This window comes from Muntiacus reevesi, chromosome 6 (genome assembly GCF_963930625.1).
Source record: "Muntiacus reevesi chromosome 6, mMunRee1.1, whole genome shotgun sequence".
NCBI classification, from domain to species: domain Eukaryota; kingdom Metazoa; phylum Chordata; class Mammalia; order Artiodactyla; family Cervidae; genus Muntiacus; species Muntiacus reevesi.
Genome location: NC_089254.1, coordinates 74092069 through 74164157, shown reverse-complemented (window position 1 = coordinate 74164157; position 72089 = coordinate 74092069). Strand labels below are relative to the sequence as shown.

The 72089-nt window shown below is 41.1% G+C and overlaps 3 protein-coding genes across 3 annotated transcripts; 1 reads left to right on the top strand and 2 right to left on the bottom strand.

Moving 5' to 3' along the window:
* Nucleotides 1–27902: 27902 nt before the first annotated feature.
* On the bottom strand, nt 27903–34158 carry C6H7orf25 (chromosome 6 C7orf25 homolog). Its single transcript, XM_065939703.1, has 2 exons — nt 33872–34158; nt 27903–32926 (listed from the first exon to the last, which is right to left on the bottom strand). Exon 2 carries the CDS (start codon nt 32903–32905, stop codon nt 31640–31642), a length of 1266 nt encoding a protein of 421 aa, XP_065795775.1. The 5' UTR covers nt 32906–32926; nt 33872–34158; the 3' UTR covers nt 27903–31639.
* A 5453-nt stretch (nt 34159–39611) lies between these two features.
* On the bottom strand, nt 39612–49698 carry PSMA2 (proteasome 20S subunit alpha 2). The gene is made up of 8 exons (XM_065939311.1): nt 49619–49698; nt 46023–46099; nt 45327–45459; nt 43859–43981; nt 43031–43112; nt 41456–41529; nt 39985–40042; nt 39612–39900 (listed from the first exon to the last, which is right to left on the bottom strand). The coding sequence occupies exons 1-8, from the start codon at nt 49657–49659 to the stop codon at nt 39784–39786; spliced, it is 705 nt and encodes a 234-aa protein (XP_065795383.1). The 5' UTR covers nt 49660–49698; the 3' UTR covers nt 39612–39783.
* A 181-nt stretch (nt 49699–49879) lies between these two features.
* On the top strand, nt 49880–55289 carry MRPL32 (mitochondrial ribosomal protein L32). Its single transcript, XM_065939717.1, has 3 exons — nt 49880–50028; nt 51847–52028; nt 54515–55289. The coding sequence occupies exons 1-3, from the start codon at nt 49899–49901 to the stop codon at nt 54767–54769; spliced, it is 567 nt and encodes a 188-aa protein (XP_065795789.1). The 5' UTR covers nt 49880–49898; the 3' UTR covers nt 54770–55289.
* The last annotated feature ends 16800 nt before the right edge of the window (nt 55290–72089 follow it).

Here is a 72089-nt window from a genome sequence, read left to right as displayed (position 1 = left end):
AAGAGCCCAAGATAAAGTTCATTTCGGGAATCTGTCAGCTTTACAGTGTTTATCACAGTGGAGATAGTGATCCTGGCTCAGAGGTCTGGCAACGTCCAAGGGATTGGGAGGAAAACAATCTGTTTCATAGTTGAACAAAAGACTTCCATCACCTGAACTGCTGTTTCAGCAGAGGTCAAAATCTGCCACACACACACAGCCACATACACACCCCACATACACACACAGTCACATACACACTCCACACACACACACCCCACATACACACACAGTCACATACACACACAGCCACATACACACCGCACATACACACACAGCCACATACACACCCCCCCACACACACACCCCACATACACACACAGTCACATACACACACAGCCACATACACACCGCACATACACACACAGCCACATACACACGCCACATACACACACAGCCACATACACACCCCACATACACACAGCCACATACATAACCCACATACACACAGTTATACACACAACTCACATACATATAGACACATACATACCCCCCACACACAGCCACATACACACACAGCCACATACACACCCCACATACACACACAGTCACATACACACCCCACATAAACACACAGCCACATACACACTCCACATACACACACAGCCACATACACACTCCACATACACACAGTTATATACACAACCCACACACAGGTAGACACATACATACCCCCCACACACAGCCACATACACACACAGCCACATACACACCCCACATACACACAGCCACATACATAACCCACATACACACAGTTATACACACAACCCACACACATGTAGACACATACATACCCCCCACACACAGCCACATACACACACAGCCACATTCATACCTTATATAAACACACACTCCACATACACACACATACCACATACTACACACACACCACAATATACTTATATTCACACCTATCACTCACATATAATTGTACACACATGCACACCACACACACATACACACTCCACATACACACATATTATATATACACACACAACACACTCATATTCACACCTATCACTCATACACACTTGTACACACATGCATACCACACATACACACTCACACACAATTCAGCGCCTTTTTATTTTCCAAACTTTTAAGATAGCATTTTCCAATTAAAAGTTAGGCTTTAATCTGGTCATTTCTCCACACCCCATCTTTGCCCAAAGATTTTGAATTATGTCTTCTGAAAAATTTGTCTGAAAAATGAATAACTCATTTCTAAAGAGGTCACTCTAACCTCCAAAATGGCTTGTCAGGGGGAGGAGGGTGCCAGAATCACTGGGGCTAGTGAAGTCAGTTTTGCAAGTAGGTGAAGGGGAATAATGAGTTGAGTAGAATTTCCAGAGTCCCCACAGTATGTCACTCTCCTGCCTCTTCAGCTTTCTTCCTAATGCTTGAAATGTGGAATTTAAGCTGCACTTTTTTGACCTAAACTGATGTATCCCTTTCAAGTATATCTTAATATTTAAAGCTGAGGAATCATTCATACCTAGAGCATCGACTCTTAAAGTTTGGGGCACTAAAAATCAACTCAAGAGTTTGTTAAATGTACACACTCATATTTATAAAATAGATCACCAACAAGGACCTATTGCATAGCACAAGAACTATACTCAATATTTTGTAATAACCTATAAGAGATAGAATATGAAAAGGAATAAGAATATACATACTTATAACTGAATCACTGTGCTGGACGCCTGTTTACAACACAGTGTTGTAAACCAATTATATTTTGATTAAAAATTTTAAAAATAAAATAATAAAGAAAATTTTAAAAATTATAGTCTATTAAAATAAGAACCTGATCCAAGTCTTAGCTGGGGCCGAAGAACCTCAGTTTCCTAAGTGCCCTGGATGATGCGGTTACAGGCAACCTGTGCGCTGTTGTCAAAAACAGTGCTTAGAGCAAGAGTTAAAGCCCTGAAACTCTCTCTTAAGGGGTGTGGGCAGGAGGAGCAAGGGAACAGATGACCCTAAGATAGTGGGCATCTAATCCAAGGAGAAGCTGGGGAGGGAGTGATAACCCCAACCAAACGAGTGAAAAATTCTGGAGAAGAGAGCCACGAAATTGTTCACCAGAGCCCTTGGCCACCTTTTAGCCTTGCTGATCAAGGATGCACTTTCATGTTATTAACGATTAGCAGTGGCGTTTCCTTCTTCCCGTTGTAGTGAGCACTGTGTTCTATGAGTTAGGTGTGCTAAGTTCCCAGCCTCTGAATCCTCAGAGGAACGATGAATCCTGCCGTCTCCCAGACAGAAAAAGTGAAGGTTCAGCCTCTTATCCAGGGTTAAGTAACTCTGCTCTGAGAACAGTCTGCGCCATTTAATGCCCTCAATGGGGGCTGCTTGGATGACTGTGAATGGAGTTATCACAATGCTTCCACTGCTTTTACCACCAAGGGGGGCTATTTCTGAAGAGTAAACCAGGGTTTAATCCCCTGAACAATATCCTATGAGTGCCTGGACATCCTTCTGAGGTTATCTTTAATCCCTCCTTTTAAAGATTAAGAATTCAAAACCTAGATGGGGCAAGAGACATGGAGTATCTGAGGCACCACTCTGCCCCCTATGTCTTGTAAAGGCTGAACCACGAGCCAGCTCTGATATCAGGAAAGAAACTGAAATGCACACACATAGAAGACATGCATTCTCACAATTTCAGTGCGGGAATAGGCACATAATTTTACTTTTTATAACAAGAAGACTTATATATCAATATTTTCATTCTATTGTTTAGTTTTTTCCAATGAATACATTTGTTTATTTTGTTCATGAAAACCAGTTCTACAGTTAGAAGTTTTCAGAATCTATAAAATAGATATGAATCATTTCTTCCCAAAAAACAATGACAGTCTAAGCCAAATGGATAAGTTCCTACCCTGAATTCTTCATGAGCAATATATTGATTTAGCTCTGTCTTCAAGATTGAAGTTTTCAAAGTTGAAGGCATGCCTTTGCATAAGTAAATCAAGAAGCATTCTGAGAATCATCTACAGCCAGCACTAGAGTCTACTGTGAAATACATCGACTTCATAGTTGCTATTAAGAATTGCTTTGCTGTTTTGATCTTTAAATGGGGAAACTCATCCAGAAGTTTCTAAAAGAAGAGAGCACAGGATGAAACACAAAAGTGTTGAAATACATTATTGTTCAAACTATTCCATTTGATTTTTTTTTTCTTTCATATGGAAAAACTTAGGCTCCTAATTCAGAGAAAGCATATGAGTTTTCTGTCCTTTCCTAACCCATCTGCCTTCCTGTTAATTACACACTGGGAAGATTTTTCTGTTTCTTCTAAGACTTTGTATTTGAGGCTTTGCAGGTGGGTGGGGATATCAGGCAAGAAGTTGACTAAATACCAGCCAATGACACTAGTGGGCCACTTTTAACCATAGGTTCAGATTATAGTGGGGTTTCCCAGGTGGCGCTAGTGGTAAAGAACCTGCCTGCCAATTCAGGAGCCACAGGAGACACAGGTTCGATCCCCAGGTTGGGAAGATCCCCTGGAGGAGGGCATGATCCCCTGGAGGAGGGCATAACTCCAGTATTCTTGCCTGGAGAATCCCCATGGACAGAGGAGCCTGGCAGGTTACAATCCAGAGGGTCACACAGAGTCGGACATGACTGAAGTGACTCAGCACAGATTCTGTAAGGACTTCATACCATAGTGAAGGGGTTGGCATCCTAGAGAGCCTCTGTCTCAGATTCAACTTTCATCTGACTGAATTCTTAGTGAAAACCTGCTACCCCACTCAAGACACCATATCACTTAACCAAATTGTCTTTTCACAAGCTGTGAAGATCTTGAATTGACATACTTCTACATTTTCTTCATAGTCTCCCTGTTGGGACCACATTACCTTTATAAATAATAAGACTATACATAACTGAATCTTAGTTACAGTTTAGTTAGTAAAAACAGACTTTGTAACCAGATTTCCATGAGCTGGAATCCTAACCCTGGCATTTCCTGGTTGGGTGACCTTGGGAAAGACACTTAGGGCCTCGGGGCCTTAGTTTTCTCATCTGTAAATCTCTTATTGGGGTATTGTTATGAGGCTCAAGTATTAACATAGAAAAAAGTCCTTAAATAGCCCCTGGAACAGAGGCAGCATCTATAAGCAGAACCATGATTATTAATCTTTCTTGAGGTCCTGGATTGAAAGTCTATTCTATCTATAGAATGTCTGCCCATTTTGTAATCATAAACAATCAACCATAAGACAGGCCTGGTGAGAGTATAGGCCTTGTATATTTCTCTATTGATACTAATCTTACTTATGTTGGTGGTGAAGAAGCAAATAATCATCTTAAAGCTATTCAGGAGAATAATCCTGCTGCCACAAAAAGTTCTAGCAGGCCTTTCCACTTAACCAAAGTTCTATTACTCCAGGGGTAGCTGCTCCCAGGGAATTCTGAGGCTTAGGGGAGGAGAGGACCTGGCATAATCTACGTCCACTCCACACTCTTCTAGAGAGCTTCCTTCACTGCAGACATGAAAAACTAATCACCACATCTCCTGAATACACTTGCAAGTAAGGTTTGGCAAATGCTTTGAGTTCCACCAACGAAACACATCCACACAGTTTGGAAGATGGCAAATGCTTTGAGTTCCACCAATGAAACACATCCACACAGTTTGGAAGATGGCAGCCAAGATCTTCTAGCTCTGGCCCTTCTTCTGCAGTGTCTAAAGCAGAGAACCCAGCACCTTCTCCTTGACTTTGTCAACATCGAAGACTCAACGATCAAAAATGTTGCTTTCTACTATAACTGAAAAACACACATGTACCCCAATGTTCATTGCAGCGCTATTCACAATAGCTAGGACATGGAAGTAACCTAGATGTCCAGCGACAGATGAATAGATAAAGAAGTTGTGGTACATATACACAGTAGAATATTGTGTGTGTGTCCTAAGTCACTTCAGTCATGTCCCACTCTTTACGACCCCATGGACTGTAGACCACCAGCTCCTCTATCCATGGGGATTCTCCATGCAAGAATACTGGAATGGGTTACCATACCCTCCTCCAGGGTATCTTTCCAACCCAGGGATCAAACCCGTGTCTCTTATGTCTCTTGCATTGGCAGGTGGGTTCTTTACCACTAGTGCCACCTAGGAAGCCCCAATGGAATATTACTCAGTCATAAAAAAGGCATTTCAGCCAGTTCTAATGATAGGAATGAATCTAGAGCCTATTTACAGAGTGCAGTAAATCAGAAAGAAAAAATGAACATCATATATTAACACATATATATGGAACCTGGGCTTCCCTGGTGGCTCAGATGGTAAAGAATCCACTTGCAATACAGAAGACCCAGGTTCAGTTCCTGGGTCAGGAAGATCCCTTGGGAATGGCTACCTACTCTAGTATTCTTCCCTGGAAAACCCCACGGACAGAAGAGCCTGGCAGGCTACAGTCCCTGCAGTCCCAAAGCATCCAACACAACTGAGCAACACAAGCATGCAAACACATTTGGAATCTAGAAAGATGTTACGATGAACCTATTTGCAGGGCAGCAATGGAGACGCAGACATAGAGAACAGACTTATGGACACAGTGAGGGAAGGAGAGGGTGGGACAAATTGAGAGAGCAGCATGGAAACACATATATTACCATATGTAAAATAGACAGCAGGTGGTAATTTGCTCTACAACTCAGGGAGCTCAAATCAGTACTCTGTGACAACTTAGAGGGGTGGGATGGGGTAGGAGGTGGGAGGGAGGCTCAAGAGGGAGGGGATATATATACCCATGGCTTTGCTTATGTATACCATATGTATGCCTATGGCTGATTCATGTTGATGTATGGCGGAAACCAACACAATACTGTACAGAAATTATCCTCCAATTCAAAATAAGCAAAAATGTGGCTTTCTTCCTTGCTCCCCTCAAAAGTTTCTTCTGTGTGTTCCCCAAGCCATGCACAGTCTAGGGCAATGGTTCTCAACCAGGGATTCCCCCAGGGGCATTTTTGATTGTCAGGAACAGCAATGGAGGGGATGGGGAGCTGGAATATTACTGCCATCTAATGAGTAGAGCCCAGGGATGCTTGCAAACATCCTATAAGACAGCCTTCTACAACCGAGAATAATCCAAAAGGTTGAAACACCACAGAACCACACAATATGCTCCATATATGCTCATGAAGTAGCTCTTCAGCTCCATGAGTTGCTTGTATTTAACCCTGGAGGAGAGGAGATAACAAGTATGAAAGTGGGATTTGATCAAGAGCATGAGAGCCTTGTACGGAGCAGAAAAACTTACTGGGTGTCTGTCTGTGGTTAGTTTATTAATCAGTCTGTTGGTCAGTGGCATCTATTTCTAATTTTTGATTCTAATTTTTGAATGCTATTATCAGTAGGGGGGATAAAGGGTCCTAATTTGTTCCAAGAGAGGATCAATGGAGGATATTTCAACCATCTTACTGATTTGTTGAAAGGTTCCCTAGACTCTCACTGCTGAAGATGTGGTCCTGAAACCAACACCATTGGTACCACCTGAGAGCTTGTCCGAAATGAAGATGCCCCATCCCCTCCCCAGAGCTTTTGAATCAGAATGTGCATTTTAACGAGGCCTCCAGGAGACTAGCATGCACTTTGAGATGCAGAGATGCATCGCAGGGACACCAGCAGGTGTGTATGGATTGCAGCGACAACTTTTAATTGGCAGGTCCCTAGATATTAAATTGCATGGTTTCATTCTTTAGCTCCTTAGCTAGTAAAAGGCAAAATTTCAAAATCAGACACATAAATCAGTGTAACTTCAGATCCACTTTGTTTTTATATCCGATTGCTACTTAAACACCAGTGGCCCAGAACACATCAGTTATTTCTTTCTCCCTCTATTAAGTATTTAATGATCTGCAAATAAGCTCCCAAGAAGATGCCACTTAAAGAGACCCTATGGTCCTTTTGTAATGTGAGTCATTACACCCTTTGTTGTTTCAACTTGGTAAGACAGATGTTTAGAGACCAATGTTAGGTGTACTGTTCAGTAATGTAAAAGACTGTCCTATATAAGAAAGGTTACATCTTCCCCTCAGCAGAAATATTCCCAGCACCATCACCTACTCTACACACACACACACACACACACACACACACACACATCCTCAATACCACTCTTCACCTACCTGCCCAGTGGGATTTTGCAGGTGGTCCTTGGCAGCCTTCATAGTTCTTTGCTCCTTCAATCACACAAGCTGTGGCTCCACAGGTCACCAAGTTACCTCTGCAAGGATTCTTCAGGGATATCTTCCAAGGGGGTAAGATCATGCTAGAGGCAGATGGGTGACTTGCAAACTCTTCCGAAGAGGACTAGGGTTTCATGGAGCAGTGTCATGGGTTGAAGGAAAGCTAAGTGGTAGGGCTTACAGGACCCTCCACTCCCACTCCAACCAGAACACTTGTATTTGTAGCTGTTCTGAAAATTGGAGTGTGCAAAATTTCTTTTGAAAAATGAATACTACTGTGTATAAAAAAATATGAATGATATTGGAGATGATTGCTAAGATCTAGTCAAGATCCATCATTCTATAACCTAAAGAAACATAGTTAGTTAGTTAGTTAGTTAAGTCGCCCAGTCGTGTCCAACTCTTGGCGACCCCGTGGACTGTAGCCCACCAGGCTCCTCCGTCCATGGGATTCTCTAGGCAGGAATACTGGAGTGGGTTGCCATTTCCTTCTCCAGGGGATCTTCCCAACCCAGGGATCAAACCCAGGTCTCCCACCCTGCAGGCAGACGCTTTAACCTCTGAGCCAGCAGGGAAGCCCATAACTGGTCACAAATCATGAAAAAATGCTTACCCTCAACAATAATCAAATGCAATTCCATTCTTCCCAATATCATCATAAAAAGTTTTTTAAAAATAAACCATATCTCACCAAAGTGTGATTAAACATAATTCATACCATATGAGTGATGAGGCTATAAGATGATATAAAATTTTTATGAGTATTTGACTATATGTGTCACTATTCACAAAAATATTCATATTCTTTTATAGAAAAATTCCACACCTTTAACCTTTTCCTAGAGAAATAATTAAAAATTCACTTAAAAATTATATATACTAATATATTTATTATGGTGCTATTTATTATATCAGAAAAACAGGAAACAATCTAAATTTCCGAAACAGTGCAGTTATTTAAATATGATTATAATAACTATGTTGGAGAAGGAAACGGTAACCCACTCCAGTATTCTTAGCTGGAAAATTCCGTAGACAGAGAGGCCTGGTGGACTACAGTCCATGGGGTCACAAGAGTTAGACATGACCTAGTGACTAAACCATGCCCATAAGTGGCTCAGGTGGTTAAGAACCTGCCTGCAATGCAGAAGACACAGGTTTGATCTCTGGTTCAGGAAAATTCCCTGGAAAAAGGAATGCCTACCCACTCCAGATTCTTGCAGAAGAATTCTGTGAACAGAGGAGTCTGGCAGGCTGCAGTCCATGGTGACGCAGAGAGTCAGACACAACTGAGTGATTAAGCAGACACACACATAATAATTACAAAATGTCTACGATATCATCTGAGGTTAAGAAAAACACAATACCAAAAATGTGCAAACTATACTTTCTAAAACTTCATTATGTATAGAAAGAAAACTAAATATTCACAGTAGTTATACAGGCAATTGAATGATCATCTTCTTTCTTCTCATTATTTTCTAAATTTTGTACAATTCAAGTATGTCATTGTTAAAATGAAAACAAGTCTTTTGAAAGGAATCTTAACAGATTTCAGTGACCACCATCAAAGAAATATCTTTAAGCTTTCATGTAACACCACTGCCACTTAATATTAAAAAACTAGCCCTTGCTCTTAGTTAACAAAGAATGCAGTGTGGTGAGGTAAGTGTGAACAGACATATGCATAGCACGCGGGAGCCCCACAGTTGAGAGAACTCATTTTGACTGTTATAGGGAGTCTCAGAATATGTTATTTGCATATTGATGATGTGATAAACAAAAGTACTTCTACCTGCACTTATTTCTTCCTTTGAGATATTTGATTCCTTTTTTCAAAAGGCATAAGAGTGCTGGTCACAGGCTTAGTTTCATACAGAGATATTTACATGAGCAGTGGTCCCAGTCCTACTTCTGAGAATTTTTGTGAGTGTGAGAAATAGGGTCAAAAGAATGGGACTTTGGAACGTATGGAATCACTGCACTGGGTCAAACTAGAAAGATAAAACAGAGGTGGAAGAAGGTATCCTCTCAGAGAGGAATAAACATGACCAGACGGGAACAAAGATGGAGCCGTGTTGGAGACTCTTGGAAAGATGCTGGTCCCTGGTGCTCTTCCATCTGAACATGACATTTCAGCTTTACACTTATAAAATGGACCCTGGCCTGATTTCACACATTGAAGGTTTATTACTGCTTGCCATTAATTTGTTGGGAGATGAGAAGTGGGAAAGTATTTACCTTAACAAATGTATCTAAAGACAGAGAAAGCTTTAGACCTTAGTCTAATGGATAATACCGGAACAGTAAACAGCTCACCTGCTCCTTGTTTGGACTTCTTCCTCATTGCTTATTTTCATAGTAGTATGGTGTTTGATTTAATTAGAAGTATGTTATCTAATTACTATCTAGGGTTAAAATGATCAAACCCAACTTACTATTTTAGGGTGTGAGGTAGTAGTCTAAATTAATGTGCTTCTGGTTCTGTGCTAAACTCTTTTTATCCTTAAGCTAGAAAAGATCACCCATTTTAATCCCCATTAAAAATGTATCAGATAGATGCTATTCATTCCATTTTATAGATTAGCAGACTGAGGCTCAAAGAGTTTAAATAACTTGGCCATAGGTCAGAGCTAGTAAGTAGCTGGCCGTGACCTGGATTTAGGTTGTCAGTGAGCCGGATGCTTATGCTTCTTTGCACCACGTCAGGCTACTATCTGTAGTCGAGGTGGTCTCCACTGGGTTCCAAGACAATACAAGTACACACAACACCTAGACTGAGGAAAAGTCCCCAGTCCCTTGCTGACTACAGTATCCCAGCAGCATTGGCTGACTCTACAAAGAAAAAGATGCAGGGCAGAATAAGGCACACTGCTGCTGGATCTTGCAACCTGCCTCTACGAGTAGGTTGATGATGCCCAATCTTCTTCTCATGACTCTCAGGAGGTAAAAAGCATAAGACACCTGGCACACCCATCTTACAGTCTTTAAATACCATTTCTCACCAAAGAAACCAGGAGTCCAAAACGATTCTGGGACATCTTACCTTACCACACAGCAATGAAGCTCTTGTGATGACTAGGATCATGACAGAAGTCAACCTAAATTAGCCCCCACCTGGCAAAGATAACACAATAACTGCAGTGGGTTGAAACACACGAAATATGTTTAAAATCCGTAATGATGCAACAATGTAAACCTTATTGGTCACCTCCAGCAGATGATAAACTGGTCGAGAAAACTGGTAAACAAAGAGAAATCTTCCACCATTTATCCTCTTTTCCACATGATCCAAACCTAAACAAGCCGTGTGATGGATGAGGGGCACAGTGTCTCTATAGAAGTTCTTCAGCTAATAGAAAAAAAATGTGAGGATCACTACTTAGCAACTGCTCAGTAACAATGAATCCAACTGTGGTAATTTGCACCTAACCAAACCTATAACTCTACACTTCCAGTAGGAATTACAGGGGGTAGGAGAACCTGTGAAGCAATACCACTGGAAGTCGAGAGCAAAATCAAAACTGTGAGACATTCTCCAGGATGAAAGAACCAGTTTACTCAACAACAGAAAGAACATGCAGATCATAAGGGATACATCACAACATACGGACTCCAGCTTGATGGCGATTAAAACAAAACATTCAAAATTTAAAAAGAAATCAGGAAACTGTTAGCACTGACGAGACACTTGATATCCAGGAATATTAAGGAATTAACGTTTATTATCTGGGTGGAATGATAGTATTACGATTCTCTTACAGAGGTACATAGCAAAATATTCAGATGAAATGAGAAGGTTTTGTCTGGATTTGGGTTCAAAATAACACTGAAGAAAGTGTAGCTGAAAAAAAGATTGCTCAGGTGTTCATAATTACAGTTGCAGAGGATTTACATGAATAAATAATGGTCCATCAGGGTCACTGTAATGTTTTCTCTGTATATGTTGGAAATTTTAATTTAAAAAAGTTTAAAAGAGCTCAAGAACCCTTATAAAATAGAGTCTTTTCCCCCTTCCAAACTTGACAGTATGTTCTACTTACTGATCCTGTAAAAAGAGAACATATGCAGTCTGGGACGCACTTATGAATTTTCTTCAGCTTCAAAGATGACCTGTTCCACACAGGTCATTTCCACAAGGCAATCTTTGCAATGTCTGCCTTGTCTTCCTACGTATCTTTAAATTGACACTGATTTTTAGTGACACGGGCCGCTACAAATGACCAGATTTTGTGGTCTTGTCAGAAGAAGGGTCACCCATTTGGTTAAAACGTGCTTCTGTTCCTGGAGCTGCTGCCATGGGTCTCAGAAGAGCGACTAAACTACGCAGAAAAGGCCTTAAGCGCCCCCGTGTGGTCAATACAGGTAAAAACAAGTCGTGCCTTCCTGAATGCAAACAGGCGGCTAGATGTCTCCCAATATTTCTGTCCTAAAAAAACGGCAGATACAGCCAGAGATTCTTGTAAGAGAGCTTACTTTCTCAGGTCTGACACATTTTTAAATGTTAATCCTGATATCCCATCCTAATTGCAGTTAAAAATCAATTAATTATCTTTGGAAGAGTCCAACAATGAAAAAGTCTTCAATCATGGTATTTCTAAAAGATTTGGCTATTTGGGGGTATTTAGAAAATCCCATGGACGGAGGAGCCTGGTGCAGGCTACTGTCCATGGGGTCACAAAGAGTCGGACACGACTGAGCAACTTCACTCACTCACTCACTCATGGTGTTATGAGTCAGTTCCTGCAAATGTCTCAGGTGATTTCCACTTCTTTGGCATTTGAAAGAGTGTCAGTACTTTTTCTGTTTTATAACAAATTATTTACAGGTTCAAATAGAGACGGCTTCCCCAGTGGCTCAGCAGTCAAGAATCTGCCTGCAGTGCAGGAGACTCGGGTTTCATTTCTGGGTGCGGAATATCCCCTGGAGAAGGTAATGCCAACCCGCTCCAGTATTCTTGCCTAGAGAATCCCATGGACAGAGGAGCCTGGCGGACTACAGTCCAGTGGGTCACAAAGAGTTGGACACATCTGAAGCGACTGAGCTTACACGTCAAATAGAGAAGAATCCTAAATAATCCTAAATAATAAAGCAGAGACATTACTTTGTCAACAAAGGTCCATCTAGTCAAAGCTATAGTTTTTCCAGTAGTCATGTATGGATGTGAGAGTTGGACTATAAAGAAAGCTAAGCGCCGAAGAATTGATGCTTTTGAACTGTGGTGTTGGAGAAGATTCTTGAGAGTCCCTTGGACTGCAAGAGATCCAACCAGTCCATCCTAAAGGAAATCAGTCCTGGATATTCATTGGAAGGACTGATGCTGAAGCTGAAACTCCAGTACTTTGGCCACTGATGTGAAGAAATGACTCGTTTGAAAAGACCCTGATGCTGGGAAAGATTGAAGGCAGGAGGAGAAGGGGATAACAGCAGATGAGATGGTTGGATGGCATCACTGACTTGATGGACATGAGTTTGAGTAAACTCCAGGAGTTGGTGATGGACAGGGAAGCCTGGCCCTGCTGCAATCCATGGGGTCGCAAAGAGTCAGACACGACTGAGCAACTGAACTGAACTGAAAGGATCTGACTTCCTGAGAAGGCAGTCCATCCGCATTAATGAATGGGACAGCCTCAGGGCAGCAGAAGGAGCCTGGGAATCAGAAAGGGATAGAGGGATTGACTGCTATGGACTCAGTCCCTTCGGCAGCTCCATAGGGCCGATGTTTCTGTCTTTGTGGTCCAGAGGGGATGTGACTCACCGAAGAACACTCGGCAGAGCAGACCTGCAAGCTTAGCCTGCCTCACCCAGTCATATCCTTCCTGCATCTGCTGCCTGTGAGGCCTTGGGCAGGTGATGACCACTCTTGGCCTCCATTCTCTTTCTGCAAAATCAGGGCCTTGGGCTAGAGGATCATTCTGTTCAAAGGCTAAACATTTGTCATTTCTCTAATGATTGAAACATAAATGTGCTCAGAATAAAATGTGCTTGAAAAAAATCTGCCTTTACACTTTACTGCCCAGCTCTGGCACAAGCCTCTCTCCCTTAAAGTGATGTTCCTCTTTGGGAGTAGATCACACTGCTAACCAAAAAAAGGGCACAGAGATACCGCCCCAGTGCCCCGTGTTGGTCAGTTCTGAAGAACCACTGCTGTATCAGGCACCCTGCCTCCATCGTGACAGCACTGAGTTTTAGCTAGTCCCTCTGTACGGTCCTCCTCCATTCACTCCCTGCAGGGCTGACCCCTGAGAGACCTTTGCAGGCCCACAAACCCCCATCTCAGAGGGAGCTCATCAAAGGCAGTACTCAGGGAAGGGAAGCCAGACCACAGGCTCCCAGGAGCCTGCTGTCTTCCTGGTCTATGTGAGACCTGTATCTCCCTGGCAGGGCCCTGTATCTCTGAAGTGGTGGTTGTATTCTGCGGTAGGTTTCTCAAAACAATTAAATAGGACTGTGTTGTAAGGGATGTCATATGGTGACTGGCACTGGGAAAGAAGCTCAATAACTTTTTTGTTCTTAATGCTATTGACATTAGGTGAGAATGCTGAAGAGGATGTTGATGAATGAAAGTGAATGGCTTAATGGTCCACCTCATCGGACTCGCTATCTGTTCTATCAAAGTTTGACTTAAACTGGTGATTCTCACACCATAATGTGTAGCACAATCGCTGGGAAGGTAAAGGGGTGGGGAGGAGTTGCTTGTGACAGATGCAGATACTGGAGCCTAAATGCCTCTTTTGGTGGGTCTAGACAGCCAGGGCGAGAAACCTGCCTCGAGCACACGATCTCCTTTGGCTGAGGCCACTTGACCCCACCTACAAACTCTGCTGGCCTGAGTCCAATCCTGACCCCAGTCTGGAGGAGTCACACTGATATTTCCACTGGACAACCATGGGCTCCAGCCTAGAAAGTGGGCTTCCACATGCTTCTATGTAGATTGCAGGATACAGTGAAGGGAAAAAGCATTTGTTGGCAGTGTAGGTAAGTATAAGAAGAGTTTACACGTTACTCTGGAGTTTATGCTCATTCTCTGGGATCCAGAAATCCCTCTTTCAGGATATGCCCCAAGAGACTCTGATAAATCAGCTCTTAAGCACATCAGGACCTTTATCTCGGAGTTATTTGCAGTCGTGGGAATTTGGAAGATACTTAGAAGTCCGTTACAAGAGAACAGATAAGGAAATGGTACACATGTAGTTAGAGGCAATAAAGCGAATGTGACTAGAGCAACACAGAAGTTTAAAGGAGAACTGAGTGAAAACAGGAAAGCAAGAGTTTTTGCGGAGTTTTAGTCATAGTTCCTATAAATTCAGACACACGCCAGATAGCGCAGAAGCAATCCTGAACTCGGCTCAGCCTGCTGCCTCCCTTAGAGAAGGCACTTCCTCCAAGGACCCTCTGTGATAACGCCCTTGCCACCCATCCACGCGTGTTGTTGGGGACTAGGCATGCTCGGTCCCTGGCCTAAGAGTTAACTAGTAAAAACAATACAGATCTGTTCAAATGTGCTTTTTAAAAAGCATGCCACTCCCCAAGCAGAATCAGGAGAAACCTGGCTAAGAGGCGAAATAAATGACCAAACAGAAAAGAAAACAGCTCTAGATAATCTGGAGAAAGAAAGTGTGACAAGATGTGAAAAGCTGGTCAGGGCCCAGGCTTCTCTCTTGTACCCCTCGGTGGCGCAGAGGGAACCCTTCAAATCATCCAGTTAAATTAGGTACCCTTGCTTCTAGGTGACTTCTAGGGTCTTTGGGCTTCCTGGGTGTCATCAACTCCCTGATACCATAAGATCAGCAGACAAAAGCCGTTTGTCCAGTGGGACCCCCACAGGATTTAATAAAGATTGTTACCAGGGACTTCCCTGTGCTCCGGTGGTTTAGAATCCACCTTCCAAAGCAGAGGATGTCGGTTGGACCCCTGGTTGAGAAATTAAGATCCCAAATGCCTTCTAAGACCCAATGTAGCCAAACAAAGAAATAAAATTTCTTTAAAAAAAAAAGAAGAAGACTAATAGAAGACATTCCCTCTCATTGTTTGTTGTCTTGGGAGTTTTGCTTGTGGCAATTCTGTGCATGCTCTGGCCCTTGCCACAGATGAGACTGAATTTATAGATGTACAGTGTCAAGACCCAATAACGGGCCACGGCAACAGCCCCTGGGCCAGGAGGCCTGTTCTGTTGCCTCGGGAACAACCCACCTTTGTGGACTTTTCAGGGCTGTTCTCCAGGCCTTTTCCAAGGTCTTACTGCTTTAGAACTTGACTTACTCACGTCAGTGTTCTAGCCAAGAACAAAATCTTGTGTTGAAATTGAGGCTCAGTTAATTCTTTTAAATGTTTCTTCTTTTTAAAAAGAAGACCTTCCTTCTTTTTAAAATCATTTAACCAACCAAATCATTTAGAAAGACGTACTTGAGATAATTTCTTCACACTTTCTAGCCTCTCATTGGAATAGCATTCATCACATTGCGGGCAGTTAATAAAGAGTTATTCTCTGTTTATGTCTGATTTCGATTATTTTTCCATTTTCTATGTCTGTCTTCATTCACCTTTGCCAGTGAACCTCTTTCCCCAAAGCACTATAATTTCACTACTCAGCCTTATCATCACTTGCTCCTGGCCTTCCTTCCATCCTTGAGGTAATCTGGAATTAATATAGTGTTTTGTTTGACTTTGTCTCCTACTATCCTGGTATGACATTTTCTGATACTTGGTGACACAACAGAAGGGTTGCCCATCATGCACTCTGTGATGTTGGATCTGGATAACTTTCATTACTTGGTGTTATCTGGCCCAACAGGACAATAAACACAGATGAATAAGAAGGTTGAATCTGAAAAAAGACAGCACATACCAGAAACTCTTAAAAAGAAAATGATGTTCAGGTTGGAGGTATAAGAATCACTGAGGAGGAACCAATGCTAAAATTTCCTAAGTGCATGTGTATGGTATGAGCAACTCTTTTCTAAATTTGTGAGAATTCCCATGTGTACTCAACTTCTTTTTTTAAAAAAAATATTTATTTATTTACTTATTTGGCTGGGCTGGACCTTAGTTGTGGCATGTGGTATTTTGTAGTTGCAGCATGTGAGATCTAGGTTCCCAATCAATTGGACCTGGGCTGCCTGCACTGGGAGTCCAAAATATTAACCACTGAACCACCAGGGAAATTGCCTCAACAAGAATATCTCAATGCCCTGTACCTTGTAGAATTAGCTTTTTCCGTTTCTTTCCTTTCACCTTCTAGAGCTGGATGTACCTACTGATTTGTCTATTAACTGATGTAACAAGGATTTTAATTAAGGCGATGTGGTTGGATTGTCCACACAAGGCATAGGCTATGCTTCTTGTAGATCAGTGGCTGTTTGCATACATACAGCTGTGGCGCAGCTGGTAAAGAATCTGCCTGCAATGCAGGAGACCTGGGCTTGATCCCTGGGTTGGGAAGATCCTGTGGAGAAGGGAATGGCAATCCACTCCAGTATTCTTGCCTGGAGAATCCCAAGAGCAGAGAAGCCTGGCGGGCTACAGTCCATGGGGTCACCAGGAGTCAGACACGACTGAACAACTTTCACTTTCAGAGACTTTCACTTTTCCCTCTAAAGCCCAGGAGGGTCTCCTGCCTGGCCCACACCCTGCTAACCTACCTACACACTCAAGCCCACCCTCACATGTCACCATCCTTACTCTTCCTTGGTTCTGACCCAGGCCAGGATCATCTAGTCTCCTGAAAGCATATCTGGTAGAAAGAGGGGAGAGGGAGGAAGAGAGATGATGAAAGAAGAGACAGAAGGGAAGCCCCCACCTTTCTTGTCAGCTCCTAGGGCTGCTCTGAATAGCAGCCAAAGGAAGAGAGGAGCAGGAGGAAGGCAAATGGGAATGAGAGATTCACCCCCAGAGGAAACTCCCCTGATCCCCAATCTCTGCAGCCCCATCTGCCTGCCCCTCACTTACACCTCTGGAGCCTGGCCAGGCCCAACTCCCTACCAGTGTTTGGGAACTAAGATCCCCTATGCAGCATGTACAAAAAATTATTTTAATTTTTTAAAAAACCAACTCTCTTTGCTATCCATATTTTTATAATAACATTGGGATAATTTTACTATTTAGTAAATAGTAAGAACTATTACTAAATAGTTCAATTACAAATGTTCAAATTACCATACATATATGTATAAAACACAGTGATCTTCATGTATATGACATTTACATATAATAATTTATGTCTATTACACACAGTATATATTATATATCTATCTATATATATATATATATAACATTAAACATCATCCAAAAAAAAAAGGTACTAAAGTGCAAACTATGGGAGTAGAATTATGGAATATTTTTAAGCCCGTTCTATTTTCTATGGTTTCCAGAGTTCTTATTAATACACACACTACTTTTATAATTGGAAAAATAAACATAAATATTTTAATATATGAATGCCTGCTGATGATGAAATCCTGGTTGAAATAAATCGAATAAGGGCTCTTTGAGAAAAAAATTTTCCAAATTTGCATTTTCAAAACCAGAGTTATCTGCTACTATTACAATGTTTTTAAATATGACAGAAATTTAGAAACTGTCAGAGTGGTAGAAACCTATAATTGAGACTAAAAAAAAAAGATCTCTTTTCAGGCATTATCTGTAGTAAAAAAAAAATCTATAGGAAAAAAAATCTGGCTAATTCTTAGAAAAATAAACCATTATCTAGATAGATCTCTCGAGTGACAGGAAGGGTTGCTTGGTGAAGTCTTACATTCTTGGTGAATTTCCTGATTTAAAGACACATGTACGTTTTCATCATTTCTGAAGCATATGTAATTCTAACTTAAAATCACAATGGCTCCCATCCTACCTGGCTAAACCTATGTCAAGCAGACAGTGAAAATGAGAGTGGGCAGGAGTGAATTAGGAGAGCTGGTCCTAGTCCAACCCCGGGGCCAAGGACCCTGTCCCTCCAGGTCTGTCGCTTACCCACCCAGAGTCCAGCTTCCTCACCCGAGAACTGAGTCCACCTAACTGAACACCCCAGTGCACTGCTGGGAGGCCCTGTTGCATGGAATCATCAGAAATGCTGACCTCTGATGTGGCTACAACTGCTCTATCACTCTCCCTGAGAAGTGCACAGGTCCAGGGGAGACGGCAGAGGCCCCAGGAGCAGACAGTCCTCTCAACAAGCTTTGTGAAAATGTTTCAAAGCACAGAAATAAGGAGAGCCACAGAGGGTAGCTATATCCTGAGATAGGAGGGGCTTTGATGGATGCCAAGGGAGAGACGGGAGAAAGGAAAACTTTCCTTGAAGGAACATTTGTTGGTCTCTTTTCCCAAAGTCATGGGCAGTTGAAGAAATAAAGTGACAGCATGTCACAAAGCAGTTCCTATGAAGACCAGTGAGGTGCCGCGGCGGGCCTTTGGTGTGGGGACAACTAGGACAGAGCAGTGGCCAGTGAGCCTTCCTGGTGAAGGTCCTAGAGAGGACCGCCCGGCTGCTCAGTCATGTCCAACTCTTTGTGACCCCACGGACTGTCGCCCATCTGTCCGTGTAATTTTCCAGGCAAGAATACCAAGTTTAGTTCAGTTCAGTCGCTCAGTCGTGTCCGACTCTTTGCGACCCCATGAACCGCAGAACGCCAGGCCTCCCTGTCCATCACCAACTCCCAGGGTTTACCCAAACTCATGTCAGGGGGTTGTTATTTCCTCTTCCAGGGATCTTCCCAACCCAGGGATCAAACCCACATCTTCTGGACTGGCAGGCCGATTCTTTACTACTGAGCCACCCAGGAAGCCCCTTAAAGAGGCCAGCTTAGGCCTCATTATACAGAGAATGGATAAACAGCAAGGCCCTACTGTATAGCACAGGGAACGACAGTCAATGTCCGGGGATAAACCATAATGGAAAAGAATGTGAAAAAGAATGTGTACACATATATATGTGTGTGTATAACTGAATCACTTTTCTGTACAGCAGAAATTAACCTAACATTGTCAGTCAACTATACTTCAATAAAATGAGCTTGAAAATACTAAGGCCCACCCCAATCATCCAGCCCAGCTCCTGTTTCCTCTCAGTGATTCAGAGGGGCCATGGGATGTGATGAGAGCCTGCAGACTGGGTACAGGTGAAGCTCCATAGTTGCTGCACCTGGTTCGTCAGATGATCTACTAAAATATTGTGATAGGAAGGCAGCTGGTGGGGGATCCAGGATGTATGGAGTGTGTATTTTCCCAGGTGCAGGATGGGATTTGAGCAGAGAGAAATGTGAAACCTTTCCATCCAGCACACACAGGGCCAGTCATTGCAGGGACATCCCCAAGCAAAGTGTTACAAGGTCGCTATTGTGTCTACAGAGCAAGACAAATCCCCCAACAACCGAGACTCTATAGAGGGATCGTGTGCAAATTAGGGCCAAGCACATCAACAATCATCTTTCAAAGGAAATGTAAAGTGCTCATAAGCCAAATTGCCTCCCTCATGTTTCCTGAATATCTAACCCAGATGGCTAATTGGTGAGTCCTTCCACAGCGCCTGTCTCTCTGCCCTTTTGACTTCCCTTTTGTTTATTTAAAGATGTCTTGAATAATCTTCCTAAGGAGGGATTTTCTCTGTCAGAATCAGCAGGATCAAGTAACAATCTCACAGGCTAAGGATAGAATGACTGGGTCGAACAGATAACAAAACTTCAGCAAGGAAACCCAAAATGACTTTGGTAGACAATGATTCTGAATTCATTCTAAATGAACTCTTATGGATTTTTCTCAATGTCTGTGACAAAGCAGTCTGGGATTTTTCTTCCTGTCTAGTTAAATGAAAAATAATTAATGCTCACACAAATGCTAACTTACTAACATGGCAAATGTTACAGAAACAGATGGCTACCTTGAGCCTGGCCCACAATATTTCCGAATCTTTCATGGGATTCTAAAATTTCAAGGAAAGCGAACTTATAAAATTTTCAGAAATGGGTGTCCACTGGTTCTAAAGGTGGTGATGGGGTCTGTTTTAGACAGTTTCTTGCTTTGTCCTTGTCTCAGCCTTCTTCTCATAGAGAAAAAAGGCCGATAGATACACACGGTCTTTGTTTGGCATCACAAAATGAGGCCAAGCTATAAAGTAAAAGATCTCTGGAAAGGCAAAAAATAAGGAAAAGGTACATTTCCATAGAAAGCAAACCAGTATTTTTTTCCTGTGAAGAAACTGGTCCTTTGGGCTAGGATGCCCGAAGACAGGTTTTTGGAGTTGAGATGATTAATGCTCAGTTTATCTGTATTTTAATGGGGGAGGGGGACAGTGGGTGGGCAGAGAGAGAAGGAAATACCTAAACAATGTCCATAGAGTTTCCCTCCTTTGTCATGATCATGTAGCATCTGAGATGAATATTAAAGCGATGAAAAATCAAATTGATGATAGAGAATATCCTTGAGGGTGACACTAAGAAGATCTCATTTTAGCTTTGTCTGTAAAGCTTCCATTTCTGCCCATTGGGCTAAGTGTCTTAAAGCCCAGTGTGCCTCTGAGCCTGAGCCACTGGGCCACTTAGGTGACAGAGGTGACTGGGTCCAACAAAGGACCCAGGAAGGGTGCAGGGGGCAGAGCTCACAGGAAGATGAGCCTGCTGCCCTGGGAGCCCCGTCACTGCAGTCAAGAAATGCTCTGAGCACTGGGAAGGGTCCCAACCCGGGTGGTCTTGGAACTGTATTCGGTTGACCAAAAACTTAATTTGGGTTTTTCGGTAACATCTTATAGACACTAGGCACAAGGAGCAGATGTAACTTTTAATGATTTTAGTGCTTTTCTAGACATAAGGAGGTCCATATAGTCAAAGCTATGGTTTTTCCAGTAGTCATGTATGGATGTGAGAGTTGGACCATAAAGAAGGCTGAGCACTGAAGAATCGATGCTTTTGAACTGTGGTGTTGGTGAAGACTCTTGAGAGTCCCTTGGACTGCAAGGAGATCCAACCAGTCAACCCTAAAGGAAATCAGTCCTGAATATTCATTGGAAGGACTGATGTTGAAACTGAAAGTTTGGCCACCTGATGTGAAGAACCGACTTATTTGAAAAGACCCTGATGCTGGGAAAGATTGAAGGTGGGAGGAGAAGCAGATGACAGAGGATGAGATGGTTGGATGACATCATCAAAGCAATGGACATGAGTTTAAGTAGGCTCCAGGAGTTGGTGATGAACAGGGAAGCCTGGTGTTCTGCAGTCCATAAGGTCGCAAAGAGTCAGACACAACTGAGCAACTGAACAACAACAATAAACACATAGGAGATACAAGAATCAGGCTCATAAAATCCCCTCCGGCTCTGTAATGATGTATCTGGGAAAAGAATCTAAAAAAGAGTAGATATATGTACAACTGATTCACTTTGCTATTCAGCAGAAAGTAACACAATATTATAAGTCAACTATACTCCAATAAAAAGTTTTTTAGAAATTCACCCCCCTTTTAAAAAAAAAAATGAATCCTCTCCTAAAAATATCTAACTATCTGAAGGCCTGTTCTGCTAGTTTTTCCCAGAGCACAGAGGGCCCCATTCTTGATCTCCACCCTGAGCTCCTTTCAGGGGGTATTGAGGGTAAGCGGTACAGCGGTTTGTGACTTAGTCCTTGTAGAGGCAGATGGCAAGTGCCAGTTTTTAGTTGGCAGCTGGCTGAAGTCACAGGCATTATGAATGAGACACAATATTAATTTTCAGCTGCTGGAGCAGCATAATTCATGCAGCAATCCCTCCAGCATGCATTTGGTGTCTCTATTATTTCTAGCTCAGCACCTGAACTGAGTTGCTTTCCAATTTGAATTTAAAATTTTCATTTCCTAGTCACTGTAAACACTTTAGAGAAGCTGACATTTTCAGAGCAAATGAATTTATGTTCAAGTCCTTAGCAAAACATAGTGCCTTTATACTCTAGTTGACTTTTGGTAGCCAGACATCTTAGAGTATATTTTGCTATGTCTATCTTGAAGTTGAAAACTTTTTCTTTTGTATTTTCTGATATTTTTTGTTTATTGGTAAGAAAATTTGTTCAATGTGATACATGCATGATTTTTTTTTTATTATTGAAGTATAAGTGCCAGATCTTCATTGTACCTAAAGAATTCTTTTAAGAAAAACAATGGCTTACGGCACTTGTGTTAGTTTTAGGTGTAGAGCAAAGTGATTCAGTTGCATATTATATTTTTTCAGATTCTTTTCCATTATAAGTTACTACAAGATATTGAACATAGTTCACTGTGCTACACAGTAAATCCTTGTTGTTTATCTATTTTATATACAGTAGTGCATATATGTTAATCCCACAATCCTAATTTATCCCTTTCCACCTTGGTAAACATCAGTTTTTCTATGTCTGTGAATCTGTTTTGTAAATAAACTCATTTGTATTTTGTTTTAGATTCCACATAAAAGTGATATATTATTTGTTTTTCTCTGTCTGACTTACTTCACTTAATATGATAACCCCTAGGTCCATCCATGTTGTGGCAAATAACAATGTTTCATTCTTTTTCTTGGCTGAGAAATATTCCACTGTATATACACACATATATATACACACATATGTATATAATCTGTGTGTTTTATATGTATTTACATATATATGCATATATACTTATGTGTGTTTACATGTATTTACATATTTATATTTACATGTTATATAAATATTATATATTATATGAATGTGTGTTTACATATATATATGGTATATACATGTACCACATCTTCTTTATCTATTCATCTGTTGCTGGACACTTAGCTTACTTCCTTCATCTTTTCTGGATATATACCCAGGAGTGAGATTGCTGAATCATATGGTAACTCTGTTTTTAGCTTCTTAAGGAACCCCCATATTGTTTTCTATAGTGGCTGTACCGATTTTATATTCCTACCAATCGTGTAAGGAGGTTCCCTTTTGGTCACACCATCTCCAGCATTTATTATTTGTAGACATTTTGGTGGTGGCCATTCTGACCCATGTGACATGATACCTCACTGTAGTTTTGACTTGCATTACTGTAATAATTACCAATGTTAAACATCTTTTCATGTCAGGTGTGATTTCTTTTTCAGTTCAATTCAGTTGCTCAGTCGTGTCCAACTCTTTGCAACCCCATGAATCGCAGCACGCCATCCCTGTCCATCACCAACTCCCGGAGTCCATCCAAACCCATGTCCATTGAGTCGGTGATGCCATCCAACCATCTCATCCTCTGTTGTCCCCTTCTCCTCTCGCCCTCAATCTTTCCCAGCATCAGGGTCTTTTCAAATGAGTCAGCTCATCACATCAGGTGGCCAAAGTATTGGAGTTTCAGCTTCAACATCAATCCTTCCAATGAACACCCAGGACTGATCTCCTTTAGGATGAACTGGTTGGGTCTCCTTGCAGTCCAAGGGACTCTCAAGAGTCTTCTCCAACACCACAGTTCAAAACCATCAATTCTTCGGCACTCAGCTTTCTTTATAGTCCAATTCTCACATCCATACATGACCACTGGAAAAACCATAGCCTCGACTAGACAGACCTTTGTTGACAAAATAATGTCTCTGCTTTTTAATATGTCTATGTTGGTTATAACTTTCCTTCTAAGGAGTCAGCGTCTTAATTTAATGACTGTAATCGCCATCTGCAGTGATTTTGGAGCCCAGAAAAATGAAGTCAGCCACTGTTTCCAATGTTTCCCCATCTATTTGCCATGAAGTGATGGGACCGGATACCATGATCTTAGTTTTCTGAATGTTGATTTTTTTTTTTATGTGCAAGCAAATTCTTTCTAAAATATCCTGTCTTTCTTCTCTTCTCCTATGTAATGGCATTGATTTAGGAATGGGATAAACTCAGCTGAATGAAGAAAATAATAGAGACCCAGGTTTCGTCTGTTGTTGTTGTCATCGTTATTATTTTTCAGTTATCTCAAACTTTGCCACCTGAGAACCTAAGTCCAATACTTACAGAAGAAATAACTATTCTGTCTAGCCAATGCTCAACAGATGATTATACTACTGTTACAAAGTCAGATAAACATGAAGCAACCATGGATGGACCATCTGCCCTCGCTCTCAGGAGACCAGTCAAGAACCATGCCAGGAACCAGAAGTCAGCCAGGTTACTGACCTGGATGATTGATGCCAGAGTCCAGTGGAAGCACCAACAGCCCCACTGGGAATTCCATTCCCTATAAGCACTCTGCTCCCTGACTTTACAATTTACTTTACAATTGGCCTATTTTTTTTTTTTTTTTGGTCACTTTTCCCTCTTCATTCATGTACCTTTCACAATCCACCACTCTGGTTGGCTCCCACCCTACCACCCTTGATAAATACGGAAATAAAACAACCACTCCGCTGTAGTCAAGCCATCACCTCATTCAGCTCTCAGAAATACAAAAATGAGTAGGATCTACTATTATAGCATCTCCCATTTGATGTTCTTCCTGCAGAATTTTCATTAGGGTTGTAACCTTGTTCTACTGTCACTTTCTTTTTCTTTTGAAATGATGTTCTATATTCTAGAAATCATGCAGAAGAAATATATATTCCCTACATTCAATACACATTGTGCAAAACAGAAAGAGACAGGGCACAGCAGACAACGCACAGACACCCTTTCAAGAAGCAGAAATAAATTTACTTTCTGTTCTCAGCTCGCACTGTGCCCATTTGTTTTATTTCATAGACCAAGACCACAAGAATCTTCCAAAGAAGAAATGCCAAGAGGGCTAGAATCTCACCAGATGTTGGCATTAATAATGGAGCAAATGAGAACTGATGACAGAGACATCAAATTTGAAAACAACACAAAGAATATACTGTGAGATAGCTCCCCTATCCCTAACTCTGTCTATTGCCAAATATTTCCATTTCTTCCACATTATTCATGGTAAAGTACAGAACATGTAACCACACATCACATCCAAAAATGCTCTGCTGGTGACCTTGTTTGATTCACTCCTTTTCATTGTAAATGTCTTTAGATAATAAATTGATGGTTATTAAAATCACAGAATATTTACTATGAGCTTATTTTACTTATTTACTATGAGTTTGTGTCACCACTTTGAATCAAAAAAGGATTTAAGGTGTTTATAAAGTGAGAAGGAAAAAGGGTAAACAAAGGCCAGAACTTCACCTAGAATCAGAAATGAAGTAGATCTTTAGGAATAAATGCCACTTTGAGTTTTTCAATTATTTGCCATTAGCATTGACACCCCAATCCTATACAATTTATCTGCCCACAAAAATCTAAACCTCCCCCTGCTACTCTACACTCTACCCCATAAAGACACACAGGACAGGGGTCTCAAACCTGTGTGCTCTCCACCACAGACACAGAAAATAATCCTTATTAAAATTGTTAGGATCCCTAACAATACCCACCCTGTTTGGAAACCTGTGTGGTCATGCAGTGCTATTCTCAAGGTCCTCTATTTGCCATGTCTGAATTATTGCAAGAATTACGACCAGGAGTTAAGGAAAGGGAAATAATTATTTTAGGATTCAAACAAAAATCAGAAGGAATTGGAATTCTCAAAATGAAACACAATTGAAATGCAAAATAATAAAGGGTCAAGTGATGCAAAATAAAGGGATCCAAAAGTTTGTGTGTGCAGGCAAGCACACGTGTATATAGCATATGTAGTCTATATAAATGTATAATTTATTCCAAAAAGAAATAATCAGCATGCAAACTCAAAGCAATCATATGTCAAAATACAGAAGGTATGACAACTAGCAAGGCCTGATAGTTACTAGGCCTTATTTTGTGTCAGATACCGCTTTAAATGCTATCCATAGAGTGTCTTATTTCATATCCTTATTTTACAGATAAGGAAACTAAAGCTTGGTGAGGTTAAGTCACTTGCCCAGGGCTCACACAGAATGGCAGGATGTATCCAACCAGCGCTGCCTCCCAGGCAAGAGCGGACCATTACTGTGTGCTGCCTCCCAGTGGCCAGAGCTGGTAATTACGAAGCCTGAATTCTGGCTGTTACTCATTTACCTAAAACTGTTTCCACCCATAACCTGAGATGTGTGTGGCAAAGACAATCTCCGAAGTCCTTTTTTTGTAATCCAACATTCTTCATTACACCAAAGTTAGGAAAATATGTGCACGTATCAAATCTATTCTTAAAGATCTGACCTCATGACCAAACTGATGGCAATTCATTCAGCCTGGAATTTATAAATTACATGATTAATTTGTGTCATCTCTGCACTCCTGGCACTGGTAACAGTCATCCTTCACACCAGAAGGGCTCAAAAATAACTAGGGAGTCCTCAGGGATCTATGTAAGACCATTAAACCACCTCACATTTGTCTTTTTTGGGGGAAAAAAAAAATGGAGCTAGAATTGAAGTCAAAGACAATTTATTGAGTTCACTCTGTTTTGTAAGTGACTAAATGAGGCCCAGATAGGACAGTTTTGTTATACTGATATCAGCATTATTACTATTGTCATCATCATCATCTTCTAAGGGTCCTACTGGCTAAAAATTCTTTTCTCTGTGAAGTATCCCAGGAGAAGTGTCAGAGGCTCTTTGCCTTTTTTCCTGAGCTGGAGATTTTAGGAACCACTGTTAGTCTCCGTTCCACACACACACCTGGAACCTTGGTGATACAGGTTCAACCCCTGGGTCGGGGAGATCCCCTGAAGTAGGACATGGCAATCCACTCCAGTATACTTGCCTGAAAAATCCCATGGACAGAGGAGCCTAACGGGCTACAGTCTATGGAGTCACAGAGTCAGACATGACTGAGCATGCATGCCACACACACATACACACACACATGTGACTCATTGAAGAATGCCACCCTTAATATTATGGACACTTATTCTCCTTAGTGAATATAGTTTTGACAACAATCACTTACAAACAATTGGGGGGTTGGGTACTTAAAAGGAAGAAAACCATGCCAGTGTACACGTGCAAGCGTGCAATTCGGGGTCTGTGCTGCAGGTGTGGATTGCTTGCTATACACCTCACTGGCAGATACAGTTGTCATCAAATATACAGTGCTCCATTTGAAATTAATTTTAGTTTAGAATTCTAGTCATTTTGCATAACTCCTTAAATCCTTGTGATGACGTATCTGAGAAGTGGAGGAGCAAAAAAAAAAAAAATTAATTCCTGGAATGAAATCTTTGAGATTAAAAGTGTTTATCTCCTGGGATAATCCTAAGGTCTAAATTGGAAAATCCTTTCATATGATTGTCTATACCGCTTTCTTCTTAGGAAGATCCAAAGGGTCAGCCAAAGCTCTGGAAAGAGACTGAAAAGAATAGGTCACATCCAAAGAAATCCTTTCAAACTACAATGATATGATAATTTAATGCCCCTAAAACCTGCATGGAGTTCATCAATGAAGAAAAACTGGGAGCGTGATTCAACTCCACCCAGCAGAAGTGCTCCCAGGATCAGAATCCACCACAGAATCTTTAGCATCTGATTATAAATGAGAAGAAGAGTGCAAAGGATCATAGAAGTTCTAGAGCCAAGCCTGGACGTGGTGCATATGCCCCACCCATATTCCATGGCCACAACTCATTTCAGAGCAGGTTGAGAGATACGCTTCCACCATGTGCTCAGGAGAGAAAGGAAATAGGGTTTCATAAACATAACAGCACTTCCCCAGTCACATACACACACAAAGGCAAACTAGAAGATTTAGCAATGCACTATAGATAAAAGACTCATGTCCATACTAAACAAAGACTACATGTAAGTCAATAAAAAGATGGAGAAACATATTAAGAAAAACGGTCAGAAAATGTAAAGTAATTCAAAGCAAACCAAGTGTACAAATGACTTAACTGGCTGGTGGTAGTGTATCTGGAGGCTTCCCAGGTGGCGCTAGTGGTAAAGAACCAGCCTGTCAATGCAGGAGACATAAAGAGACTGGGGTTCGATCCCTGGGTTGGGAAGATCCCCTGAAGGAGGGCATGGCAACCTACTCTAGTATTCTTGCCTGGAGAACTCCATGGATAGAGAAGCCTGGCAGACTACAGTCCATGGCATCACAAAGAGTTGGACACAACTGAACACACACAATGATTTGAGACAACTGGCCTGCAATTACCTGAATTAAGATATAGCCACAGCGCCGGAGGCCTTCACAAGGGCCCTGTCCTCAAACAGGAGCAGCCAAAGTTCTCATTTTGGGGCAAAGGAGGGGGAGTAAATGGAACACATACTCGAAATATTTCTACCCTACGAACAGGGTACTATTTTTTAAATTGATGTGAAATTCAGAAAACATAAAATTAACTGGGCTATATTCATAATGTTGTGTAACTACCAACTTTATCATTCCAAAACATTTTCATCACCACAAATTGTTTAGGGCAGAACTGACATGATACTCATTCATTTAATAAACATTTATCAAGTGTCTGTCATGTGTCAGGTACAGTTTGCCCATATTATTTTTCAGAGCAAGGAGATTATTTCACATTTAAACATAAGCAAAACTTACCTAAAGGAAGTTAACTGGACCCGGAAACTTGGGGGAGGTCATTAACTATTTTAACAATTTTCTCAATGACTATGGGTTAAGTAGGTTTTCTAGTTCTTCTTCAATTTTAACTATTCTCTAAGAAAATCATGTTTTTGACATTTTGAAGTATCTTTTAATCAATTTATTCCAAAGACTCTCTTGGCTCCTCCAGAATCAGTCACATGATGTTAGAAAAATAATAAACATGTGTTCTCTGAGCTGATTTAGAATTTAATGAGAGATGGCATCTCAACTGATAGGGAGCATGGCTAACTTCTAAGCTTATTAAAATAGTATATAGTTATTGTATATTTCTTGGGCTTCCCTGATGGTTCAGAGGGTAAAGCATCTGCCTGCAATGCAGGAGACCCGGGTTTGATCCCTGGGTCGGGAAGATCCCCTGGAGAAGGAAATGGCAACCCACCCCAGTATTCTTGCCTGGAGAATCCCATGGATGGAGAAACCTGGTAGGCTACAGTCCACGGGGTCGCAAAGAGTCGGACATGACTGAGCGACTTCACTTTCACTATTGTATATTTCCATGTAATTAATCTTCTCCAAAGTTGTCTTATATCCTTCTTGGTCTTGTAACTCTTATGTTGTGCTTTCTGGTTTTATTGCTTCCCTTGAGAATTCTTTTTACTTGTCTTCTCTTACTATCTGGACCACATTTATTGTCCACCCTGGCCCCTCACTTGAAAGTGATTCAATTTGGTTTGCTTTTTAGTATTGGTTGTACTTTCTGTTTGACACCCAAAATTATACTGCATGCAGTCTGACATGGCAGGCACTTGATAAATGTCTATTCAACAAAGGAATAAGTATTAGGACAACTGCCTTGAATGGGCTTCCCCCAGTAGCTCAGTGGTAAAGAATCCACCTGCAGTGCAGGGTTCAATCCCTGGGTTGGATAGATTCCCTGGAGAAGGAAATGGCAACCCACTTCAGTATTCTTGTCTGGAAAATCCCATGGACAGAGAAGCCCGGCAGGCTACAGTCCATTGGGGTCACAATGAGTCGGACACGACTGAGGACGCACGCCTTGAATGAATCTAGTATAGAGCCATGACTATATTCCACCATATTGCACTATCATTTTTATAATCCTATCTTTGCTTCGTTTAATTATGCCTCCACACTACAAGTTTTTGTTGTTTTCCTGAGGGATTTGATCATGACCAGATCTTAAAAATCACCAACGGCTCTCTAATGCCAAACTCTTCAGAGAACTTTGCCTGCTTTTCTAGCTTCACCTCCAGTTTTATAGTGTCCACATGCCTGGACTCTGGACAGAACCTAAGTCAGACTTCTGTACCTTTCCCATCCATGCCTGTATACTTCTTGTCAAATCTCACACCCAAACCCCTCAGAGGTTACTTCCTCTCTGACGTCCTGTCCCCCACATCAAGAATTACTCCCTTATTGTTTCCACAGTATTTTAAACATAATTCTTTACAAAAATTCAGCACATTAATTATACTTCAATTGTTCACCTCCAGTCCAGACTAAGAACTCCTTAGAGCAAAGAGTAATTATTCATCTTTTGTACCAATAACTGTTATAACGCTAGGTACTTAATAGTACCAAGGATCAATACTTTAGGACTTTAAAAGGTGCTTGAGAAGGCCTAAGTTCAGTTTCTAACCCTAGATAATTTCTGTTGCAATGAGTTAAATCTACCTCTACACTAAATTGGAGTCCCAAACACAGCCATTTCCCTCTGGGAAATGCATTTAGTAATAAATTCTCTCCCCAGAGAAACACCCCATACTCTTAATTTTGCATTTCACTTCCATTGTCACAGGCCCTGACAATCAAATTTCACCTACTCAACATTGTGACCTGAAACAAGTTTACTCACAAAATAGGGGTTGGCACAGTAGAAAAGGCCAGGCTGTGAAAGCACAAAATCTTAACAGTGGTTCCTACACTCAGCACAAGTTAATACCTCAGCTTTAAGACTCAAGTCCCAATTTTTAAAATGTAAATACATTATCTACTTTGCTAATTTGTTTTTGCTGCACATTAATAAAACACCTAGCGCAATATGGACATGAAAATTTTCTTTTTAATTACAACTGTATCATGCAGCAGGCATGAAATCTCCCTGGGGCTATTTCACGAGAGAGATGTAATGAGATAACTCGGCTATCCCTTGCCACTTGCACAAGAATAGTATCCATAATCCAAATACTGGCCATGTGGGGGCTATTTATATTTAAAAGTAAAATCTGAATTATTTTATATATTTTTCATTATATTCAAATTAACATTTAATCTTCCAACATCTTAGGTGTGTAGTAGTATGATTGCTGTCTATCTTTTCACAATGGCATTTCAGATTCACAGGACTCTTGTGATCAGACTTCATTTTGTTTCCTTCTATGTTAATGTACGTAACCACCAGACTGCACCTAACAGATAAAAATCAGTTTTTGTTAATAATGGCCATAATTTTAGAATCTAAAATTATCTGTAAACAATTAATTCCCAGGCTCGACCCATATCAAATGCTAAATCAATATAATGAAAAACAAGCTTCAGAGGTTGCTCGATATTTAATGCAAGATGCAATGTAGCCACAGTCAAAGAGGTGCAATTACCATTAGGGGAGATGGAGCCCTACTGAATCAAACAAATCAAAGTATTGTGGTACAGCTACAAGTCTTGCAGAGATGTATTTCTGTTCTAATTATAATGTAGCCAGTTTGATAAATAAGGTTGCCTCTTATGCTTTTTCTACATTAGGTTATTTACTTTATAGATGAGACACACCATCAACTGATTTAATAAGAGTTCTAAGTATTAATTTTACCACAGATTTTTTTTTTTCCAATTAAGATGGGGAGACACAGCCTTGGGTATAAATAACTTATTTTCCATGACAATAAAGGATATCATTAGTGTTGGTTGTCAGTTGTGCAGTCTTTTGGTAAGGGGGTAGCTAGGGCCTCTTTGCTCTCAGTAAGCGCTCTGGGCTGATGGATAAATACACTAAACTTAACACCCTGGTTGTTGGCAGCCCTGACAAAACCACTATTGGCAGTCATTGTAATGGCTTTCAGGGTGTCTCCTGTCCCAAAAATTGTTAATGAGCGGCTGTTAATTTTTGAACTAGCCACTAGTTTCAAGGCACGCTCAGAAGGCTGGTCTGGGACCACATTAATTCGCTTAATCAGCATCGCAGCTCGCTCTCTCTCCCCGGGTCCTCCTAAGGTATCTAGAATAGACTGAAAATCCTTGACAGCAGATTCGCAAGCAAACAACTCCTTGTCCTTCATAAATGCCTCCAGCTGCGGCAGAACCTGCTCTTTCCTCTCCTGCTCTGCCTGTTCCGTGAGCACTTTTTCTTTGAAGATAAAGTGGCAGCCTCCATAGCTGAGGGCAGATACGTAGGTAATCAAAGTAGTAATGTCCAGGTTGACTCTTTTGCACACGTCCACCTTGATTTCTGTAGGAAACGCGACACTTGCTAGGATGTTTTCTCGGTCTACCCGGGTCACCTGCAAAAGCTCAGGGCCCTCATCATCCGATTCACTCTCACTGGGCTGGAGCTCTTCAGGCTGATCTAACAGAGAGTTCACTGCTACTATGTCCCCCCTCACTGATATGCCCATTTCTTTCAGCTTCTCAGCCATGGGGCTGGAGACGCTATTGTAAAATGCAAAGATGATGTGAGGGTTGCTATACTGCACGGGCTGCTGGTGACTGGCCTGGAGGAAGTCTTCAGCCTGCTCAATAATGCTTTTGTCACCATACTGGCCCCTGCCCAGCCAAATGTTATGCAGAGCTTCAGCCTTGCGGCCAATGGCTTTCACCCAAGTATGACCACCATTTGCAACAACATCCACCACAAGGGTCTGCTTTTCTCCAAAGGCGTCTGTGTAACCGAAGACATGGAGAACACTGACCACTTCCTCCAGGTTTTCTGCTGACTCCACGATGGCTCTGAGGTGTGTCAGGTTAGTGCTCTGCAAGTGGGACTCCTTCATAGCTACTTTTCCAGCTTCTACTTTCTGTAAGAATTTTAATTCCGCCTTCAACTTGCTGCACAGCTTGGCACCACCTTCGATGCCCCCTTTTCTTGATCTGGAAAGTGATTCTGCTCTCTTGATCAGTTCCTTGGCTATGGTGATGCGTTCACAGAGCATGGAGTGTGCGGACATGCTGACAGCATTATTCCTTTCCTATGAAAACAAAACAAACCAACCACAAGCAATTTTTCACTCAGGATTGTAAGATTTCAATCGGACAACTAAGATTATGGGGGCCCCGAGACTATGAACCTGGGATTCTGGGTGTCTGGAGTGACTTCCTCTTCTGAAGGCTAGGGAAAGGATGACAGCTATACTTCCCAACTCCTTACCTACGCTTGGTTTTCAAGACTCTTTACAGTTTCATTTTTTCAGCTTGAAAGTCATGGGATCCACAATATAACCCAGGTAAGGATAAAATGCAGCAGGCTGGCAACCTGCCACATAAGAAATTTCCTTATAAGCAGCCTTACTATTTGGCTGTCAAGAAATTTTAGAAAGCTCGGAATGTCAAAGTAAAATGGTTAAAGTATCCGCGTAGACTAGCTGGTGAAAAAATTGTCCAAAAAAAAAATAAATTTTCCAAGACAGGAGATTCTCTCCTAAATTGAGCACTCTAAGCTTTTCATACTTGTCTCTCCTTCAACCTCCTGCCTCGTGATTCCCAGGGGCATATGGTACACGCGCCGAGGAATCAAGACTGCCTGTTCGTGCCTGTGACGTCAACCCAGCCTATTTCTAAAGAACTAAGGAGCCCACCGACTTGTCTCCAGCTCCCACTCCAAAAGTAAAGCCTGAAAATAAACTCCACGGAGCAGCCCGCGGCGGCCCGAGCGAGCGGGCCTGAGATCAGTGGGGCCTTCCTGGCCTTCCTGGGCATTCGGCCCTGTCGGGTCCACCTGCAACGCTGGCCCCGCTGGGCAGTCTGGGGCTCCAAAAGCACCCGCGACCAGGGCGGGGTCTGTGGCGCGGGCGGAGGGGGCTCGGCGGCCCGACGCCCACTACCCTTCCCGCGGGGCCGGGCCAGTTAAGTCCCCTCCCAGGCTCAGAAGGGGCGCCCCGTTCCCTCTCCCCTTGGCCCCTTCCCCGGTTCCTCACCGGCAGCGCCCAGAACTACGAGCGCGAACAGGGGGCCACGTGCGCGCGAGGTCGGGACCCGCCGGGAAACCCCACCGGGCAACCTCACCGGGCAGTCCCCACCCAACTCAGGCCTCCGCTGCTGCTCCGCCTGCGCAAGCCCTACCGCCTCGGGCGCCTAACGCGTCACGTGGCCCCGCGCCGGGTGACGCCGAGTCCGCGATTCCCAGGCGGCAGCGCGGCCTCGAGAGCGGGGCTGACGCTAGCATGGCGGCCATGTTTGTTGATGGCACCGACTTTTCCTAACTGCCAGCGTGGAGCGAACCTAGGGACGCGCGGCTTCCTGGCTCCAGGAAAGGGGCAGGGGTAGAACTTTCAGGACCGCGCATCTCCCACTGGCCGCCGACCGCTCGATCCCCAGGGTGCCTGGTCGACTGAACCCGCACCCTAGCATTTGATCTAATAGTTAAGGCTTTGCCTGGGGCGGGAGTCGGTGCGTTTTGGTGGGGAAAACCTCCCGATAGCGCCCAGCTCCCCTCCTCGGGCCAAGCACATCGCTTTGCCATCAAGCTCAAACCCCTAGAGTGCCAAACGACGGTTGTAGAAAATGCTTGGCTCATTTTCACAGAAAACTGGCTGGAGAGGCTTGTCAGAGGTTACGCAGCTGCTAAGTACTGGAGCTGAGAGTTATGACTCGCCACTGCATCATCACGGGCTCTGAATACCATAGTGTCATACACAGATCCTCTGCCTTTCTAAAGAAGACAAATCGTCAGTGGTTTCTGAAGGGCTGAGAAATTGACATTAACCCTGCTAGTGTTCAGAGTCACCCATAAAGTAGAAAGAGGTCGCTCAGCTGTATCCGACTCTTTGCGACCCCATGGACTGTAGCCTACCAGGCTCTCCGTCCATGGGATTTTCCAGGCAAGAGTACTGGAGTGAGTTGCCATTTCCTTCTCCAGAGTATCTTCCCAACCCAGGGATCGAACCTAGTTCTCCAGCATTATAGGCAAGACGCTTTACCGTCTGAGCCACCAGGGAAGTCTTAAAGCCTCATTCTAAAAATTAAAGAGAACTTGACGTTAAATTTTATCCTATGCCTGCCTGCTCCTTTAAAGGAATGAAAAAGAAACAAACCTACAAAGCTAAAAAAAAGAAAGAAAGAAAAAGAAGACTGCACAAGAGACATGTCAATACTTTTTTGGAAGACCAAGAGCAGTGAAACTTACTCAATGCTTAACATATGGCCAGCATTGTTCTGAGTGCATTTCACATATTAATTTATTCAACCCCTTTGGCCTAAAAGATACACTTTAGAGTTAAATCTGCATGAGAGTGGTTATTTGAACAAGGAAGCCTCTCCGTGGATGGAGTAGTTAGCAGAGACAAAACTGCATCAAGTGATTGACAAAGCAGAACTCCCAAAAGGTTCTGGATGCCAGGGGAGTAGTTGAGGCAGGACTAGAAATGGGCATTGCTTATGTTGTATATCCAACAGACACATAAGTCCTCTCTCCAGTCCTGTGAAGCTGGGACTGTTACCCATCCTTCCCCAGGCAGAAGTGTAGCATTTAAGATGTTGAAGATAGGGGATTAGAAAGGTTCCTGACACATTATGAAGAATGCAAGTTACTATCCTGAATAGTAAAATGCTGTTGGCCCCTTTTCTGCCCCTCACAAAACAAAGGCACTCCTGTCTCACTCCCCTCATCACCCTCTCCCCTAAACCCTGCTTTTCTCTGGAGTCACAGAGCACATGAAAGACCAGAGAAATGATTTATAGGTGATATTTGGCATCCCCCAGTTGATGGCTCAGACAGTAAAGAATCCACCTGCAAAGCAGGAGACCTTGGTTTGATTCCTGGGTTGGGAAGATGCCCTGGAGGGATGGCAACCCACACTATTCTCGCCTGAAGAACCCCATGGACAGAGTGGTGAGTGACGGTGGCAATGAGTCAGACATGATTGAGCAACTAATCACAGCACAGTAAGCAGGTTTGGGACTCACAAACAGCACTTTCAAACATTTTTGTTTAGAATCTAAAGGAAACAGAAAGCAGAACAAATGTTTTGTTTTTAAATATCTTTAAACTAACATCCTCAGGTGGCTCAGATGGTAAAGAATCTGCCTGCAATTCCGGAGACCTGGGTTTGATCCCTGGGGTGGGAAGATCCCCTGGAGAAGGGAATGGCTATCTACTCCAGTATTCTTGCCTGGAGAATTCCATGGACAGAAGAGCCTGGCAGGCTACAGTCCAGGGGGTGCAAAGAGTGGCACATGACTGAAGTGACTAACACTTTCACTCAGATAAAAGGTATTTTAACCATGAATCAAGAGAATTTTTTCCTAAAGGGGAGATAATGGAGTATAGTAGAGTTCTTCAAAATTAAAAATGCTATCCCAAATCTTAAAAACATCAATAGAAAAGCAGGAAGTGTCTACTAAATGTAGAAAAGTCTACTAAAAAGTAGAATTTTAAAAACAGGTGAAAAATACAGTGAAAACAAAAGGGTCCAGTATTCAATTAATAAGAGACTCAATGTGAAGACAATTCTTTCTAGTCTAAAATTTTTAAACCCAGGCAATCAAGAAAAGGGGAAGAGGATGAGATGGTTGGATGGCGTCTCCAACTCGATGGACGAGTTTGAGCAAGCTTCGGGAGTGGGTGATGGACAGGGAAGCCTGGTATGCTGCAGTCCATGGGGTCGCAGAGTTGGACACAACTGAGCGACTGAAGTGAAGCAAGAAACAGAATAGTTTCAACATGCAACTAGCTTAGAATAGAGCAGGAAGAGAGGGTTCTTCCTTGGAATGGTGTGAAAGGCAGGCTGAGAACTGTTAAGATTACCTGATATCTGACCAAGAGGAAAACAGACTGAAGAGGGTTTTACAATCCTGTTGGGAGGGAACTGGTAAGAATTAGTGAGCCACAGAAAAAAACAAAGCAAAAGTGAGGAAAAGCAATCACAGTATACTTGCTTGCTAAATCACTTCAGGCGTTTCCAACCCTTTGCGACCCCATGTACAATAGCATGCCAGGCTCCTATCCTTGAGATTCTCCAGGCAAGAATACTTATGTGGATTGCCATGCCCTCCTCCAGGGGAGCTCCCAACCCACGGATCGAATTCATGTCTCCTTTGTCTCCTGTGTTGGCAGGCAGGTTCTTTACCACTAGAGCCATCTGGGAAGCCCTCACAGTATACTTACATACCAATTAAAAAAAACCTTTTAAGCTCAACATTGTGATCTAATTAAAGCAGAGAGGAACTGAGGGAGGTATAAGAGTTCAAAATTCTCATATTGCAGAAGAAAATGTTTATATGGTAGTTAACATTTGGAGTCCAAAAACGACCATATAAGCCTACTGTTTTGAATACAGGAGTACTTGATAAGAGTACTTAGAAAGTGAAAAGTGATGAATGGATCAGGGACAAGGCCTTTGATCAGTGTTAGTTGTCCAACTTTAAGTTCATGCTTAGGAAGCTATCATTTGGTAGCCAACTATTGCTGGTTTTATAAGGTTCTTTGGAGCAGAGTCAGGGGAGGAGTATGAATTGAAGGATCTGTGAGAAGTAATACGACATTAACACAGGACCACTGAACTGGTTTCAGGAAATTAGGATTCTAAACCAAAGGACTTACTAACTCTTACATGTTCTCAAGCAGTCCACTGAATATTAGTTTAAGTTTCTTTACAACAGGGGCTCAGAGCTTGCCTACATTTGCAATAAAGACTAAGAGCAGGCATTTTCAGCCATGAACGTAATTGAGCAATAGATGAAAAATCCTCTGATCATATTTATCAGCTAATCAGTGCCCAATAAATTAGCACCTGATAATTATAAAGATCCGTATTACTTTTCTTCCTGATCCCCCTTTCCTTTTGAACGCCCTCCTACCCCCACACGTGCATTTTAAATATGTCCACATTTCACTGCTAATAGTTTTGCAAAAACTTGAATTCACAGTTTTGCAAAAACTTGAATTCACAGTTCAGTGAGAAACTAGAAAACAAAACAAGTGGAGGCAAATGTTTTAAGAGAAGATACAAAAAAAAAAAGAACCGAAAATGGAGAATGTACATGAGGAGCATTATGATACTTAAAATGATTTTAAAAGCTAGAATCCACAGGTTAGAAGACTGAAGAATTTGGGAACGTGTAGGGATGCATGCAGTGGGTTGCTAGACCAAAAACTTGAGTTTCCCAAGAACTGAGACAAAGGGAACAACTTAAGATCAGTGAAGAGAGCAAACTGAGAACCAACGGGGACGTGCTCATGGAGAAGCTCCAGCTGAACTGTGCTTTGCATTTAATGGGGCAAGAGGCAGAGATGAGACTCTGGACACAGATGTGCTTCAGCTCATTTTTCCTCCCTTTATTCCATAGGATTTATTCTGTTAGCACTCCATAAGAACCTCCATGTGCTTTCTGTCCTAAATAAAAATGCCTTTACTCTTCCCTTTGAAGAATTTTGGCATTCCTCTGATTTCTTAATGTTGGACATTGGCGAGCCTAAGCAAATTCAAAGGAGCTGAAACTAGCTGAAACTTAACCATTAACCCTGCCAGGCCTTTCACTTGCAGAATCAAGGTTGGTCCTGAGAAAACCCTATGAAATAATTACCGTGTGCAGTCACTCGGCCAGTGAAGGGGGAGAGGTAAGACCTAACTCCAAAACCATTCCTTTCGACCACTAAGTTCTCTTTTTAGCATGCTGGGTTCATAATGTACCAAGAGCCAACAAGGGGAGACTAATGTTAAATGAGGTCTTCAAGACAAATGTCTAGAAACAGGTGAAGTTGGCATCTCCCATCTCTCATCATAACACTTCTGCCACTATAGGAGGTTACAGTGACAGTAGGGAGAACTGGGAATCCTAACAAAAATACTCCAAGATAAGTCTCTTTCCTAAAAAGCCTAAACTTAACCAAATCTTCTGAGATCTTTTGAGCCACATTTAAGTCACAGAAGTCCCCATCTCTTTGTTGGTAAGACATTCATAACAGTGACATTCATAAACTACGTTCTGTGAGCAAGACTAATGACAGGATTTCTCTCAACCTACGATGCCTTAAAAAACAAAGCTTTAAGTGCTATGCCTTCACATATAATGGAAACAGGGCTCTGATATTCCATGATTAGCTTGCAGTTGGAAGTCTTAATGTGCAGTGAAGGTTGACTACAGAGGTTACATGAATGAGGGAGAGACTTAAGCCGTAATTTTGACATTTAAGTATTAGTATTTTATTTCCAGCACTCACGTTCATCCTTGAGTTAGAAAGATCTAGTAGACTCTAGGGGGCTCTTCTGAAATACATTTGTGTACTTATGATGGAAAGATCAATAGGAACTAGCACGCCGTTTTTATGTATTTACACAGTGCACCTCCTATGGGAAACTGTTGGGCTCAGCACTCTCGGCAGCCCCAGTGCAACCTCATAGAACATCCGAGGTTTCACTGACCCACACCTAATGGTGCCTGAAATACAGCTATGCTTCCTACCTTGCCTCAGAATCCATGAACGTCCACAGATTCTCTCAGCTCCAAAAGCAGTGTTTACTGAAATCAGGATTTTGCTTTCCTGAAGCAGACAACATCTGACAGTAAAGATGACAAGGTTTGACTTAACCCAAACTGTGTGAAGACTAAAGACCAATTTCACCATTCTGCTTTTCAACGTAGTTTCCAGAAATCAACTGTGATGGAAAGCAGGAAACAACTATGTTAAAAGTTTACTAACTCCTAAAAAGCTGGAAGTTAATTTAAGAGTTTATTATGATTTATAAGTCTCATTTTAAAAACATCAGTCCATCAAACCATGTAGAAATAAGTATGCAAAAAGTCTGCAAAACAAAACATACTTTAAACATGTTTAAGTAGAGAAGTTGTCTGAAATTCTGCATTTTCAGTCACTTCATTATTTGCATTATTATGCAATGGCAGCCAAATAATCCTTAACTTCAGTTGGGGTAAGCCTCCTAAATCCGGCTTCGTTGCAGATTCCAACTTCTATATTATCTTCTGTCATCTGCCCTTCAAAGCTTTCCTGATAAAGGAGAGGAAAAGGTCAATTTTCCAAACAGTTAATCATAAAATCACTACAAATTCAATCATTAGATATTGAACTAACCTTTAGGGTTAATATGGCTGTATGAATGGCATCTTCAAGTTCCAGATCTTCATTATATCTAAAGAATTTTTTTTAAGAAAAACAATGACTTGTGGCACTACTAAGATGATTCATGACTAAGAAAAAACAATGATAGCAACAGCATGAAGATTTTTTAAACATCTAATAAGACATTCTTAAAAATATTACGTTACAAATTCTCCTAGTCTCCTCACTGAGCTGTCCCCAAAATAAGAAATTGACAATTATTTGGGGTGCATTCCTGACATCATGAACAATGTAACCCTAACACAAGTTTACTTAGGAAATTTCCTTAAGTATTTTACTATGATCAGCATGTGGTGGCAATATTATAACAATTTACAAAAATAAAGCAGAGAAATCAAACCTTTAGTAAAATTTCATAACGTTTGGAAGACTCACCAATAATATATAACAGGAAAGTGCTTTAAGATCCTAAGATTATTTAAGTTTACCAAGTAATCCCAGGTCTAAGATTTTTAAGTAATCTTAGCATTAATATTATCTGAGAATGTACTGAAAAGGTTCATTTGGTGGTTAAAATCAATTGCAGACTGTTCCCATCCAAAATATAGGACACTTTTTGGTGGGCTACAATAATGCTGAGTCTAGAATACAGCTGGAATTAAGTGACAGCAGTCTGCTGTGTTGAGCAGGGGTAGATTTTTATGTATCATTCCACTTTTTATCCAGTACATACATCACGTCTTTTTTTAACTTTGTTTTTTTAATTTATATTTGGCTGCACTGGGTCTTCATAGCCGAGCGGGGGCTTTCTCTAGTTGAGGTGAGCGGGGGCTACTCTCTTGTTAGGAGCACAGGCTCTAAGGCACACAGGCTTTAGATTGTAGCCCATGAGCTTAGTCATTTTGCAGCATGTGGGATCCTCCCAGACTGTGCCCTACACTGGCAGGTTTCTTAACCACCAGACCACCAGGGAAGCCCCATATGTCACATCTTTAATCTACCATCAACACCAGGTATTTGGGTTCACGATATATTTTTTGGTAACTGTCAAAATGAAAATGACAGAGGAGCCTGGCGGACTACAGTCCATGTGGCCTCAAAGAATCAGACACGACTGAGTGACTGAGCACACATACAAACTGTTATCACTTAAACCATTTAAAAATTTTCTTCCCAAACTTTTTACTCCAAATCCAATGTTTTTTTTTTTTTTTTCTTTTTGAGATGGTAGAAAAAATGAAGTAAAAAAAAAAAATTTAGGAAAACATGAGAATGTAGAAAGAGAAGTTCTTAAGAAATGAATATTACCACTTAATATGTTAAAGGCTGGGGAGCCCAAGTACAGACAAGTAAGTTTGTTCTATCAGTAGCTAGGCTTGACTACAGTCATGCAACAAATTTGTTTATAGATTAATGATATTATTTACAGAGAGCTAAAGACCGTAGAGTAAGTGTGGTAATGAATCTGGTTTTATAAATCTACCTTTTCTCAAGGAAAGTTTTCCCATTCACATAGTTCTTTCCCATTGCTGTGGCTTTCCAGGCAAAGTAAGCTCCCTAATCAGGAGAGGAAGAGGAAAAAAAAAAAAAAAGCATGTTTTAAATCATTAATAGAATTATTTATGACTCTGACATTTATTTCTCAGCTCCATAATTTGTTTCTAACTTCTAAGGTTTTCAGAATATTTATTGGAACGCAATGAGGTATGTCACAAAATAAATTAATGTGATAACAAAGAGGCATGAAGAAACTTTTGGAGGTTCAGCATCTTGATTGTGTTGATGATTTTCTCAGGTATTTAATATATCAAAACCCCATCAATGTACAATTTACTGTACAAAATTTTTGTAAAAAAAAAATGAAGTTAATTTAGAGCAAATAATCAAAAGCAACTTTTTAGCTTACTAGGATTGAAAGGCTCTAAAAATCTGTCGTATCTATCTGAAAAATGGTGACCAGCTCTCCATCACTGGTGAACAAACTAAAAAGACACAACTTTGCACTAAAAATTTTCAAAGGTGTTGATATTTTGTAATCTAAAGTTACACGAAAACAGCTACCATATCATTATATGACTCATCTACTGAAAAAGTACATATGCACACATATACAGAAACTAAAAGAGAAACTAAAAGCAAGAGACCATATTTTAAAAGAAAACAAGTGACTTTTAGCTGTAACAGGGGAAAAGGGCAAAAGATGAAAGCTAGATGCCCACGATGATGGCTCTGCTACTCTGAAGAAAGGAAGATAAGAGGACTTGTCATTTAGCTTCAAAAGCTCAGATATGGGGTAAGAGACACTGTCAGAGTTCCTCAAATACTTAATTTTTCTGGTTTAATTAACAACCTAAATATTTTTGCCTTTTCAGATCACAAAGCTAGAGCATAAGATGTGAATTGAGTAAACCTGCCATTACCTAATGATCTATAAACTATGAAAGATCAGTTTCTAATCATGAATCTTTTCTTTCAGGTCTCCTCAGAGCAAACCTGAGTGACAGACGCGAGACACACGTGGAGGAGTGGTGCCTTCTCCAGACACCTGCCAACCCAGACACCAATCTTCTGCTTTATAGCAGACGACTCTCTCACTTTGCAAAACATCAAAGTCATGACAGTAACATCAATATTTGTGCAGAAGAGTCACTTCAAGCCAACTCCAAGATTAAATTAATGGCAAAGGGCACTGCCCACTCCCAGAAAGGTTTTACATGAATTAAAATTAAAATTAGCTTTAATCATAATTTTTAAAAGAATTCCACAGTTACAGAGATTTGATAATAACTACTTCAACAAATCATTCTAAGTACCTGAAGTTAATCAGCATGCCAGAAGAAAAAAGGGCAGAACTAAAGGAGGTTCCTTATCAGAAGACGAAGTTATCAACATTTTAAATGTTCAAGTGAATATGTATTAGTTCTAAAGCCCAAATGGAAGAGAAAATACTCTAATTTGTAAGGGTTTTATGGCTTCTATTTTTATTAGATATTAGATTTTTATTAGATATTCAAAGAACACTTTAACAATCTACTCAAATACATCTAATGGTACTTACAGATGGATCTGACTGAAATAAATATGGCCGTCCCTCATTCCAACCACAGATAAGTAAAGAAACTCCAAATGGGCGAACACCACTGAACAAAGAGAAATGAAAATTACTCGGCACCTTCATGGTGTTAAAGTCAACTTAATGTAAGAAGTTATTAACACTCTCAAGTAAAGCAAGTTACCAGGTAAATCGAATTAGACTTCTAAGTTCCTTAAAAATCATTTAACATCTGTCTAAACAAATCAGTTCAAAATGAATTTTCTTTATGGTACTGAGGTCAAATCATTTTGGTCAATAGACTGATACAAATATTGGAGTTAATAAGTGTGGGTAACACTTCATGTCCTAACAAAATAACAGATTTTCAGCAAATGCAGCTTTCCCACTGGTTTTACATATCAGCAATTACCTCATCATTTTCACATCCAAACTCAAGAACACTGGAATTAAAATGAATACAGATGTGTCAGTTACTGCTTTCATCAAGTGCTTACAATCATTTCTAGCTAGAAGATAAATCTGGAGGCAGCAATGACTGCCTGCCCAAAAAGAAATGTTTTAATCACTGTCAAAAGGACTTTATCTAGAAGCTGCGTTCTGCTGTTACATGAACAGCAAGAAAACATTCCCACTGTCTCTTTAAGAAAATATTTCAAGTCCAGTTAAGATCAGAACTATTCATTCACAGTGGTTTTCTTCACTGATTAAGGTAACACAGGAATACTAAGTCCTCTTTTTTTTTTTTTCCTGAAATATGTCTACTTTTAAAAAGGTAAGATGATTTTTTTTTTCCTAATTCATGACACATTTCAAATAATAAAATCAACTTACCCTGACTGGGTGTATTCCTGCATCACGGAAGCTACTCTCTGGACCAGTTGAGCTGTGGGAATAGGTTCTTGGTAAACGAGATAGTACTGTTGAGCTAGTTTTCGAGCTCTGTGTACAAGTACCCTGAAAAACCGAAAAGAAATAAGACTTTATTAAAATTCAGACACTTTACATCCTCAAGACTCATTCACCTTCTATAGGCATACAACTATAGCACAAATTTGACATGCATCTCTTTAATAGTAGCTCTCAGCTGTAAACCAGTCATCCAATTCCAGCTAACTTAAAGAAAATATCAGAGTGTCACTGAAGAGCTAAACTACAGGAAATGGACAAGAATAAGGCAAAAGGAAAACTATGGACTAGGGGTATCAATCAGTTTAACAGACACAGCTTTAATGCACATGAGATTTTTATCTCTTGTCACAGAATCTCCAAGAGTATGCCCCCCTTATCCCAAGAGAAGGTACCTTCTCATTTTATATCTCACTCCAGGCAGTACACTAATATGCACACACATGAACACACATACACACGCGTTAAGGCATCTCACTCTGCCTCAATCATGTCCACAGACTGAACTTCAAAGAGTACCATGAAACTGTTTATAATGCAAAAAATATAAAATTTGTCAAAAGTATAACAATTAAATATATTGGCAAGACAAGCAGGATTTACCTCTACCTGTTCATGTACTACTGATCTGAGCTGTACACATTATCCCTCTGAACAAGACTCCTGCCATATCTCTGTTTATTCTGTGAGCGGTAACACACTGCAGCCTCCCTCCCTGAAGTGGTAACAAGTTCCACTGCAGCGAAGCCCGATTATTTGTCGGTGATACTAGTGCTGTTGCCAACTCATGAAAGTGAAATTCTGGCTCTACCTATCTTGTTCCACAAATCAATGAAGTAACAATAATCCTTTCAACTGTTAAATGACAAACATAGAAAACTGTCAATCTCTTTAAACTTGCTGGTACCCTGATGGAACCAGATTACTCTCTTCCTGTGAATATTAAAGAAGAGACTACATAAACATCTGGATCCTAACTGGCTGTCATACTCTACAACTTCCAATGGCCTTTTTGAGAATTCTGTCCTTTTGCTAAAAACAGAAATAAATACAATGAGGTTAACTCTGGATAGTATGCTTTCTTTTGCTGTCTGGTAAACTTTTCAAAAATATAGTTTATTATAACATGTATTGCTGAGGCCTTGGATGGTAGAAGAGAACAGAGGTGACAGGAGTGAATACTATATCCATCTCCTCTTTTAACAAGTGAGGAGCACTGAGTTCTTCACCTTCAAGAAACCCCCAGTCTGCCTCATACTGGCAACTAACTTCAGCTGCTGTTCTTCAACTAAGCAAAAAAACAAGAAGGTAGGCGATTAAAGGAAAATATCGCTTGTCTTTTCTTCCCAAAGTATCGATTACAAGGAATTCATGTGATGGTGATACAAGGTACCTGTAATCTGGGCCCATGCCACTATACACCAAACCTATATGCTTGGTGATTGGTTCCACTTTGTGGACACTTCGCTCATCATACAGAATGGATTTCTGTTTCTTCTCAGTTGCCAAGACCACGCCATTTGCAGCTTAAAACAAAGAAAATAAGAGACTTGAATGTTTCATCATTTAAACACTCCGTTTTAATAGTTTTCTATTTACAGAAGCATTTCAGCCAAACTCCTTTATTTTCTTATTTATAAAACCTTTTCTTCTGACTTTCTATATTAGGATCACCAAAGGAATGGTAAATCAGCTTTCCCTCAATAGTCATCTGTATTGCACAAGAAATACCTCAGTTAAAGGTATTATGCAACTTTTCCTAAAGTATTCTAGGATACCTTAAGAGTACATTAAGTTTTAAAATTATGGAATTCTGCCTACTTAGCCTACTGTTCTTGTAATTTGAAACTTAAAAACCAATGATACATTTTTACAAGGTATCCTTAAATTTTACAATTAACCTTTTCTAAGTTAAAAAATTTAATCATCTTCTTTATTACTTCTTTAAACATCAAAATACTGTAGATTAACAAAAAGAGCTGTTAAAAATTATGCCGTCACAGCTATTTATTTTTACATTAATGGCCTATTAATCCCCAAAAAGCATTACAACTAATAGGAATCTGAAGTGAATGAAGCATTTAATTACCTTTAATTCCCACTGAAGGAGCTCCTCCAGCTACAGCAGCCAAAGCATATTCTATTTGGACAAGTTTACCAGACGGGCTTAAAAAGAAACAAAGGTATTGCTAAATTTCACTTTCTCAAATATTTATTATAGGAGCATCTCTGAGAAAGGGCAGGCAAATAGGCCAAATCTATTAATCAAGCATCAAGGAATAGATAGGTTTTGAAAATTTATCAGAAGTTATATAGAAACCAAAGTTATTAGGTAATGTGAACATATTCATAATAAAACACTAATCTCTTTCCTTTGGTTGATTTTTCTTGCCTGCCATTTAAAGCAGCATTATTATTCTTTTCTGTCACCAATCACCAATAGTTTTCTCATCTGTAAAATGGGGATAACAGTGTTACTGGGTTCAAAGGTTGTTGTGAAGATTAAATGAAATGATGCCTTTTGTTCCTGGCACAAAATTAGCACTAAGTAAACACCAAATAGTAACATTATTAAGAACACGTATTTGTCTGTTAAACACCAAATAAAAGCACATATTCCATGTGGGTGGAATTTGACATTTTATAAAGCAGACATGACCTAACACGTAAGATCTTGAAGTCAGTCACAACAAAATATAACAACAACAAAAAACTATTTCAAGATGCTGTGAGCTGGTTATACTTCTCTGGTTCCATTGAGTTTGGCAGTCAAATGCTAGGTCCAAACTGGCTTTTTAGGTGATATATTATTTCAGTCTAGTTGTTGAGTTAGGACAAATACCATAAACATCACCAACCTTTCTATTTGATTGATAAAGTCTGTGAATGAGAATAATTTGTCCAAAGTGAGACATAAGCTAGGTCCACATATCCAGTCTACTACTGAAAAGATAATCTTCAGATTCAGGAGGTCATCTGTTTCATCTTCATAAAATTATAGATACTGTCACTCAAGTCTCAACTCATACCATGCCATTGCGCTCGAGACACAACTACCCTTAGAATTCAAAAAACCCCTCTGGCAAGATAATCCCTGTTTGCAATGCACTTCACCACTGTCTGGTGAACTCCTTCCAAGTCACTCTCCAATCCTTAGTAGAAGTGTCACTTTCTCAAGGAAAGCTGCCCCGACCACCCAGACGAGGTCGGATCCCACACGCTCACACCCCAGTGTCCCACGCTTCCTCTTTGGCTCAGAGGCATCACACTTGAATTACACTGTAACATTCACGAAGTGTAAGCTGTGTTCAATCAATACACCAACACATAACCGATGACCAGGTTCATCTGGCTGACAGACAGACATACATCCACGCCTATTTTAAGGAATATACCTAGGGGGAGCAGTCTCCTGCTGCCACTGCTGCTGCTAAGTCACTTCAGTCGTGTCCGACTCTGCGACCCCGTAGACGGCAGCCCACCAGGCTCTATCAGGGATAACTGAAACAGCCCTCCAACTAGTTTTCTTATTTTCCACTCTTACTTCCATTCCCCGTTCCGGATACTTTTATATCATAACATCTTCCACTTAAATCCTTTAATTTTTTAACTCATTTACAATAAAAGCTCCTTACTCTGGCCTACAGGGCTGTGCAAGATTGGTTCAGACCCAGGATAATTTCCTGCTCACTATACTCTAACACATTGGCCGTCTATCAATTCAGTCTTTTTCAACTTCAGCACTTTCAAACATGCTTTCCCTTGTCAGCAACTCTCCCTACCCTAAATTTTCAAATAGTTGGCTCCCTTTTATCTTCCAGTCCCCCAGAACAACCCCCAAGCATTGGTCTTTCCTGATCACCCAATCTAAAGTTACATTCCTTCTTTCGCCCTCTCTTAATAAAAATTCCTGAATAAGGGAAAATCATTCTTCAGAATGTATGAGTAGACGCCCATTTGTTTACCCACTGATTGTCAATGAAGTGAAAGTCGCTCAGTCCTGTCTGACTCTTCGCAACCCCATAGACTATACAGTCCATGGAATTCTCCAGGCCACAATACTAGAGTAGGTAGTCTTTCCCTTCTCCAGGGGATCTTCCCAACCCAACCAGGTCTCCCGCATTGCAGGCTGATTCTTTACTAGTTGAGCCACAAGGGAAGTCCAAAAATACTGGAGTGGGTGACCTATCCCTTCTCCAGCGGATCTTTCCAACCCACGAATTGAACCGGGGTCTCCTGTGTTGCAGGAGGATTCTTTACCAGCTGAGCTATGAGGGAAGCCCACTGGTTATCAATATCCCCAACTAAATGTGATCCTCAGGAATACCTTTTCATCCTATAGTATAGTCTCTTTATCACGTCTACCATTAATAATTCTGATTACAACAAGCTAGAAACAATTTTTAAAATCCAAAACAGAATTGCACCATCATATTTTTTTTTAAGTGTTTAAACAAGGAAATTTATTATAGAAAGATTCAGTCCCTGATAACATATGGCTGCTTCATGTTTCAGCTAGAATTAGGATAACACTTTCTTAAAGATAGAGGTCCAGGTTTTGTCACCGAATAGGAACAGTAGCGACCTGTCAAACCCTGTTTCCTATCACTGTATATGAGGAGATCTTTTTTAAAAGATAAATATTCTAGTATTTTAAGAAGACATTACACAGTAATGCAAAATGTATTAATTTTGTCGTCAGAAAGAACCCAGTTTAAAAGTTAACCTATGACCAGGGAGGAGTTATTGAATTTGAGTTGTGGTCAGCTCATTTGTAAGATGTTTAGAAAACATTCATCACACAGGGTAGCCCAAAGAGAAGGAGTAAGCTCCACCCACACATAAAGTACTCAACAAGTTAGATGCCGCCTGTCTTTAGCTGTCAGATAATATTTTTAATTAAATAGGCCCTTACTGATCGTAGGGAAAATGGCCAAACTGAATCCTTCTCCGGTCAGTAAAGCAGTGCATCTCTGATTTATTTTGAAAAATATGCTTACATAAATGCTCTAAAGTTTAAAAGCCTACAATCTTTCTTTAAATAAACATATCCGCTTCCAAAAATTACAGCCCCAAAGCAAATACAGCCTATTTTGGAGCCCACAAAGACACCGGGCTAGAAACATTACCACTTTCACTTTCAGTTCTTAAGCTTCCAGTAGGGGCACCGAAAAAATCGAAAGCGGGAAAAGGTTTCCAAAGACATTAGCGCCAAATGGAAGCTAAGACTAGAACTGAACTGTAAAGTTGGGGCTTTCCAAGAAAAAGGAACCCCATAGAGCTGACCAAAATTCCAAACTGCAGAAGCTCCTGAATCAGGCCTACTTGGGTCAGGAAGGAAATCTTCTGAGTTCTGAACAGGAAACCTGGACGCAGCTCATTCAAAATTGCCTTTTTCTCTACTTCCAAAGCGAAAGAAAATCCCTGGGTGAGGGCCTCAACTTCCCACAGCGTCTAGACAGATCTCCCAGGACACCCTGACTAGCGTTCCCACGGCCCCCAGGCACCAATGCTCCCCGGGCCGCGGGAAGGCCCCGCAAATGACTTGGCAAACTCGCATTTCCACCCCCATTTCCTACTAGGCCCTCAGAAAGCGCCAAGTCAGAGACCAGGAAGGTAAAAACCTGGTCGGCAGAGCTCCTGCAACCTCAGTTACGTGGAGGACCTCAGAAGTCCCTTCCATACCTGAATGTAGTCAGCGAAAAGCTGTAACCACGCTCCGCCATCTTTACCCGAAGACCCAACGCACATCCGCGCACATGCGCACTGAGGCCAGTTTAGTTTCTTTTCCCCGCCCCGCGCCTTCCTTTCTAGGTTTCTGATTGGAGGAAAGGCAGAGCCGCTCCAGAAGCATGCTGGGAGTTATAGTTCCAAGTGCGCGTTTGCCCGACTCTGTGTCTGTGCGCATGCTCAAGGTAGGGGCGGGACCCAGAGGCCTGGTGGGTGTGGCTTTCGGCCGAGCAACATGGCGCCCACCATGCTGGTGCTGCTGGTTCCGCCGTTGCCCGCAGTCCGAGGACTTCTCCGGAACTGTTGGAAGCAGCTGCAGCGGAAACTTCTGCAGAGCCGACCAGGTTTTCCCAGTCCGCCATGGGGTACGTAAAGAAGGCCTCCGTGGAGAAGGGTTTGGACTGGGGACCCCAGGCAATGTGGTGAATTTTGCTCGTATCTAGCCTGCTCCGGTGTTCTGATCTTTGGCTGCGTGGAGGAGACGATGTTCCGGGCATTCACTTACTTAGGAACAAAGACAGCAGTTTTTGCCCCCAGTCCCCTGCAAAAAGGAAAACAAACATCCTCTGACTGTCCCATTCCTACAGGGAATGTAACCGAAGTGCATTAACTTAGCATCAAGGGACAAGAGCTCTCTAGATCCTCTTTTCTTTCCAGTCCAGTCCACCACCTAAAGCAGTTTGCCGTCTGTGGCATTTGAGCTTTGTCAATTGACTGTTGATCCTCTATTTCCCCTGAAAACTAATTTTAAATGGAAATGTCTTGGCTGTTAAAATTGTCATTCCTTTGACGTTTACATTCTACTCGATTTCGAAGTTATCCCGAACATAATAATGATAATACTCAGAAGAGCCCGCTAAATCTCAAGTGAAGTGAAGTGAAGTCGCTCAGTCGTGTCCGACTCTTTGCGACCCCATGGACTGTAGCACGCCAGGCTCCTCCGTCCATGGTATTTTCCAGGCAAGAATACTGGAGTGGGTTGCCATTTCCTTCTCCAGGGGGTCTTCCCGACCCAGGGATCGAACCCTGGTCTCCCGCCTTGTAGGCAGACGCTTTTACCGTCTTAGCCAACAGGAAAGTCCCACTGAATGTCAAAGTCAACATATATTTAGTAAGATAATCTCCACTACAATCCCATTAGGTGTCTCCACTTTTCAACTGAAGAACTAGACTCAGAAAGGCCTCAAGGTCACACCGACCTTCCAGAGCCTGTGCTATTAACCACAGGTCTGTGCTTAGCAATACTTTCAGGTATATTGAAAAGGAGTACCAGTGTTAAACAGCTTTGTATATTTTTAAGAGTTCCTAAAACCAAAAGAAATATTGCAGGCCTGAGGAATATAGCAAGGAGATGGTAAAGAAATCTTTTTCTTTTTTTTGTTTTATTTTTAATTGAAGGGTAATTACTTTACAATACTGTGTTGGTTTCTGCCATGCATCAACGTGAATCGACAGTAGGTATACATATGTCCCCTCCCTCTTGAACTTCCCTCCCACCTCCCACTAATTTTTATAAACAGTTTAGAAGAACAAAAGTGAAACGTTGGTGGTCACAAGAGTAAATTAGTATCCTACAAAAAGTGATGAGTGAGTTCTTTTCCTTAGAGTACCTTCCTTAGGGAACAAGACTAAATATTATGAGAACTAAGTGTCTTAAAGGGCCTATCAGGTTATATGACTGAGGTGCTAACTCAATTTGAATATAATAAAAAAAAAGACAATCAGCATTTATTTCTGTGCTGGTAGGAAGTGGATTTTGAAAGCCTCAAGCTTAAGATTTACTTGTAACTAAATACTGCTCATCAAGTAGAATGTGGACAATTGAGTGAATTTTTTTTTTTTGCCTTGTTTTGTTTAAATTTGGTGCCTCTCACACTTTTATTCATGTTTACTACTAAACCCCTGAGTTCTGTATTTTAAGATGAGAAACTTTTGGTAGAATTTCACTGATTCATTTAAGCAAGTGCCACTAAGAAATATTCTGTTCTAAAATTATTTCAGGTATGAACTTTAAGTATATTTTAATAGCTTCTAAGATTTCCTGTTAAATGTCTCTTGAATGTAATGTTTTAAGTTACATAGGCCTGTTGATACATTACTGTTGATTGTTAAAGAGAATGATACTTGGAAACGGTCATTTCGAAGCTAGAAACCCTTCTGTATCTCCATGGTTTATTTTGTAGGACCAGCGTTAGCAGTCCAAGGTCCAGCTGTATTTTCAGAACCAGCAAATGATACCAGTGGAAGTACAGAGACCTGCAGCCTTCTGGATAGTATATTTTGGATGGCAGCTCCTAAAAACAGGCGCAGCATTGAAGTGAACCGGTGTAGGAGAAGAAACCCTCATAAGCTTATTAAAGTTAAGGTAATACGGTGATTTTTGTGGGTGTACTTTTTCTCATGTCCACCACTGCGTAATCTCTTGATTTGTCCATATAACCTATGAGTAAATTATTTTTAGATCCTGTATGTCTACCTTTCCCTGGTCTAAATAAATACAATATTCTTGTTATATATGTATGCGTCTACTCTTCTGTAGGCTAAATACTCAGTACCCAGTCAAGGAGGGAGTTCAGAGTCTGGACAGAGAACTGAGTTATAAAGAGTCTGTGACTTTTGTATCGTGAGCTGTGCCAGCCCTGAGCTGTGTGCTTTTGAACTATATGTAAATAAACATTTTAACTATTGCAGAGCCTAAAATTAAAGTCAGAAGCAGTAGATCTATTCAGTACGGGGTTTTATTAACCCTGACAGGCTTATTCTCTTCTTTCCTGAGTCCAATGAGATACTGTGAAGTAAAATCCTTAGATAAGTAGTAAAAATAGCTGATATCTTAATAAGTGCCTATGATGTATCTAAGTGCTTTACATGAATTATATTTTCAGAACAGCTCTCCAAAGTAGATATTGTTTTGCTCAGTTTTAGGATGAAGAAACTGAAACACAAAGGATTCACCTATGATCCCAACCTTAAGTGGGAGAACCAGGATTTGAGCCCTGGTAGCGTCCTATTGTGGAGAAGGCAATGGCAGCCCACTCCAGTGTTCTTGCCTGGAGAATCCCAGGGACGGGGGAGCCTGGTGGGCTGCCGTCTGTGGGGGGCGTCGCACATGGTCGGACACGACTCAAGTGACTTAGCAGCAGTAGCAATGTCCTGTTCTGGAGAAAGAAATGGCAACCCACTCCAGTACTCTTGCTTGGAGAATCCCGTGGAGGGAGGAGCCTGGTGGGCTACAGTCCACGGGGTCGCAAACAGTGAGCAACTTCACTCACTCAGTGTCCTATGGAAGTCCTGTTCTCTTGAAACATTTTGTTGTGTGTCTTCCTATCCTTAGATAATTCATCTCAGTGCTCCTTCTCCGTCTCCCCCCAGCCCTAACCCACCATCTCCCATGGGTACACTTACTTCATTGATCTAAGTAACAAAAACTATAGTGTTTATGGCCTTTGATTTGTTAATTTATGGCTTTAACAGCCATGATTTGAGTTCCTGTTTACTGCACCGCGTTCTCCAGGGCAGTGCAGATGGAACTCAAGGACAGAAAATTGACTTCCATAAGCTTCCACATTCAGTATTAAAACAAACCCCTAAAAAAAAAAAAAAAAAAAAAAAACCCTAGAACATAAGCTCAAAAAAATTACTGAGTCATGGTTGGGACCACACTTAAAATGTGGAACTGGAAAATACTTCATTAATTTAGACAGTTTTCTGTTAACATATAATTTGTTATGCTAGGTCTTTGTTAGCAAAAGAACACTTACTGACCATGGGTATTTTTTCAATTCCTCGAGTTGAATGTACAATCCGGTTTTCCATGTATTGGAGTAAGATGAGAAGTCAGTGGGTCAAATGATTTGCAAGGTTCTTTGTTTCTTTTAGGGTTTCCCTGGTAGCTCAGACTGTAAAGAATCTGCCTGCAATGCTGGAGACCCAGGTTTGATCCCTGGGTTGGGAAGATCCCCTGGAGAAGGGAATGGCAACCCACTCCAGTATTCTTGCCTGGAAAAACCCCACGGGCAGAGGAGCCTGGCAAGCTTTAGTTCATGGGATCACAAAGGGTTGGACATGACTGAGCGACTAACACTTATTTCTTTTAGAAAATGAAGTTCTTGTTGTCATCTGCCTGATAAATGTTTGTATGTTAGTCTTCAAACATGTTTAGAGTTTCTTTGATGTTCCTGTTTACTCTTTTTCTTTATATTTCAAATCTACCTTTGGAACCCATTGAAAGGACTTCTTTAGAGATGAGAATTGTCTTATTAAAATTAGATACATGTATAAAAACTCATTAAAATACCCTCAATTATAATATATCAAGAGTTTTACATTAAGAAATAATCAGTGTTCATTTATAGGAAGAAAATCACACCCCATACCAACTATACATCATACAGGAATTTGAATTACACTGTGATAATCAGGGGAAGCCAACTTGTAATGTGTTTGTCATCTTGTTCTTCCCAGGATTGACTGAAAGGAAAAGTGAATTCCCTTTGCCTTGGTCTCTTAGTTAAGATGCTGGCTGTGTGGATCACCCATGGGCTCCTTACCAGATGTTTAGTTTTTGAGGCTGGGGGAATGGAGTACCATTTCACGTAGTAAGACTGTTGTATTTAAGTAAAAATGTACCAGATTCAAAGTTGGTAAACCTGGCTTCTAATTCCAGTTTTCCTACTAATTCAAATCAATGTGTGTCCTTAGTTTCCTGATTAAAATGAGGTCGAACTGGGTGCTCTGTGACCTTGTGCAGGATGAACATTTCCAAAGAAGTTTTAATACAAGCCTCATCCTTGATGATGTGTGCATTTTGTTGCCTCTCGTTAAATTTTCTTTCTTTCTTTCTTTTTAAAGAACAATATAGACTTTTGTCCTGAATGTGGTCACCTGAAACAGAAACATGTCCTCTGTGGCTATTGCTATGAGAAGGTGTGCAAGGAGACAGCAGAAATCAGAAGACAGATAGGGAAGCAAGAGGGGGGCCCTTTCAAGGCTCCTACTGTGGAGACAGTGGTGCTGTATTCGGGGGAGACACCCTCCGAGCAGGATCAAGGCAAGAGGATCATTGAGCGGGAGAGGAAGCGGCCGTCCTGGTTCACCCAGAACTGACATCAAACATGTTTCAAGAGGAGAGCTTCACATAAGACGTTTCTCCTAAAAAAGAACGATTCTTTGCTTTGACATTGGTTGTGTGCTTGTTTTTAAATCATCGACGTAGCTTCAGACATTCTGTATAAGCAGTTAGTTTTTTGCAGGTAATTTACATCAGGAGTAAAGTCTAAATGTTTCAGCAGAGGCTCAATGGATTTCTGTGTCTGTTTCTATTATACAGTGAAGTTTCAGTAAAGATAACATTTTCAGGACTGAGAGATAAAACATAATTTAAAATTCATAGCCAAAATTAGGAGTATGGGTTCTAGTTTTATTTGTTTGCGACTGGTTTTTCTTACTCAAGAATACTTACATGTATGCTTTTGTTTAAATAACACCTGGAAATAGGTTATGTAAATTCTCGGTATCATTTTTTTTAAGATGATAGATGTAGCAGTAAGAAAAAGGTTGTTCTGTTTCTTGTTTTTCTTTTGCTTTAGCAAATTAAAATTGCCTTTGTATGGCACTTTGTATGAGACATAGCATGTTACTTTTTTTAGATGGAACAGTTCTTGATATTTTACATTAAATCATGATAATATTCAGAATTCATTAGATGTTCTTGAGATCTGTAATTAATAGTTTGGGGAGAGGGATTTTTTAAAGGAGATGTGAGTGAATTCAGTAGCACACAGAACATGTACTGAAGGGGTTGCCCTTGCATTTTCCTTCTAATACGACCTTTTAGTTTATTTCACATTTCATCATGTTTATAACAGTGGGTTTTTTAGCAACACAATTCATATTTCTCCTTCCCCCATCTCTGTGTCTACTCTGAGTTCAGAGTTTGGTGTTTTCTGCCTCATGGAAAAGGAAAATAATAGAAGTGAAATAGCTTATTAAAACACAAAGTAAGAAAATTATATAGTTGAATGAAAAATCAGAAGGCAAAATAAGATAAAGCCCAGGGATATATTTAAAACAAAATGCATGCTGCAGTGTCCTGAATACTTACAAGAATTAGGCAGTGAATTCAACACTGAACTTGCTTTTGTTTGAAGAGGACATCCATGGATGAGTCTACACAGGTCGACACATGAACCAGAAGTGTACTCCTACCCTGGTATTGAGGCCTGAGGTACGTTTTGCCCCTGAGATGTCATGAGGATTCTGTGATGGAGTCATCCATGTTAACATTCCCAGAAGTGAAATGACAAATTTCATGCAGTACAGTATAGACCAAAGATATAAGAGTGTGATTCAGTGAGAGCAAATCCTTAAATCTTCCAAAATACTGGAGTCTCAGTAATTAGCTCTTTGAAGACTTAGCTGCACCTTCATGTATTTTTTAAAAAAACAATCTGAAGGAATTGGTTGCTTATTCTCTTTAAGGCAGTCCTCTGCAGATAATGATTTTTCCTTCTGACAAGCCTTAGAAGTGCCTAGTGTCAAACTTCAGGTATATATACTTGAGGTAGAATCATGATTGGTGGTGTTTTAGTCACTCAGTCGTGTCTGACTTTTTGTGACCCCGTGAACTGAAGCCTGCCAGGCTCCTCTGTTCATGGGATTTTCCAGGCAAGCATACTGGAGTGGGGTGCCATTTCCTTCTCTAGAGGATCTTCCCCACCCAGGGATTGAACCTGGGTCTCCTGCGTTGCAGGCAATTTCTTACCAGTTGATCTACCAGGGAAGCCCACACGGTTCATGGAGGCTAAGGCTAACAAGGTACACACCCGAATCTGCTGCCTACTCAGCATCTCGGTTGACTGTCAGGTTGCAAAGTATGTCTGGGTACACATTTTCCGTAGATTTGGCAGAAGGCTACAGAGCTGAACCTAGTGAGAACATGTGGTTAGGGCCACTTTTCTGTTTGCTATTCATGGAAGATAAACGCTACTAAATGCATCCCCAAATTAGCAAAACCCGATACCTGTTTCATGTCAGAAAACCATGACATAAGGGTGAGTGACCATCACTTTTTGAAGAGGTTATCCCACAAAGTTATCTTTATAATAGATTATATCAATTCATACCTCCAGTTTTTACTATCAGAAACATAAAAATCATGAGTTTGTGTAAAAGATTTTTTCATGTTCTGAACACTAGCAGTGACTGTCATCCCTACTTGCCCCTTTCATCGAGATGAGACATTTTACTTTTGGAGGGAGGGCTGGTGAGGAGGTGATGTCCTCTCAGCTTGGTGGCACTCCCCTCCATATTCCTTTTTTTTTTTTTTTTAAAGCCAGTTCCTAGCAGATAGCCAAGTTCTGAAAACCTAAGCATCTGACTTCATTGCATCTACCTGCCAGAGTCCTTTGAACCCTAAGCATCTCTTTCCTGAGCTATTAACAATGAACTTGCAATCAACTAGTTTCCAGTCTTCTCATATTTCTCATACATCTTAATAGATTTTAAATTACAGGAATAATACTATAGTTAACGAAACAACACAAAGTATATAACGAAAAGTTAATCATTTCTCTACCACCATGGAGTATATGCTTCTAAATGCCACCCTGCTGAGAGGGTGTTTTGATCGTATCAGTCCCTGATAAAAACCAGGCTCCTAACAAACCCTGCCTGGTATCCTCATGATACGCCCCAGTCTTTGTGCCTACACAAAGCATGGTTTGTGTGTACACACACTGTGGTACACACCCAACCCTCAGGGGTGAAGTCATAACCACGTTGAGCAGAGCATGCATGCGTCTTCTCAGCATGCATCACTCCTCCCACTGTCCCCACTTGGCTCCACTCTGTGGTCCATCACTGAGTCTCCCTCCCAGGCCCCCTTTCTGATCCACCCGCTTTCCCCAACCTCCTTAGAGTCCTCAAGTCCCCATCCTTCAGGCTCTCGTACACTGCTGTGGCTTTAAACAGCAACTCTGTCTTGATGCCTGCCAATTTGGTATTTCTTACATGGACCTCTCCCCTGAACTCCAGATTCATATTCAACCGTGAAGTTGGCCTTCCTGTCAAATGCCTATCAGATGTCTTAATCCAGTGTCTGCACTCAGAATCTCTTCTCAGTAGGGTCCTACTGTTCCCTCGGTCTTCTCCATCTCACTAGATGGCAACTCTGTTCTCCAAATTGTTCAGTCATCCTTGACTCCCAAAGTCTTTCTGTGTATGTCTCTCTGTCTCTCTCTCATATCCAATCTATGAACACAAATCCCACCAGCTCTACATTTTAAATATACTTAGATTCTGATCATTCATCACCACCTGCACCTCTGCCATCATCTTGCCTAGAAAACCAAAGTACCACACTAAAAGCTCTCCCTGCCACCACCTCGGTCTCCTATAATTCCTTCCCAATGCAGCACCCAGAATCCTTTCAAAGCGCATCAAGTCATGTCTCTTCTCTCTTTAAATTCCTTTACTTAAAACCTTAACTCACCTCACCCACTCCCTGCTCCCCCCCACCCCGTGTCCTTATGTCTGTTCTCTATGTCTGTTTCTCCATTACTGCCCTGAAAATAAATTCATCAGTACTGTCTTTCTGGATTCCATATATAAGCCTCCGTAAATGATATTTACATTTCTCTTTCTGACTTACTTCACTCTGTATAATAACCTCTTGCTTTGTCCACCTCATTAGAACTGACTCAAATGCATTCCTTTTTATGGCTGAGTAGTATTCAATGGCACCCCACTCCAGTACTCTTGCCTGGAAAATCCCATGGACAGAGGAGTCTGGTAGGCTGCAGTCCATAGGGTCGCGAAGAGTCAGACATGACTGAGCGACTTCACTTTCACTTTTCACTTTTATGCATTGAAGGAAATGGCAACCCACTCCAGTGTTCTTGCCTGGAGAATCCCAGGGCTGACATGTGTCAGACATGACCGAAGTGACTTAGCAGTATTCCATTGTATACCTATGGCTGATTCTTCTTAGTGTATGACAGAAAACCACAAAATTCTGTAAAGCAAATATCCTTCAATTAAAAAATAAAGTGGCAAAAAAAAAAAAACAAACCCTTAACTCAGATGAAACATGTAGGTACATGCACAAGGATTTTTGCTTTATGTTGATACACACACATATGTATATATACATATTCCTTGTGAGTTTTGGTAAAATCAAAAATATTTCAGATTTATAACAGAATGACCTCTAAAGTTTTGATTAATCTTTTAAATATATGAATGACTTTTTCATAATTTGTGTGGTGTGACTTTTAAATTTAAGATTTCCTGTTAAAGAAGTACAAAGAGTACGGGTCTTTCATACATCCCTGGCATGGGGATCACTTCAACACTCCCCTCAGAGAACTAATTCTTACCCCTACCCCCATCCTCTCATATCCAGTTGTTAGGTTTTAGAGACAGGATTAGTCCCTCAGTATTTCCAAATCTGTGCTTTGGGACTCTACTGTCTATGATTAGCATTTCTTTTCCTGGCACACATACCAAAATAGATGCTCTGTCTTTAGCTGCAGCTGGTAAGAAGCAATGTCATCCAGTGGCCTATATCGGTGCCTAGCATCTTAATTTGAGCCTCTTGGAACAGAACGCGGTCTCTCCCAGGGCCTGGCTTCACTCGTCTCGACAGCAGAGGGCAGCCGAGAGCACGTTCCTGGCGCTTTAGGGGCTAACCCAGGCCACTTTTCCCCCGGCGACTTTTACTGCTTTGGAAACACTTTCCTTGGTCGTGCCTCTTCCGTCACCCAGCTCCCGCTCTTCTGCTGTCCTGCTGACGTCCTGTCCCTTCCTCTTCGCCACGTTAGGGAAGTCGCCAGTGTTAAGGATGCTATTTGGAGCAAGGACGGGAGGAAAGCTAAAAGGACAACGTGTTCTGTTATTTACTCTCAGAAGCCAGCTTGACAGTTCAATCTGGAAATACAATTCGGAATTTACCGGGCATCCCGAGCCGCCTCGCTAGGGGGCAGCAGGTGAACTGTACTGACATCTCCAGTGAAATAAAAATCCCTAGGGTCCAGCAATGCTGAGAACCTGTCTGTTGCTAGGAAAGCCGTCCGCATGTGGAGAGCAGACAGGATTTCTGCAGAGGGACAGGGCTTTCCGCAACGTTGAACCCAGGTGCTGGCTTCTTTTCTCTGTCCTGGGCTTCAGCGACGCTCTTCCGTGGGGGGCTCCCCTCCACCCTCTTTTCTTACCCCACACACTTGCAGTGCACACATCATGATCAAATTCCTCCCAAGAGCTTTCTGCAGGATAAAAGCTTAGAACGCAACTACTTTATAGCTGTTTCTCCAGTGTTCTCCAATATTAGCATCTCAGTGGCTAAAAAGAAGTACCATTGCCCCAATCCTATAGTTCTTAACTAGGGCCGATTCCCTTCCTCGAACCTGGGAACGGGAAACGTCTTAATGACATTTTTGGTTGTCATCACTTGGAATGGGGGAGGAGGAAAGCTACTGACTTCTAGTGAGTAGACAGGGATGTCACTAAACAAGTCCCCATCAAACTCAATAAAACTAATTTTATTTTGAATCAAATATGTAAAAAGAAAATAGTTTAGTTTTCTAGAAATTTGACTTCCATTTGATCTTTTCCATATTTTAAACTCTCACAATGACCCTCAGGTCTAAGCCTCCAGGTCTAATTTTCCTATTGATCACCAGTCCTATATATCCAAATAATACCAGGGATTTCCATCAGGATGTTACCTCCCAGTCTAACAACTTCCAAATCTTTCCCTCAAAATTTGTTTCTCTGGTAGCCTAGCTTGGATCATTTTTTCATCAAACATCTATCATGTCTCTTATTTCTTTCCAACTATAGCATACTTCCGTTCGGCTGATTGACATCTCCAGATTAGCTCACAGAAGACTATTGATCACCCCTCTAACCCATTCCCCATCAGCCAAACATGTACTTGACCCAAACATTCCCATCTTGATAAAAAGTCATTGTCTCGTGTAAAGTTGTTCAAGCAAAACGCTAGTCATTCTTGACTTTTCTCTTCCCTTCTCATCGGACACACAATTCAAAAGCAACTCTTCTTCTTTTTTTTTTTTTTTATTTAAAAGGATTTTTTTTTTTTTTATTAGTTGGAGGCTAATTGCTTCACAACATTTCAGTGGGTTTTGTCATACATTGACATGAATCAGCCATGGATTTACATGTATTCCCCATCCCGATCCCCCCTCCCACCTCCCTCTCTACCCTCTGGGTCCTCCCAGTGCACCAGGCCCGAGCACTTGTCTCATGCATCCCACCTGGGCTGGTGATCTGTTTCACCATAGATAATATACATGCTGTTCTTTCGAAACATCCCACCCTCACCTTCTCCCACAGAGTTCAAACGTCTGTTCTGTACTTCTGTGTCTCTTTATCTGTTTTGCATATAGGGTTATCATTACCATCTTTCTAAATTCCATATATATGTGTTAGTATGCTGTAATGTTCTTTATCTTTCTGGCTTACTTCACTCTGTATAATGGGCTCCAGTTTCATCCATCTCATTAGAACTGATTCAAATGAATTCTTTTTAACAGCTGAGTAATATTCCATGGTGTATATGTACCACAGCTTCCTTATCCATTCGTCTGCTGATGGGCATCTAGGTTGCTTCCATGTCCTGGCTATTATAAACAGTGCTGTGATGAACATTGGGGTGCACGTGTCTCTTTCAGATCTGGTTTCCTCAGTGTGTATGCCCAGAAGTGGGATTGCTGGGTCATATGGCAGTTCTATTTCCAGTTTTTTAAGAAATCTCCACACTGCAAAAGCAACTCTTCTTGATTTTACCCCTAGGATATATCTGAGACCTGGGGTAAATGGTTTGGAGCCAAAGGCAGGGATGCAGAGAATGATTAGGGAGGGCAAGAATGGGTCTGGGGAGACAGGCCAAGGGACTCTGGCAGTAATCTAGGTCAGAGATGATGCAGCACAGGCCAGGATAGTGGCAGTGGACATAGAATGAAGAGAAGTTGAGATATATTTCAGAATATTAGACTTCGTGATTACAGATCAAGGATGATTCCCAAGTTTCCAGCTTCACAACATAGGAGATGGGATCAAGGAAGCATATACGAGGTGAGGGCAGGTTATGGGGGAAACTGAAGATACCCATTTTTGACATTTTATTTGATATACTCTTGGACATCCAAGCTGAGATAGAGAGGCAGCTGATGGACATGTGAGTGTGTAAATTCAGAAATAGCAAATGGAATTTTGGGGGCAGGATCTCAGTTCCCTAACCAAGGACTGAACCCAGGCCACGGCAGGGAAAGCCCAGAATCCTAAGCACTAGGCTACCAGGGAACTGCCCCAGATGGGATGCTTTTAAAGCCAGGGAAATGAATGAGATTATCGAGGGCAAGTACTCAAGAGAAAGAGCCATACACTGAGGAGATGCTGCCCTGCCACAGATCCCAAGAGAGGAGAGCATGTCAGAAAGAAGGAGCCATCCGTTCAGTCAAATGTGCCTGGAATGAGGATTGAAAAGGGCCCGATGATTGTGGCAAATGGAATTGGTTTGTGACATGACAAAAGCGATTTCATTTGTCTGTTGGTGGCAGAAGCCAGATTGGAGTGGGCTGAAGAGTAGGTGAAGTGAGGAGGCGGAGGCAGTGTTCCTAGACAGTTCTTTCCAAAAGTCGTCCTCTGCAGGGGAGTGGAGAAGTGAGACGATCGTTAGAGGAGGGTAGTGGATGGAGGGGCCAATGTGTGTGTGTGTGTGTTGCAAACAGAGAGAGCAAACATGTATTTATGCTTATGAGAATTATCCAGTAAAAGAGGAGACTATTCACAAAGTGATGGAGAGAAGACAGCCAGCCATTCAGACAGATAGAGAGGGATATCTTTAGTGAAGCGAGAGGACAGATTCAAGGCTCACTTTTTTTAGAAGAGGGATGCATCCTCTAACCTAGCTCCTGAAGGTTAAACTAGGAGGATGACCTGGGAAAAGACTGCAAATTTCATATCAAGGAAATGGTTTTGCTCATTAAAAGTAATGAGTAGAACTATAAACAAAATAGATAATCAACAAGGACCTACTGTATAGCACAGGGGACTCTGTTCAATATTTTGTAATAACCTATATGGGGAAAGAATCTGAAAAAGAACAGATGTATGTGTATAACTGAATCATATAGCTGTATAGCCGAAACTAACACAACATTGTAAATCATATAAATGTATACAATGTAAATCATTGTAAATCAAAACTGTACACCAATATAAATATTTTTAAAAATGAGTAGAGAGTAGTTGTAGTATTTATGGGGAGGAACTAAAAATTGGTTTGAAAAAGACATGATTTCAGCCTAACTCTTTTGAATGCCCAGGCTGTTAGCCAAATGTGTAATAACTTTCCTTTGGTTTTATTTTTATGCTTACAACCTTATCCCATGTTGTCAGATTAACAGAATATAATTTCTTCCATTTTTCTATGATTTGATTTTTTTTACTTTGAAGCAAAGGGAGTAGGTGATGGACAGGGAGGCCTGGCGTACTGCGGTCCATGGGGTCACAAAGAGTCAGACACGACTGAGAGACTGAACTGAACTGAACTGAAAGCTTCAATCCATCTGGAATTAATTTTTTTTAATTTATTTGTTTATATTTGGTTACTCTGGGTCTTTGTCGCTGCACGTGGGCTTTCTCTAGCTGCGGTCAGCGGGGGCTGCTCTCCATTACAGTGTACATGCTCCTCGTTGTGGTGGCTTCCCGTGTTGCCGAGCCCAGGCTCTCGGCACACGGGTTTCAGTAGCCGCAGTACTCGGCCTCAGTTGCTGCAGGTTGTGGGTCCTAGAGCTCCTGAGGTCCAGTAGTTGTGATGCATGAATTTTAAGTTGCCTGAGGCATGTGGAATCCTCCCAGACCAGGGATCAAACCCCTGTCCCCTGCAATGGCAGGCAGATTCTTATCCACTATACCACTAAAGAAGTTCTGGAATTAGTTTTGATATGTGATATACGGACAGAATCTAACATGATTCTGTTTTTACCCTCAGGTGCATCACTGATTTCTTTTTTCTTTTTTTTTTTTAGTGCATACTTTTTTTTTTTTTTTAATTTTTTATTTTTCAGTAGCTGATTTCATCTTTAGAGAAATGTCTATTCAACTCCTTAGTCCATTTTGAATCAAACTGTTTTATTGTTGTTGTTGAATTGTAGGGGTTCTTTACATATTCTGGACACTAACCCCTTATAAAATATATGGTTGGCAGATATTTTCTCATGGGTTGCCTTTTCATTCTATGGATGGCATCCTTTAATGCACAAATGATTAACACTGTTAAGCATTTACACACTTTTCCACTATAAATTCTTCCATATGCTAGGATCTGTCTCAGGCTATTCCTTCCTGTTTCTGTTCATGAACCAGGACACTGACATTTTTATTACTGCCTCATTATAATGCATTTTACAGTGTGGTCAAGGAGATATCTCCTCTTTACTCTTCTTTGTTTAAAACCAAAAAAAGCTCTGTATTTTCCAGAGTGGACTTTATAATCATCTGGGACAGTGTTATATTCATTAGGATTTTGCTTAGGACAATATTAACTCTAAAATTTAATGAATTTGACATATTTAATCTTTCTACATAGCAACATTAGTATTTTTCTCTATTTATTTCATCTTATTTCCTACCCCTATTAAGATTATCTGTTTTTACTCATTGCAAGGATCAGTGCCCTTGACCCAAACCATTGGCAGCAAAGAGGAGATTGTATCCTTTTACTTAGACGGTGAGACCTCCACCTCCATCAGACACATCCTATTTACTAAAGTAGCTGGAGAAGCCAAAAGAAATCTGAGAAGCCTAATTCACTTTCATACTTTTCTGGAACAAGCCTAGAAGTCTGGGTCTCTGACTCTGCCCTCAGGACAGCCTATCTACAGTTTTCCTTTTCCCATTTTCCTGCCATTAGAGTTAGATGAAGCAAGTAACTCCATTTGGTCTGATATATTGATGATTTAATGTTATGTGTCATGTGCCATTGCAGAGGCTTAATGGTTATTTCTGCTGATACAATCTTCTAGAATATGAAGGCCAGGGACATCTAAGTGTATACTTTGAGCTAACCTAGGATGTGGTTTATAGGAGATAAAAATGAGCAATAGGAAAGATAAATTCTCAAAGCCTTTTAAAAAATATTATTTTCAGTTAACTCCATCATTCAGAAACCATATTAGTCTTCAGGGACTTCCCTGACCATCCTGTGGTTAAGACTTCACCTTCCAATGCAGGGGGTACAAATTCCATCCCTAGTTGGGGAGCTAAGATCTAACATGCCTTAGAGCCAAAAAAAAACCCCAACACATAAAACAGAATCTGTATTGTAACAAATTCAATAAAGACTTTAAAAATAATATAATGAAATTTAAAAGATAAAATGCCTTTAAAAAAACAAGCAAAAACAGTATTAATCTTTATATTAAACTCAAAAGTATTTTACTTCAATATGTTGGTGAACATTTACTGTGTATCTATTATATGTCAGGCATTTTGCATATGTTATAAATAATCTTTAAAATAACACTGAAGAACAGATATTAATCACCACAGCTATGGCCTATTGAGTGTGTACAACACATGAGGCCCAGTGCTGAATGTTTTACATAGATTATTGTATTTTTATATAGCATATATTGTTGTAAAATTCTAACTGATTTTTTTTCTGTGATATTTCTTGTATCTGATCCAGAAAGCCAGATATTTTAATTTTTCAAAGAAGGTAAAACAAAGAGAAAAAAAGAAAGCTTTTAAAAATCCTGGCCTTTAAGGAAGAAAGCAGAGGAATAAACTCTTGGGGGAGGCACATGTTAGTAAATAGGACTTCTTGCCCCAAGCAATTGATCAATGTCCTGAGCCAGAGAGTAGGAGGAAGATCCCTGGGCCTTGCCTGCCCCACCCAGTCACACCCTACCCTTATTCTTTGGGTGGAGGAGGGCTAGAGTCTTATTCCTTGGGTGCAGCCTCAGGGAGGCAGAAAGACTCCAGGGATGAATGGGCTGTGTGGTATTCTTAGGGAGGTGGGCCTTTTGCAGTGTCATGGAGACATGAAGAACTACAGAATGTCTGGTCCTGACAAGTCTTACTTAACAGGAACCAAGGATGCTCCAGGTCATGTGGACAGAAGACCGGGGGCCAGACAGGATGGTGGCTTCTCAGTGGGCAAAAAAACCCATGTCTGCCCTGTCTCCTGTCTCTTGTCACCAGGTAAATCCCCCAAAATCTAAAGGGAAAAAAGGAAAGGCGTCCTTGAGAAAAGTAGAGTGCTGCATGTGTGTATGGTGGGAGCGAGTGGGACCTGTGACCCCTGAATCGGCAGCTGGGCCAGTCCCCTGGTGGAATGCAGCCTCACTCTGTGAGGTAGACTCAGGTGCAGAAGCCATCCTGCCTGATGCCATACAGGGAAGGACTACGATTTGAGCCTAAACTGATTCTAAATCTGAAATCCTAGGGGTTTATTTGCAGCAACATGGATACAACTAGACATGATCAGACCTAGTGAAGTAACTCAGAAAGAGAAAGACAAATGTCATACAAAATGACTTATATGTGAAATCTAAAATATGACACAAATGAATGTATCTATGAAACAGAAACAGACTCACAGACGTAAAGAACAGACTTGTGTTTGCCGAGAGGGGAAGGCTGGGGGAGAGATGAAGTGGGAGGCTGGGATTAGCAGATGTAAGCTGTTATATATAGAATGGTTAAAAAACAAGGTCTCACTGTACAGCACAGGAACCATATTCAATATCCTATGATAAACCATATGGAAAAATATAAAAAGAAGGTGTATGTGTGTGTGTGTGTGTGTGTGTGTGTGTGTAACTGAATTACTTTGCTGTACAGTAGAAATTAACACAACATTGTAAATCAACTACACTTCAAAAACAAAAAGAGAAAAAAGAGCAAAATCCTAGGGGCTTATCACTGTGATAGAGCACCTTGGGGTTTACAGACGGTAAAAATGACACGAACTCACCCACAGCCTGGAACTCACAGTGGGGAGCTGGGAGCTAAGGTCGGCCTTGGCGCCTAGTCCCCTGAGCCTCACGGCCTCCAAAGGATGGCCATGTGCTCATCTTAAGGCCTCTCTTTTTAATTCTATGGAACAAATGTTGGCCAATCTCCCAGATGGCATATGGATATTCATAGTAGAATAGATTATTCGAGCTTGAAAGGAAATGACTTAGTCCAATGGCTTCATTTGGAGCTCAGGAAATTTAAGCCTAGACTTAACCAAAGATCACAAAGCCAATGAATATTAGATGAGAGTCTAGAAACTGTTTACCTGGACCATAATACCAGCCACACTTTACTTTTAAAATGTTCATTTTTAAAGAAATAACATAAATACCAAGCATCATCAAAAATTGAGATAATGAGACATGGTTATTGTAACTTCTGGAGGTAATGATACTTCTTTCTCCATGGTTATGATACCAGTTTATACAAACAGTAGCAATTATGAGACCTGGTGATTTCCTTGTACCACCAGGGTTAGCATGTTGAAGAGTACAGATGTAGAACATTTCCATCATTTCAGAAAGGCCCATGGGGCAACACTGCTCTACAGAAAATCAATCAAGGAGTTAAATGAAGTTGATGAAGTTCACTCCACTATGAATCTCCACAATGTCCTTGGTATCAAAATGGTGGGGTTAACACATCCTGCACTCACCTCTGTATGTTATACAGAAGACAATATTAGTTAAATGAATGGCAACTTAATTTACAATTCCCCAGGCTTGCACATAAAGATCCATTTCACTGTGATATCACCAACACTGAATACATTTTTTGGCAGATGTGTTTCTATTTTATGATTCTCTCTTCAAAAGAAGCAATTTTTGGACTTATAAACTTTATCCTCTTTTGCTTTTTCAATTTATTAATTCAAATTTCACCCTTATATTTCAGAAATATCCATTCACCTAAACCATAATAAAACTAGTCACATCCAAGTATGTTTTTTATCTGTTGTCTCAATCTAGGAATAATGCAGTAATACTTTGCATAACAATTGGGTTTTTGAAGTTTTCTCCTTGTATTTTGAGCATTAAGAGTTTCTTGTGATGATATGTTATTTTTCACATGGTAAGAAATAATGCAGAGAGATCATGCATATAGTTTAACTCAGTTCCCCCCAGTGGTAACATCTGTAAAACTGTAGTATAATGTCACAACCAGAATATTAGCATTCAAACAATCCATGGATCTTATTCAGATTCTCCCAGTTTTACTTGTACTTGTGTATGTGACTGTGTATGTGTGTCTAGCTCTAAATAATTTATCACAGTTAAGATACTGAACAAATCCATCACCACAAGGACTCCTCTCTTGATTAATATTTTTTCTGAAGGAGTGCTTGAGTTCACATGCAACACTCTGGGGATATCTGGTTTGTAGGTTAAGGGGCAGGGAAATTCAGAAAGTGTATTTCTGAGGGGAAATAAAAGGATGTGGGTGTAAGAAAGTGAAAGTGAAGTTGCTCAGTCGTGTCTGACTCTTTGGGACCCCTTGGACTATAGCCCGCCAGGCTCCTCTATCCATGGAATTTTCCAGGCAAGAGTACTAGAGTGGGTTGCCATTTCCTTCCCTAGAGGATCTTCCCAACCCAGGGATCGAACCCAGGTCTCCCGCATTGCAGGCAGACACTTTACCATCTGAGCCACCAGGGAAGCCCTGTGGGTGTAAGGGAAGAGAATAAAGGAACTAAACTTCAGACATAAACAAACAGTCAAGGTTAGCCTGATATTTTGTTGTTGTTCAGTAGCTACATCATATCCAACTCTTTGCAATGCTATGGACTGCAGCACACTAGGCTTCCCTGTCCTTCACTGTCTCCCCGAGTTAGCTCAACCTCATGTCCATTGAGTCGGTGATGCTATCTAACCATCTCACCCTGTCACCCCCTTCTTCCCTTGCCCTCAGTCTTCCCCAGAATCAGGGTCTTTTCCAAAGAGTTGTCCAAAGTATTAGAGCTTCAGCTTCAGCATCAGTCCTTCCAAGGAATAATCAGGGTTGATTTCCTTTAGGATTAACTGGTTTGATCTTGCATTCCTAGGGACTCCCAAGAGTCTTCTCCAGTACCGCAACTGGAAAGCCTGATACATAGATGCCAAAAGAAGCTTGGTTCACATTCTCAGCATAACCTCAATGCTAAACTTCATCTCTACCTACAGACCCAATAACCTTCTCTAAGCTAATATGTCCAAAAGACAACCCTTGATCTTTCTCCTTCTGTCTGATCTTCTCTTCCTTCAGGCTTCCCTCTTTCAGTAAACACTAGCATTAATCATCTCCCATTCTTGGAGTTACCCTCTCCTACACATATCCAGTCTTTCAGCAAAACCTGTTGGCTTTATCTTCAAAGTACAGTATGAACCTGACCTTGTCTGTAGCCCCTCCTCCACCCCCATCCCACCCCATTATCCTTCACTGTCTTATTGTGATGACTCATAACTTGTTTCCTGCTTTCTGCTGTTACCCCTATATTTCATTCTTCTCTCAATTGGAGCAATTCTTTTGAAAAAAGGTCATATTATGTCTCCTTTGCTCAAAACCCTCCCTTGGCATCCACATCTTATCAGAATGAAATCTAAGTTGCTATTTTGATCCTCAAGTCCACTCCTAAGTCTGTCTATCAGTCACCTTCTCTTTCAACCACTTTCCCCTTTGCTCCCTGTGCTCCAGATTTTGTGTTCAGATTTTGTCCTTTCTGTTCATCAAACATGCCCAGCCCTGCTCAGTCCTGGGCTCCTTGACGGGCACAGCTCCCTCTGCTTGGAAGGCTGCCTGAAGCTATACAACGTATTCCTCATTTCATTCATGTCTCTGTCCCAGGTCCCATCTAAGAGAGGTTTTCCTGACTACTGGGACTTCAGCTCCCTTCTCTTCTGCGGGAGCCCTTTGCCTAGTGTCATCCTAGTATTACAAGCATGCTTTTCATTGGTCTGTTATACTTCCTGTTACTTGCTTGTTAGCCAATTGAAAGCAAGGATTTTGCCTATTATCTCCCTGTTGTTGCCCCTGGACCTCTCCTGGTGTCTGCCACATAGAAGACAACTTAATGAACCTTGTTTGAATGGATGAATAAATGTCACTGTTCTATACCATGAACCATAGTAAATGTGAAATGATGTAAGAGAATGAAGCCTCACAATAGGTCAGCATTCTAGCTATTTTTAAATTCTCTGATGGATGTTGGAAAAATTAAAATTTCTGGATGATCAGCTGAAGCTGCTGAGTGCCACTCATCACAACTATTGTCATAATCAACTCATTAAAGTAGTGGAGGCGCACTGTTTATCTAACTGAATGAGCATAAACCAGGAAGGTAAGGACACAAATGTAAAGTTTGTGGGTTGAAGTTAAGCGGAAAAGTGTAGTATTAAGTAAACATAAGGGAGCAGTGACATTTCATCTCTTGCAAAAGAGAAAAAAGAAAGAAATGGAGAAGGCAGGATTGGCACTATTTAAATCTACGCCTTTATGTTTTATCTCTTAATTGTGACCCAAGGTTATAAATCAAGATAATAAAAACTGATAAATGCATTGCCTTAATTTCCCCCCCAGGGGAGGTAAAGGCAGATGGAAGAAAGCATCAAAACAAAACCTCTCTGGCAGAGACTCCTCATTACTGTTCATTTTATTTCCTGGCATTCAAAGATTAAGAGTGCAGTTTTTACTTGTCGTTGCAGAGGAGATGGAGCCTGGGGTCAGATAATAACAGTGGAAGCCACAAGAGAGAAGTTTCTTTTGGAGTGAGAAGTTAGAAGTGTTCTCAATGACACTGCAGATACTGTGCACAGGTCCTTTGTGCTCACAACCCAAATCTGGGGTCTACGTTCGGCTCTTAGACAGAAATAAATATTTCTAACAACTTTACTTTCAGAGGTTTAGATGGAAGGGTCAGAAATTAAACCAAAGTTGGAGGGAATTAATCTCTAGTTCAGCGGATTCCTTGCTAAATATCTACCTCCTGAGGTTCTACAGTCAAAAAGGAAGGCATTGTAGAGATTTAGCTTCTTCCCCTTTCTTTATTAAAATGATAGAGAATTAAAAAAAAAAAGAATAAGAATATATTCTCTACAGTATTTAACAATGCACCTCTGTCTCCAGAGATCTCCAGAATGTGCTGGTAAGTTACTTTTATCTCTCATGAGAAATAGGAGGCAAACGAGAAATACAGGTAATCTCTTAGAAACCTTCAAAATAGGAAATTTGGGACTGCCCTGGAAGTCCAGTGGTTAAGATTCTGTGCTGCCACTGAACCCATTGAACCCACAGGGGACACATGTTCAGTCCTTGGTTGGGGAACTAAGATTCCACATGCGTGGCAAAAAAAAAAGAAGAAAAGAAAAGAAAATTTAAACTTCTATGAAGTCAGAAATTTACTCCATAAAACTAACTTAAGAAAATAATTTCTATCTTTAAAAACCCTTCAGAGCTTGCAATGAAGGGTAAAATCCACACCAGAGTTCTCCTTGCTTGTCCCGCCTTTGTTCCCTGAGTGAAGATCATGGTAAAGATGGAGGAAGATGAGAAGAGGCAAATGAAGAAGCTGGGACTTGAATAATGCACAAGCTGGGGCATTCCCATGGGAGCAAGTGGGCGTGAACTGCAGCTCCCAGGTCTCTAAGCAGGGGTCACTCATTCACGGCCAGCAGGCTGATGGTGCTTTGAGAAGGAGGGCAGGGTGTGAACTCAATCCTGGCTCCTCCTTTTGCTTCTTAGTTCAGTGACCATAAGCCCTCAGTTTACTTGTCTGTCAATTACATAACTTTTTAAACAATTTTTTAATGGACCGTTTTTAAAGTCTTTATTGAACTTGCTACAATATTGCTTCTTTTATTTATTTATTTATTTATTTATTTATTTATTTATTTATTTATTTATTTTTGACCTTGAGGCAAGTGAGATCTTAGCTCCCTGACCAGAATCAAAAATGCACCCCCTGCTTTGGAAGGTGAAATCTTAACCACTGGAGTAACAGGGATGCCCCTACATAAATTGTTTAATTAAACAATGCATAAATGTACCTCCACTGGTACCTACTGCATAGCAGATGCTCCGAAAATGCCCATTTTCTTATCTCCTTATTACCTTTACTAAGAACAGGATGAAGGGCCCCGTGGACTTGGCAAGGAGAATATACTGTCAATAGATCATAAAGCACAATACTAGGTGTGCCATAAAAAGACAGTAATAGAATTAGAGGAGAAGACACTAGCTAGAGGGGTCAAAGGAGTCTTCCAAAGGCAGTTTTCCCAAAAACACCTTGAGGCCCCCGTGCCTGGTCTCCTATTCACATCTACTTGCCTCCCAAATTCCAAGTTCAGCTTTATTTATTTATTTATTTATTTATTTATTTTGACCTCACCATGTGGCATGTAGAACT

Excerpts from the sequence above, each read along its gene's own strand:
- C6H7orf25 (XM_065939703.1), bottom strand. The coding sequence starts at position 32,905 with ATGTCCGCACACTCCATGCTCTGTGAACGCATCACCATAGCCAAGGAA.
- PSMA2 (XM_065939311.1), bottom strand. The coding sequence starts at position 49,659 with ATGGCGGAGCGTGGTTACAGCTTTTCGCTGACTACATTCAG. Across the intron at positions 46,100-49,618 it reads TTTTCGCTGACTACATTCAG|CCCGTCTGGTAAACTTGTCC; the intron begins GTATGGAAGGGA and ends TTTCTTTTTAAG. Across the intron at positions 43,113-43,858 it reads CAGGAATACACCCAGTCAGG|TGGTGTTCGCCCATTTGGAG; the intron begins GTAAGTTGATTT and ends CTCTTTGTTCAG.
- MRPL32 (XM_065939717.1), top strand. The coding sequence starts at position 49,899 with ATGGCGCCCACCATGCTGGTGCTGCTGGTTCCGCCGTTGCCCGCAGTC. Across the intron at positions 50,029-51,846 it reads TTTTCCCAGTCCGCCATGGG|GACCAGCGTTAGCAGTCCAA; the intron begins GTACGTAAAGAA and ends TTTATTTTGTAG. Across the intron at positions 52,029-54,514 it reads ATAAGCTTATTAAAGTTAAG|AACAATATAGACTTTTGTCC; the intron begins GTAATACGGTGA and ends TTCTTTTTAAAG.